The following is a 72,089-nucleotide window of genomic DNA, read 5'->3' as shown; positions in this document are numbered from 1 at the left end:
ACCAACACTAATATATATAAGGTCATACCTATTCTTCATATGAACTACCGAGGATGATGTTAACCCTTTCCTACTATGGTTGGCGCTGTCTCAAGTGACCTGTAATACAACATCGGCCCCTCAGATATTGTACGCATACCGTTATATACTAGTAGCTCGACCGAGTCCGATCTTGGGTGGCCCACGCTACAGTCAAAGCTGTAACCACGACCTCCATTCGTAAAAGGTACGCCGGTCACAAAACAACCATTGGATTCAAAGCCCATCATCATATCAAAGTAATCTCTATGACCATAGAGTCAAGCTCGTATAATAAGCCCATGAGCGTCCTACCGCACGTACTGGTGTACCATATCATACAATGCAATTATTGTTCATTTATTGTCATTATAAAATAAGTAATAATCATCTCGAATCAGTTATAAAAATTAATTGGCTCATGACATATTATTATAAAAATAACGCATGTTTAATCTACTAACATATCACACTTTAAAGTGAAACCAATTTTGTAAGTATCTACTTATCTCAAACGCTCATTCATAGGCTCAAACATCTCAACTCCTACTACTGCGAAACATACCCTAACATTAACATAATACAATGAGTTTTAACTAATGAACGTAAAAATATCCTAAATACAACCTTGACACTTTAACCTATCATTAAAACCCTAATTAACCTCAAACCCAGACTATTCTACCTTCTAACCAAGGCTCATAATGGTTTTATAACAACATGTTAATCATACCAATGTGAGAATTTATGAAAAGTGAGGGCAAGCTTCCAATTTTATAGAAAATATTCCTTTTTAAAAGAGATAAGTCATAAACATGTCATGGTATGTTTAAGACTCATTAAAAACATGACACAACACATGATCAGGACACTAACAACATGAAAAAACAAGTTTAAAGTTCAAGGTTTACCTCAATGAAGTTGAACAACACCAAGATTACCTCTTTCTGTCTCTAGGATCTCTCCCCTCTCAAGGAATGTGGTAGCTAGGATGCATGGAGGTGTAGGGAAGTCTGAAAGGCGTGGAGGTGATTTAAATAGGAGAGGTTTGAAAGAAATAAGGCTGAATGATGTGAATAGTAGGTTAAAATTGCTTTTCAAGCACGGTCGAATGTTCAGTGTACTGCTTCTGAACAAGGAAAGGGGTTCACATCAAACTTTTCAAAGATACTTCAAACATTTGGTTTACTATTTTTGAACCAAGAAAGGGGTCACATCGAACGTTTCAAAGATACTTCAAAAATTCGAGTCATAGGGGTCCACATCGAACATTCCAAAGATTTGTCAAACATTTGGCTAGGGGTTAAAATTTATTATTTTGATATTTTTATGAAAATTATTTTAGTAAATTAACAATACAAGTATATTTTTTATAAAATAGGATTTAGTTACTTATTATGTGCTATTTATTATTATTGTTATTTATTTTAATTATTTATTTTTGGGGTATTACACTACTAAAGCACTTTCTAGGAATAGAAGTTACTTGTTCAGTGAAAGGCATTTTCTTATCACAAAGAAAATACACACTTGATATACTCGCAGTTACAGGATTTCTTAGAGCCAATCCAAGAACTATTACGATGGAGCAGAACTTGGCACTCAATGAACAAGATTGAGAACTAATTACCAATCCCTCTTCATACCAACAACTAGTAAGGAAGCTGATCTTCCTGACTCTCACTAGACTTGACTTGGAATATGCAGTGCACGTACTAAGTTAGCTCATGGATAAGCCTCAAATACTTCATTTGGATGCAACACATAGAATACTACAATAGTTGAAACAGTCTTTGTGATGTGATCTTTTGTTTACCAAAATATATCAATAATAAATAACCACTCGCAATAGTATGAATCCTTATAGGATAGGGCTATATTGAGGGTGTTGAACCTCAAGGACTGCGTAGAAATTGTTATCAAGCTTTTCAAGATTAAATATAACTTAATTAAAAGATGTTTGATTTGATTTGATTTTTCTAAAAATAAACATAAAAGTAAATAGACATAAATGTAAAGAGAAGAGTGATGAGATAAAGAATAGGGGAATGATTTTACCACTCACCACATAATAATGGTCAATCATAAATTAATAAGGAAAATTCATACTATGCATGATATATGGCCCTTCTCACTTGAGTAGTCAAGAAATTACTTCTAAAGAATAAGTATAATCCATCTTCGGTTGGCACGGATCGTCCACTTAACCACTAAGATGCGGTACGACCCGTCTTTTCTAAGTATGGATTAGCTACTTCTTTAATAGGATACACACAATCAATGGAAAAGTATAACCCATCTTCGGTTGGTACGAATTGTCTACCTATATTACACTAAACTAGGGTGTAGTACAATTCGTCTTTCCTAGGCATGTCCTATCTAACCCTCTTAATCATATGTCAATTAAAACCGTTGTATAACAATCATTCATATAATCACACAAAATATGAAGGATTGAGTTCAATCAATATAAAAGACTTTCTAAGACAAGATATGAAATTCATAATGATTGAATATAAACATTAATATCAATTCTCACAGTTATACAACCATCATGCATATAGAAAATACCAAATTAAAATACAATTAAACCATTGTTACTTGGAAAGGGCTACATCAACACTCTACTAAGAATTTAGCTGCTCATCGTGGTGTTGGGATGGCCTCCTGCCATGTTCTTCTCCTCTTCAACTTGTCAGGCTTCCAAGAATAATTTTTTGTCCAAAGCTAAGCACAAGCACAAGCACAAGCACAAGCACACCTTCTCTTGAAGCTTAAGGGTCTATTTATAGGGACTAAGAGAGGCCTAGAAGCTCTTGAAATTCCATAAAAATCGTCTCTTGAGTCTTCTTGTCCGAGTAGGAGATTGAAACTTCAATCCAAATAAGACAAGGATTCCAAATTCGTCTAGAATTGTGGTCTTTTATTGCGGGGTAATTTTGGCATAGTAAACATCCAAATTAGTGAAAAGATATTTCTAACATATTTGTAGAATTTTTTATTAGCTTTCCAAGACCACCAATTTCATTGCAATCCGACATATGAACCAAAAGTTATGATCAAACATTGAGACATGTGCAAAATCCAAATTTGAATCCAATCCGATTTTGATTCTTAGTGGAGAAATTCCGATTTAATCCTTCACTTGATTTCATTAAACTTAACCACATCATATATGTCTTCTATTATGATTGGTTAAGCTTAAACATATCTTCTAGGTCTTCTCAAAGTATGCTTTAAGCCCAAAATCAATGAAATTAATTGCATCTTTATTTGAAACCTGAAAACAATAAAACAACACAAAATCAAACAAATAACAATGCTTAGGAATTAACATATATAAGTTAAGGGGCTTGAATGTGAAACATTCGATGCTTATCACACCCCCAAACTTACATATTGCTAGTCCCTTAGCAATACAAAACACAAAATAAAACTGAAAAACAACAAGATAATTCCTTCTTTCGTGGGATGTACGATTGCATTTAGCGTATGCAACAAGCCTTTTAAACCCTTAGGACTCCCTAGTAGACGAGTGAAGTCTCGTGAGGGTTTGCCAGTAATGATACCCACAAACATTGTTCCTACCATGTTATTCCTAAGAATGTAGCATCATAAAAATAATGGTTCTCATTCATTGTCAAGCTTAAGAAAATAAACTCTATCTTCACAATTTCAGGGAATTAAAAATTAAGCTACTAACATGGTATTATGAGATATCATAAGATTCAATTAGTGTAAAGTGAACTTAACACATAGTCATGGGGTTTCAAAACTAATCTCAATCATGAATGGTTCAACACTCAAAATTCGCTGGACTCCTCATTAGATAAAACAACCAAGGCATATATATTTTTATTTTTATTATTATTTTTATATATATACAGGTTGTGCAATGCTTAGCTCCCTTAAGCTTTCTAATTGACCCATGTAACGAGTGTTAGGCCAATAACTCCCAAACCAAATGGTTTTAGGGCATTAGGTGTAAAACACCCTAAAGACTTACTAACTCGAGTCAAAAAGGCAACGAAGCTAAACTTAGCCATTTTATCAATCGAAGAAAACTTCCACCTTTTGACGCGAATACTCAATGCTTAATGAGGCAAGAAATCCGGTTACTCAGTAAAAAGCTCAAAGTGATCAATATTATTCTTTCTTTTCTTTTCTTTTCTTTTCTTTTCTTTTCTTTTCTTTTTTTTTTTATGCCAAGGTTATTCCTCCAATAAGTTATCCAATTAGATCCAAGATATTGATAACAGACATAACTGATTTCAAATTTCATACCCCACAGACTACGTGCTAGTGTGCTTGTGAGAATCAAATTGAAATGAGTAATATCTCATGCTGCCAGAGAAAATAACAAAACTCTAAATTCCCTAGTCAAGTGATCATGTGTTCATCATGTTAAGCTCACTAATGAAAAAAAATCAAAATTAAAGTTCAACCAAATTCTTAGAGATAACAAGCAAAATATTGGATAGTGTTTCATTTTTCCATACCCCCGAACTTGAATCACACATTGTCCTCAATGTGTGTATAGAACTGAACATAACAGTAAAAGAATAGGAATACATGAATGAGTAGATGTGGGGCACATCATACTCCAAACTTAATTGCAAAAACACATATCCTGAAAAAGAGAGTGATACTCCAACCAAATACCAGTCAAGTGCAACAATGGGGAAGATAAGCCTGGAAGGAGATCATGGACCCTGGTCTAATGGAGGACTCGAGCGCACAGGGCCTGTGCTCGAACCTATGAAGCTGACTCATTTAGTCAAAATATGTGGGCTCCGCTAAGCCAACGGAATCCACATCCTTGATGCGCTCAATGCTCTCTAACCCTTAAATTTAAATTTGAAGCACCAATCTTTTCTTCTCTTGGACCAAAGAGAATAAATTTTACCTACAGAAAGGTAATTTCGAATGTCCGCATATCGAGGTAGATTCTTCTGAGTATTCTCAAACAGTTTCTCATCCAGAAGGGAATCATGAACTGGAATAAAATGAGGAGAATGCACAATGAAGTTTTCTACCTTGATGGTCTTTTTTTGCTCTTCTAACAGCCTTAACAAACTACTCTCCTGACCTCTTGGTAAGTCATAAGTAATAAAGGCTCGAGGTTCATATGGCATCTTGAGAATAAGAGTGGATGATGAAGGAGCCTTTGTGCTCACTTCCTCGCCTTTTGCCCGATGTAGAGCTTGTGGGGCCTCAATTTACTCCTCATTCCTCTCTTCCACGTGAGTTTCGACCACTTCTCCATTCTTCATTGTGGTGATGGCTTGCTCATGATAAGAAATACTCTCATCCACCATGTAGTGCCCATCAAGATTGGCCACCAACTGTCTTTGAAGCACTTCTTCTTCTCTATTGAGGTGTTTCGTGATTTTTTTCAAAGTGAGCATCCATCCTGGCTTCTATCTCGGTGAAGAATTGAGGAGTATATTGTTCCTGTTGAGACTGTTGTTGTGGAGGCCAGTAGATGGGAGATGGCTCCTCTTCGTGAGCTTCTATCTTGGCAATGGATTCAGAGTGAGAGTTCAATGTTTGACTGAGAGGTCACTGTCTGAGTGAGTTTCTGATTAATCTCACCCATAAGTTTCAATATCTGAGTTTGAACGTCAGAATCTGATTGAGGTGATGGTGTAGCCTGAGAAGAAGGCTGCCAGTTATCCTCAAAGTCAGCACAATATGAAGATGATTGCCATTGCTGGTGGGCAGGATGGAAGTTAGATGGTGGATAGGCCGCTTGATCATCGAACTGCGAATATGCCTGATGGTACAGTTCATGAAATTGTGGAGTATAATTTTCAGGAGCTTGAGCTTGCCACGAGATATTAAATTGGTTGCTCCATCCCAGGTCATAGGAGTTAGAGTAAGGGTCATTCCTCGGTCTAGAGAACTGTGTGCTCATATGCTCATAACAATAGTTAGAAAATTGTCCTGTAGTAGGACAATCTTTAACATGGTGATAAGGACTATAGCAATATGAACATGGTCCATGAGGTGTTGGAATGCCTCCCCACATGAAGTAAATTGACAAAAAATAACAAAAAAAAAATAACAAAAAAAAAAATTAAAATAAAGAAACCAAAATTAAAAATTAAAATAAAAAATAAAATAAAAACAAAAAAGAATCAAATTAAATTTGATCATTAAAACTTAATAACATAACCGTTTGCAATCCCCGGCAACGGTGCCAAAAATTGATGTGGTCTTTTGTTTACCAAAATATATCAATAATAAATAACCACTCGTAATAGTACGAATCCTTATAGGATAGGGCTATATTGAGGATGTCGAACCTCAAGGACTGCGTAGGAATTGTTATTAAGCTTTTCAAAATTAAATATAACTTAATTAAAAGATGTTTGATTTGAATTTTCTAAAAATAAATATAAAAGTAAATAGACATAAATGTAAAGAGAAGAGTGATGAGATAAAGAATATGGGATTGATTTCATCACTCACCGCATAACAATGGTCAATCATAAATTAATAAGGAAAATTCATACTATGCATGATATAGGGCTCTTCTCACTTGAGTAGTCAAGAAATTACCTCTAAAGAATAAGTATAATCCATCTTTGGTTGGCACGGACCGTCCACCTAACCACTAAGATGCGGTACGACCCGTCTTTCCTAGGTATGGATTAGCTACGTCTTTAATAAGATACACACAATCAATGGAAAAGTATAACCCATCTTCGGTTGGTACGAACTGTCTACCTAAATTACACTAAACTAAGGTGTAGTACAATTCGTCTTTCCTAGGCATGGCCTATCTAACCCTCTTGATCATATGTCAATTAAAACCGTTGTATAACAATCATTCAGATAATCACACAAAATATGAAGGATTAAGTTCAATCAATATAAAAGACTTTCTAAGACAAGATACGAAATTCATAATGATTGAATATAAACATTAATATCAATTCTCACAGTTATACAACCATCATACATATAGAAAATACCAAATTAAAATACAATTATACCATTGTTACTTGGAAAGGGCTACATCAACACCCTATTAGGAATTTAGCCGCTCATCGTGGTGCTGGGATGGCCTCCTGTCATGTTCTTCTCCTCTTCAACTTGTCAGGCCTCTAACAAGAATTTTTTGTCGAAAGCGAAGCACAAGCACCAGCACCAACACCAGCACACCTTCTCTTGAAGCTTAAGGGTCTATTTATAAGGACTAAGAGAGGCCTAGAAGCTCTTGTAATTCCATAAAAATCATCTCTTAAGTCTTCTTGTCCGAGTAGGAGATTGAAACTTCAATCCAAGTAAGAAAAGGATTCCAAATTCGTCTAGAATTGCGGTCTTTTATTGCAGAACAATTTTGGTATAGTAAACATTCGAATTAGGGAAAAAGCTATTTCAAACATATTTATTTTATTTTTTATTAGCTTTCCAAGGCCACCAATTTCATTGCAATCCGATATCTGAGCCAAAAGTTATGATCAAAACACTAAGACATGTGCAGAATCCAAATTTGAATCCAATCCGATTTTGATTTGATTAAACTTAACCACATCATACAGGTCTTCTATTATGATTGGTTAAGCTTAAACATATCTTCTAGGTCTTCTCAAGTGTGCTTTAAGCCCAAAATCAATGGAATTAATTGCATCTTTATTTAAAACCTGAAAACAATAAAATAACACAAAATCAAACAAATAACAATGCTAAGGAATTAACATATATAAGTTAAGGGGTTTGAATTTGCAACATTCGACGCTTATCACTTTGGAATAGGCATTCTTGTATAAACCACTAGTAGTGGTCAACTACATCCAGTTTGTGATGTTGATAGGGTATGTTACAAAGATACTCTATAATCTGCCACTGGTTATTGTATCTTGCTTGAGAATTGCCTGTTTTGTGGCGGACCAAGAAGAAAACAATCGTTTTGTGTTCCTTAGCTGAAGTAGAATATAAAACCATGACATCCACTTGTTGCAAAATTAACTAGCCGAAGCACCTATTATAATACCCATGCATACCACATTCACAGCCAATAAAGCTATATTCTGACAACAAGGCAACCATCCACATAGCTTCAATGTAGCACCCCGATCCTATATTGGGAGTATAAGGAGTAGCCTACATAGAGTGGGTGATTTATAAAAATGGTCATGAGTGATAATTCCTACATTGCCTAATTACTATGTGAATTTGGGCTTCATAATAGATTCAGAGAAAGCTCCAAATTAACTAGTCTTTTGGGGTGATAGCGCAAATGAACTAACTATTATAAGGGGACCTATCCTTTTCTAAGCCACTTGGCATATGCCCAGCCCTAATCCGAAAACGACAACAACAATTCCTGTTGCTTTGTTTTTTGAGGCATTCCGATTAAGGATGCCTACATGAAGGTTGTAGCTACTTTTTGAATGGCTTTCCTTCGCAACAAGAATGGTGCGGCAGTCAAAAAGTTCTTTAGGCTTGCACTTTTTCTTGGGTTCTTACGAATGGTATCAAAGCACCTAATAACGCCAGGACATGTGGTACTGGAGCACCGCATGGCGTGGCCCTAACGAGGACGTCAGAAGTTCAAGGGATGAGTTTGTAACACTTTGGTCCCACATTCGGAAGATGAGGAGTAGCCCACATAGAGTGAGTGATTTATAAAGATGGTCATTAGTGCTAAGTCCAACATTTCCTAGTTATTAGATGAAACTGGGCTTTATAATAGATTTTAGGAAAGCTCCAAACTAACTAGTCTTTTGGGGTGATTGCACAGATGTAGCTAGTGCTTTTCTCTAGATCGTTACATTCAAACTTTGTTTTTCATGAGCGAACGAAGCATATATAGATCAACTACTACCTTGTTCGAGAAAAATTCCAAAATGGTTTGATTCATACCTACCATGTATCAACAAGTTAGCGACCGACATATTTATTCACCAAGGCACTCGGGTCAGGACAATACCATCTCCTTCGCAAGTTGGATGTCATCAATATCCACTCTAACTTGAGGGGAAGTGTTAAGAAAAATGAAACCATCACGGGATAATTTCCATTCGCCAAAAGGAAAGAAGATTGCCACTAAAATGAAAGATTTCGGATACACATCAAGCATGATATGCAAGCACCCCCATCAGTGGTGGTGGTTCAGTGGTCTCAAGGAAATTCCTAAGAGCATTCACAGTAGCTTCCCTTTGATTTTCCTTAAATTTAGGGAACAAAACTACTTTTTGTTTCTCTATTCAAATACACTTCACAATAACTTCCTTTATCTTTTCCCTATATCAATTAAATATTCTTTCTTTACAAATATAAGTTTCTACCTACTCTCACATTTTTCACAAAATTTCAACACAATCTCCAATAAAAGGCAAAGAGATGAGAGATGAGAGAGGAAAGAGAAATGTTTTGTATCAAAATAATGGATAAGAAAGCTCTTTTAGTTTCCTACATATTGGGTAGAATTGTAGCATTCACAATGCTTACAGAGCTGATAGGGTATTTGCTGTAGGTGGTTTTTTATGATTTTTTTGACATTTTTCCTATATGTATATATAGGAAAGTAGTTGAGAATATTCTAAGTAGTTGGACACACACTAGGGTTCGAATCCTGCAATAAGAATTCCCACACAAGCCTAATTAGTGTTAGCCGCTTTGGGTCACACTGATATCCTAGTAGGACTGGATCAGACTATGACTCAACCAAACTTAAGAAAGTGCCTACAGTTTCCCAATGTCTATACCCCCTCCTACTCTTTTGCTTAGAATATATATATATATATATATATATATATATATATATATATATATATATATATATATATATATATATAATAGTTATCATATATATATATAAAAGCTGAGTTTTGCCTATGAGAGAGCCTAAACTATGGACACGTGGCATGAACCGGTCATTATAAAAACTGAATCGGTCCTTTAATTAACCCATTAACTGGTGAGATTCAGCAAATGATTTTCTTCATTTGAAATGTTGACAGTAATGCCTCTCTTATTGCAGATGCTAATTCTTTTAGTGCCTTGCCACATTCCACGTTCGTTTTCAAACCGTTTCTTTTCATCCGTTTTGATTTCTTCATTTTTTTCCAAACGTTTTCATTATTATTTTTTAAACGTTAGTTTTCGTGCGTTTTGATTTCTTCGTGTTACTGGATTTAAAACCAGACATCCTCTAAAATTCTCTTCACTCTGTTTCTTACGTTTTCTCTTTACTTTCCCCAGAAAATTAAATTGAAACTCTCTTATCTCTATTCAATCTTCTACAACGTCTCCCACCCTCTGAGTAAGTTTTCTTTTATACATTTCTTTTTTGATAAGTAAGATTTCTTTTATATTTATTTGTGGGTTTTATGTCGAGAAAATGTAAAGAAAACATTGCAAAGCCTTTCAAATCCAAAAACTGAAATTAAGAAACTCCATGTATCTATTTTTTAGCAACCAAGGAAAAGAATAAACTTTACACAATGAAGTATTTTCATCTAATCTTTCTAAAACCCATATACCTGTGATGGGTTTCGGTGATACCCGTCAAATTGAGATAGTGGCTGAATGCGTGAGCGAGGGTCAATTAAGTCTTCCTCCAAGGTCATCTTTGATATCTCAGAACCCAGCTGCTTCTCTAACAACTCCGCCATGTCCTCGATCCCCGCCGTCCTCATGTTGCAAGCGCTCTATCAAACAAACCCGGGCGTCGTTTTGTTCTTTGAAATCAAATATAGGCGTTTTGAAGCTAGATATGGCTTTTTTTGCTTCTTTTTATTTGTTTTTCTTTTTATTTGCTTTGGCGACAGAGGCATTTCACCTCAATCCATCAACGCCTCTCCCAGGTCTCGAGATGCTTCATTAAAATTTACTCAATTTTTTTCCGTCAAATTTTTTTCCATTTTGTCCTTCTCCCCACTTCAAAGTTCAATCCATCCTCTCCTTAATGGCATCACGAGAATGCTAGAAAGGGTCAAAATTATATTTTAACTTTTGCCCTTCTCCCCACCTCAAGTTCTCAATCCATCATCTTCTTTTCCTATCACATCATTGACTTCTCAGGAGTTTTCCCATTTTACCCTTCTCTCCACCTCAATCCTTCTTCAAAATATCTAATCTACTCATAACTTGGAGTAAGCTTAGTTATTTCAGGCTTATCTCACAAATTCATAATAATTTTGACCCTAACGTATTTTCTTTTCTTTTTTTTTTTTTTTAAAAAAAAAAAATCTGCCTTTCGATAACTCTCAGTGGGTGACAATGGGTTATATGTTTTCTCTTGCATATATAATCTTAAATTTTAATTATAACATATAATATTTTAATTTTTTTAAATTGACCATAAATTGTTTCTGTTTTTAAATTATTTTGTACCATTATTTTTTTTTTCCTTTTTTCTTTTGTGGTGGTTAAATTTGTCATTCATTCGGTCTAAGTTTTCTACTTAAACAAAAACTTTGTTACTTTTTTTTATTATTATTATTATTATTATCTCTGTATGCTATACATTTTTATAATTAGAATCCAATTATTCTTTTTGTTATTTTTTTTTTCTTTATACTTTCCGTTTTCAACAATGTATAGCTATAGGAATAAATTTTCAAAAAAAAAAAAAAAATTCTTTGTATTTTTTCAAACATTCAAAATTATTTGCATTTTATTTGTTTTGAAATATAATAAGTATCACACTAAGAGATTGCTACTAATTTGTATTAATACTTTAATATTTATATTAAACCATGTGTTTTACTCCAATTTTGGCCCTTTTTTTAAAGTGTTTTCATGCTTTTTGAAAGTAAAACAAGGCAAGAATCCATTTGATTGTTGTGCATAAAATGAATATAAATACATTCGAAACACCAAAATGATATTAAGCATTGAACATGATGTGAGGATTTATTTGATTGCGTTAAATGTTTACTAAAATATTTTATTTTATTTTGTCTTCATAAAAAATATTTTGTTTAGTTTGTTCTGTATTTGAGGTTAATTAGGTATTCCGCTCATGTTTTACTTATTCCAATTAATACATTATTTTTTCTTTTCTTTTCTTTTCTTTTTTTACACTTTTTTTTTTTTTTTTTTTTTTTTTTGTTTATCACTTCTAGACTAGCTATGGCCTTGATATTTGTTCTTTAGGTTGTTGCATTATTATTTTTTTTTTTTTTAAAAAAAAAAAAAATCTCAACCAGCTAGCTTCTCTCTTTTTATTTTGGATTGCATGCATCTAAGAATTGAGTTTGGTTAATAAGTAAAATTTGTCTGAATTGTAATTGATTTTTTATTGAAATTTTAGATTAATTGTGTATTTGATTTTGTACAATATGTCGTTGACCAACAAATAAAAAAAATAAACTTTAGGTATAATCTAATATTTCTTTTCAATCCAATGCAATATTTTGAATGTATAATCCAATATTTCTTTTTAATCCAATACAATATATTGATTCTCTCCTTATAGATAGCATGTGATTTTATTATTTACTAAATACCATTTCAGAAATATTTTAATTTATAAATTGAATTGTTATATAATTATACTTTTTAGTTGAAATATGAGGTCAAATGATACTATTTACAAAATTTATTCTTAAAAGCATATCATTCATTCAACTTTATTGTCTGCTAATTAAAACAAAACTAAATAATTATATGTTTTCTCTTGCATAGATAATCTTAAATTTTAATTATAACATACAATATCTCAATCTTTTTTAACTGATCATAAACTATTTTTGTTTTTAAATTATTTTGTACCATTAATTATTTTTTTTTCTTTTTTCTTTTGTGGAGGTTAAATTTGAGATTCATTTAGTTTGGGTTTTCTATTTAAACAAAGACTTTGTTGCTTTTTGTATCTTTGTGTGCTATACATTTTTATAGTTATAATCCAGTTATTCTTTATGCTTCTTCTTCTTCTTCTTTTTTTTTTTTTTTTTTTTTTTTTTTTTTTTTTTTTTTTTTTTTTTTTTTTTAATACTTTCCGTTTTCAACCATGTATAGTTTTGAGAATAAATTTTCGTAAAAAAGAAAAAAAAAAAAAAAAAAAAAAAAAAGGTTTATTTTCTTTTTATTTTTTTCAAACTTTCAGTATATTTGCATTTTATTTGTATTGAAATATAATAGGTATCACACTAAGAGATTCTTACTAATTTTATATTAATACTTTAATATTTATTAATATTAAACCATGTGTTTACTCCAATTTTAGCCATTTCTTAAAGCGTTTTTATGCATTTTGAAAGTAAAACAAAACAAAAATTTATTTGATTGTTATGCATAAAAGGAATATAAATACATTCGATACACCAGAGAGATATTGAGCATTGAACATGATGTGAGGATTTATTTGATTGCGTTAAATGTTTATTGAAATATTTTGTTTCATTTTGTATTCATAAAAGATATTTTGTTTAGTTTGTTCTGTATTTTTTTTTAAAATGTTCAGAATTATATGGGTTTTATTTGTATTTAAATATAGTAGTTATCAGACTAACAATATCATAGAATTTTTTTTTAATGCTTTGATGATTAGATTAAACCATGTTTTCTTGCTATTTTTTTCTATTATAATTATACTTTTTAGTTGAAATATGAGGTCAAATTATATGTTCTGTCTTATACAGAAGTGTACTATTTTCGCAATGGATTTTCTCGCTACATAAATATTTTAATTTATGAGCTCAAATGATACTGTTTATAAATTTATTGTTAAAAATATATCAATCTTTTAACTTTTTTGTCTGCTAAAACAAAACTAAAAAATTAGATATTGTGTCATGCTACATTTAAATATAAAGTAAAATTTTAATAGAAATTGGAATTCATACAACTATCTAATCTTTTTTAGGTCATGAAAAAGAATTTTGAACAAGATTATGTAATTGTTCTTAATAATAGTACTTTAATGTGATTAAACTTGATAATGCTTGAGAGGCGGGGTTAAACATGATAATGTTATGTTTTCAACCCTAATTACCTATGTTAGGATGTCTTCTTAATCTGGCTATTATTCTCAAAACTTAATACTTAAAATTAAATTATTAAATTTATTCATTCTTATCCTCTTAAACTTTTAAGATATGTTGTGATATAAGTTTTGAAATTAAATTATAATGAAGAATTCCGCACATAGCGCGGGTTATGAGCTAATATATATAACAGCGGGACCCGTTCTCCATTCTGTGTATATATGGTATGTGCTGCAAACTTCTAAAGCATGCAATCATTCGATGAATTTTTCTCTTTTTTTGTTTTTTCTTTTCCCTTTGGAAGCTTCTCTGTATCTGATTTTTGAGGCCCAAACTAGACACTACATCAAACAGGTAAAGCAACTTAATTATCTATCTATCTTACTCTTGCTTTGGACGGATCTTTAACCCTTCTGTCATTTCTATCAGATCTTATAGCAACTTGTTGCTCTTGCTTCGGACGGATCTTTAACCCTTCTGTCATTTCTTTCAGATCTTATAGCAACTTGTTGCTCATTGATAGTCATTACAAATTTATTTTGCATAAAAGACAAAATTTCATATCATGATGTCTTGTGATAAAGAATTTGGTACTGCCGACGGCTGGTATCAAAAAGGAGTGGACTCTCAGGTTCAGAGACGTCTTTTGTTCTACTTCTTTTCCTGACAAATCATTACTAGCTTTTCAGCATTTTTAGTAGATGCTCTAAATTTTTTTTATTATTTTTTTAAAACACCCTCAATAGCCTTACTATTTTAACTATTTATTTTTACTATTATGCTTAAATATTTTTTTAGAAAATTTCTTTACTCTTTTTCTAATAACATTTATCTTTTTGAATGTTTGTCTTTTATGAACAGTCATATTTTAAAAAAATTTATATTTTACTAACGGTCACATTTTTTAATATTTGTCTTTTCCTAACGGTCATATATTAAAAATTTGTTTCTTTTTTTTCCTAGCGGTCATATTTTTCAAAAAAGGTCATATGCATCCGGGTAGAGAATTATCCAAGCAGAGAAATGAAATAGAACACTTGTTTTTTGGGTGTGAAAAAGAAATAAAAAGAGATTTATATTTTCTAACAAATTAAATGTATAAACATACTATACAAGAAATTCAGATTATTTTTTTTTTTTTTCAAAACTTGTATACCACGTTATTGTTAAAACAAGACATTGGTATGAGAGAATAGAATGGTGTATAGTTAAGTTTGAAATGTATATGGAACTAGGTACATGACTTAAAACTTAGGTATACATATGATAGAGGAGGTTTAGACATGTTACAGGGAATGTATGTGTTTCACCCTCTGAATCGCTTGCTTAACCTTGGTCGATGGTTCATCATACAAAATGGCAGGGTTATCGAAGTCAGACGCTAAGCTCCGTTCCCCAAGAAACGCACGGAATGAATCTGCCACCGAGTATGAAAGAGACTCAAGGTTGTAACCTCCTTCCAAGAAAAACACACAGCGACCTCCACACACATCTTTGGCAAGTTGTTTAATATTGGACGCAAGCATGTAGTATGTTCCTGTTGTGAACTGCAGGCTGGCCAGTGGATCCAATACATGGCCATCATACCTAACAAATTCAGTTGCAACATATATATAAGTGGATCAATGACTAGAAGACATTAATTCCCCCCATCACCCTCCCTCTTCTCTCTAACAAGGTTCTGGGCGGCTCCGCCCATTGGAACCTTTTCGGATTTTCCATGTGTGTCTACATACAAACAAGCTTATTTATATTCTATGAAATGAAAAATGAAATAATTAAGATGTTCATACAGTTACAAAATGCCTACTGACTTGACTTATACAACTCTTCACCAAAGACAGTTACAAATAAATTGCATTGCGAAGTTGATCAAGTCTTTGAGCATACAATGTTTTTCATGGGAAGCATGCATTACCTTTTTAGAAATGGAATACTCACCCAGCAGAGACAAGAATTATATCCGGCTTAAACCTCTGAACACACGGTGCAATCACTTCATCAAACACAGTTGTCATGGCAATATCACCTGAGCCTCCTGGTAGAGGCAGATTAAGTGTTGTTCCTTCACCATCTCCATGACCTACCTCATCAAATTTACCAGTGCCAGGATAGCTTCCATCCTGTATCAAACAAGACTAAACTGAATAACTGAAAACAGGACATCTACTGCACATCCTTATTGCCATCTGGATTCTATAATATAACTACATAATACAATACAATAAAGTCAGGTTGACTTCAACACCATCTTGCCTCCACTACATAAAAATATTTAGAAGACAAACTATTTTGATAAAAGCCAGCATGTTCCATTTCACTATAGCTCAAAACAGAAATTAAAAATCCTGAATTTTACATTCTCATACATACATACAGCTACACAACGATACATATTAATCCAGATTCTTATACATACACAGATACATACGTGCAACTATGTGTGTGTTTGCACATATAAAGAGGTCTTTACCCAGGTTCTACTTAATTGGGGTCTTGGGAGAGGTTGCTTGGATTCAATCCTATCCTTCAGCATTTTTTTCGCATAAAGTAGCCACTGTCATGACTCAAACTCATGTATTTGCACTTGATGGCTCGAGATTTTACCATTGCACCAAAGTACTGGACAATGGCTCCTTATACACATGTATGTATGTGCATATATGTATGTGGATGTGTGTGTGTGTGTGTGCCCACTTTCAGTCATATCTAAGAGTCTTTAGACACTTCAACATATGAAAATTTATAATTAATGAGACAAATTGATGCAGAGAAGGTGTAGAAAAAACTAAAGTTTTTAAAAGAAAAAATAAACAATCTTGAATCCATTGATTTATGCAGAAATACTGGAAACAAAAACCCTTCTTTAAACCTGTTGATTCACTCAGAATACCAGGAATAAAGGCATCAACAATTAGTTTATTTAAAAGAATACTCAAAAAGATGGAAGAAGAAGAGAAATCTCTTTCTAAAAGTTTTATTCTTCAAAACACAATGATAAAACAAAGTTACAATGTGCCATAAAGTATGGTACAAGTCCTAATCCTAAGATTACTAGGAAATCCCCAATCCTAATCCCAAGATTAGTAGGAAATCTGAATAGAATTAAATAAGGACTCCTAATCCTTAATGGGCAAGAATTCCTAATTATTCAAATAAAAACTCATAATCCTAAATAAATAAGAATTACTAAAACTAAAAACTTTTAATCCTCTAATTTATTTCAATTACTTTTGATCGTGGGAAGACATGCAATCCTCTACGATATGATTGGCATCACAGATCAAGACATTGAAAAATGAAGCAGGATAAGAAGTTTGTCCATAAATTGGACGGCAAAACATATTTTACTGGTCTGGACCAAATTATTTCTTACTTGGTGAGTTGAAAGGAAAAATATATCCGGATCATTGTAAAAGGCGTCATTTGTTCCATTCCCATGGTGAACATCAAAATCAATGATAAACACACGCTTTAGCCCATGTACGCGTTGTGCATAACGAGCTGCAATGGCCACATTTCCAAAAACACAAAACCCCATAGGCCCCTTTGGAATGGCATGATGTCCTGGAGGTCTAATCAAAGCAAAGCCCATAGGTGGATTCAGGCGGTTCTCTGATGCTGCAACCTGAAATATGATACAAAAAATTTTGGAAGATAGCTACAGCAAACAAGAACTACACTATCTTACAGTCTAGAAGAACTTAAAGCTAGAAGCTACTTTCAGAGTCGATAAAACTTCGGTGCAAATATGAACATTTGGCGGCCTCAACATTCAGAAACCAACCAGCCCTCCCCCACACCTCCAATTGCATTCAAGAAAAAAAGGGAATGAAATTGTTTCTGAACTTCGCGTAAAATATAATGTATAAGAATTATAATCAAGAGACTGACGTGCCAGGTCGAGACATCACCACTGAATCAACTAAGGAAATTCCTGCTCCAGCTGCAACTAGTGACTCATGAAATGTCTGCATCAATAACTCCTTGATAAGAAAGAGTTGAATGGAAACATGCTACTAGCAAATTGAAGCATCAAGATCCAACTCAAACATACACTACATAGTCAGAGATAAAAATCACTTGAAATCATTGATATCACAAATTTCAAATTCATTGAAAGGATTAAAAGGAGAACCTAGTCTAATTTTTACATTCAAACCAGTGGAAATCCTGTCTTTACCTATCAGGTATTCAGCCAATACATTCATGGCTCAAGAAGTTGTAGAAATGTTCTCACTTAGAATGTAGGTATCTACAAAATGTTTTGTGGGTCATATATGAACCACATCATCACAAATACACCAGGGTTTAACAATCTTCCTCGATAAACAATGCGCCTTTCTTTTTATTATTCGAGTAGTTATCCATGGGAGTATACTACACTTTAAGCATGATCATTTACAAAATAAAAAATAAAAATAAAAAACAAAAACAAAATATTCTCAAGCCCTCCAAAAATTAATAAATAAACATATTCCAAAGCCCACAACTTCAATAGAAATATCTCTCTTCGTCTCTCTCCCCCTCTCTCTGCACCATATCAAGAGAGCATAAGTTGGAATCCAGTTGAAAAAAAAAAAAAACGATTAGGATAGAATGCCCATCAAACTGATTTAAAGAGACTACGTTTGGGTGTATATTTTTTTGCATTGTATTGTATTCTTTTTAACTTTTTTCAAAATTACAAATACCGGGGAAAAAAAAAAGAGTAGAGAATTACGTTTGAATGGTTTAAAGAATAAAATCAAAATTGGAAAATGATGTTTGGGTGATAGTTGTTTTTGAAAAAAATAGAGAAGCATGTATGTAGATACCACCATATGAAATTCTCCCGAAATCTTGAGCCTCGTGTGTGGAAAGTTGAATTCTCACTATGGGAGGTCACCTGACTCTTTATCTCCTTTTTGTGAGTTTTTGAGGTCAGACTCGTTTCCAACATCTTGAGTTCAGACATCCAACTAAGTAGCTCCAATACAAAAGCAATTGGGCTCAAGGGAGATTAAAGAATAGTAAAATGAAGCACTAGAATTCATCAAAGGTAAAAGCAGCATTCCTTTTTTTCTTTTCTTTTCTTTTCTTTTTTTTTTTTCAGAATTGCTCTAAACGAACTGTCGTTTAGTGAAGGTTTCCTGTCGTCTACTAAACGATATGTCGTTCAGTCTCTCCTCTACCGCTGACACCTAGGGCTGCCGGAAAACTTCACTGCCGCATCGACACCACGATTTCGCCAAAAAATGCCTCAGATATTACCACCGAGTCTTCTCACCCGCGTACAATCGCCCATCATCCACCCAAATGGATCGGGAACGATGATAGTCAATCCTTAGTCTCACCGGTAACCGAAATGGCCGGAACAGGGCACTACTGCCACAGATCAATGCAGAAAGCCGTTTGGAACAGACCCACGTGAAACAAGACTTCAGATCTGAAGGGTTTCGACCATGGGTCTCGATGGTAGCGACTGGACACCAAGACACCGAGAAAATTTTGCAGTCGATAATTCATAAAAAACAAAAAAGGAGGAACAGTTTGCTCTGATACCAAGTAGAAAAAGAAAGACCGAAAGGAGAGGAGAAGAGAAATTTTCTTATTCAATTATAATTCCATCATACAGTTACATAGGTTTAAATAGAAGAGTCCTACAGACCATTATGGAAAGAAATAATGAAATATTACAATCAAAACAAATTAGAATAAAAGTAGGAATAATTCAAGGAAGATCAAATCATAGCATATCGGTAGTTTCCATCTTCAACACAATAATCCCATCCCCAGAATCATAAGATAGCTTCAGGTCAATTGTAATTAAAAGTTACCAAAATTCTTAACCATATCCATTTGCTCATGTAACTATCAATTACTGAAATTGTAGCATCTATTAGTACAGGTCCAGTAAAATATCTAGAAGATGGGGGACTTACTGTATCTAGAACAGCATGTCTGTAAATATCCACAAGCTCAAGAAAGAAAAAAGGAACACATAAAGTAATTTTACTCACAGTGGCAGTAGCATATGTTGGTCCAGAACCATCAATGAATAAGATGCCCTGTTGTGCAGCCTGATCCATAGCCTATAAACATAAACGAAGAAAAGAACTTATTAGAGGTTTAGAAAAGGAATTTTCTGATTGGTACCTGGTAAGAACAAGTACATAAGTATAAAATATTTACGAAGATATGGGTGAAGCAATGGAGCACCGGCTTTGAGAAAGTTCAAAATATGAAACCTAGAAAATTCACACATAGAAAGAGAACCAACAACTGACTGACTGACTGACTTTAAGGATACTCATAAACATATCCATCTAAATATTATAATATCTTGAAGTTATAAATCCTACATACAGCACATCCTTTACTCTCAATGAATTGATGTCAAAAACTTGCCATTGATAAGTAATCCATATCGTATTCCGGAGGACTACATGTCTTTCTGTGATCAAAAGAAATTGAAATAAATTAGGTGATTAAAAGTGTATTTTTAGTAATCCTTATTCATTAAGGATTAGGAGTCTTTATTTGAATGGTTTGAAATTCTTATCCATTAAGGATTATGAGTCTTTATTTGTAATATTTAGGAATCCTTGTCTATACAGGATTATGAGTTCTTATTTAATTCTATTAGCATTTTCTACCAATTTAGGATAAAGATTTGGGATTTTCTAGGTGTTTTTCGTTTACTTGTTTCTTCCAATCTAGGCTTATATGATATATATGCTCCAGCTTGAGGGGGAGTGTTAGAAGAGTTATTAGGGTTTGTGAGTCATTAGGGTTTGTGGGTATTTTTGGTCATTACTATATTTCTCTACACCTATATAATAAGATGTGTGAGGTAGGCTACGTAACAACAACAAGAGAATAACATACCTCCACCTTTTGTCTCAACCGTTCATGCCAACTACAACACCTAGTAATCTTACAACTAGGACTTGTACCTTACTTAAAGGCATATTGTTGCTTTGTTTTGTTATTGTGTTTTGAAGAATAAAATTTCTAAAGAGAGGTTTCTCTTGTTCTTCCAGCTTTTTGGTGTTCTTTTAATCAACCAGTTGTTGATGCCTTTAACTCCTTGTATTATGAGTGAATCAACAGGTTTAAAGAAGGGTTTTATTTCCAGTATTTGTGCACAAATCAATAGATTGAAGATTATTGATCTCTTTTTTTTTTTTTTTGATAGGTAAGAGATCAATTTTATAAAAAAAGCGTAAGGCGCCTCTTAGTACACTGGAAGTATACAAGAAAAACAACTATCTAGAAATAGAAAAGCGAGTAAGAAAGTCAAAAAAAGAAATATACAAATGATGGACATAAGCCGAAATCCAACAATACAAAGAGTGATAGAGCAATGGAAGGATTTCTTCCAAAGATCTTTCCAAGTCTTCAAAACTCCTATTGTTTCTTTCCCATCATAAGCACCAAAAGATACAAATGGGCACCATTTTCCAAACAGCAGCATTCCTTGATCTACCAGATGACCACCAACATGCAAGCAAGTCAATAACCTGTCTAGGCATAACCCAAGACATCCCGAAATGGCTGAAGAGAGAAATCCACAGAACAGAAGCCACGTCACAGTGGAGAAGAAAATGATCCACAATTCCTCAGCCTTCTAACACATGCAGCATCGGTTGATCACGATAACATGTCGTTTCCTAAGGTTGTCCTAGGTGAGTATCTTACCGAGCACCGCAGTCCACACAAAGAAAGCAGCCCTAGGAGGAGCTTGAGTACGCCAAACACTTTTCCAGGGAAAGCGACTGCTACCAACGCTAGTTAAGGAGTAAAACGACTTGACTTTGAAAACTCCTTTTTTGGAGGGGACCCACCACAAACTGTCTTCATTGTCTCGGTTCACTTTGACTGAGTGAAGTAATTGGAAGAAAGAAGCAAAGACATCCACCTCCCAATCATGAGCCTCCCTAATGAAGCTCACATTCCACTAGAATGAGTCACCCAACAGCTCCAGATTATCCGCAACAATGGCATCCTTAAGACGAGCAATGCCAAATAAAGCTGGAAAGGCTACTTTGAGGGTTGTGTCTCCACACCACAAATCATGTCAAAAACTGATCTTGGAATGATTCATCTTTTCTTTTACAAATTTTAATTTTTTTCTACACATTCCCTACATCAGTTCGTATCAAAACTAGCTACATTCTTGTAGCATGTCGCCAAGAAGATGTGCTGTGGAAGAAGATGAGAGCAGCATCGCAAGGATGCAACAACGGATTGATGCTTTGACTCAACAAATGGCTGTCATAGTCACAACCTTACAACAACACAACCAACCCCAAGTTCACACTTTGTGGAGGAGGGGGAAATTTCAGATGATGAGGAAGACAATGGTGCCAGAAATTGATTCAAGACAATGGGAATTTGGATTAAAGGTTGATATTCCGGAATTTCAGGATAACCTGGAACCTGAAGAATTTTTAATATTGGATTAATGCTGTTGAGGAAGTCTTGAATTTCAAAGAGGTGCCTGACAATAAGAGGGTTCCGTTAGTCGCAACTAGATTCTGGGGTAGGGCCACTGCTTGGTGGCAACATTCGAAGATGACGCATGTAAGGTAAGTTAAAAAGAAGATAGAATCATGGGAGAAATTAAACAAGTATATGCAAGCTGCCTTTTTGACACAATTACACAAGGTTGCTTTATTAGAATTTACAGAATTTGCACCAAGGATCATGGTCTGTAGATGAGTACAACACTGAATTTTATAAATTGGCAGCCCGCAATAATCTAGCCGAAACCAAAGATCCGTTGGTGTCACGGTATATTGGAGGTATGCCACCGCAATTTCAGGATATTCTTAATTTGTTTGATCCTTATACTGTGTCTGGACTTACCAACAAGCTCTTCAGTTGGAAAAACAAAGGAGTCGGAAGTATGGTCGGGGTATTTGGGAATAATACTAATAGCCATTGAGGGAGTAATACAGCACCTTCAAATTGGATTGCTAACCCGCAGCTAACGGGGAAACAACCTGCGGATGGACCACCTACACAGGCAGTAGCTTCTACGGGAGACCCACAATGTTTTAAATATGGTGAAACAGGTCATCGGATGTCGTATTTTAGAAAGGGACATAGGCTTGGGAAAAATTTGTCTGTAAAGAATGAGGATGTCAGTGAAGAACCGTATGTTGATCTTGAACAAGAGGCAGCATATGATATTACAAATTTTAAAATTGCAATTTTTAATCGCACGTTTTGAAATCGCAAACTCAAACGGACCTTAAATATCATCCACATACTACCAAGTTAATAAATATAGATCATGCTAAAAGTTAACTGCAATTTAAAGGACAAAAAATGTATCAGTGAAAAACTTAAAAGAACTTTCACAAATTCCAAACGCATAAGAATAAAAATACCTGTGCAAAACTTAAAAGAACTTTCACAAATTCCAAATGCATAAGAACAAGAATACCTATGATACAACATTCTCATGGAATAAATATGGATACAAGTAAAAAGAACATTAGAAGCTACACAGATAAAAACAACAAAGAACAAATGGCACAAGCAACATGCTTTCTTTCCTTCCACTCAAATAAAATTCAGTCACTTTGTTGACACTTATTTTAATCTGCTACAAGGAGCAGAAGAAGGAGAACTAAATAGTTAATTTTGAGGCTACCTTCTCAAGGCCTGATACGTAGGCTCTAGCATGAACACTTGCAATGTCATCCACGGAAGCAGGCTTCAAATTTTGAAGTTCAATGATCTCTGAGCCACGAAACTGAGTTATACAAGAAAGTACGTTTTAGCAAAGAGGAACAAAGAAATTATCTTATCAAGAAGATCTATTTGAGGGCAATTGAATTGGGAAAGCATGAAAAGACTTTGGCAATAAATATGAGAGGAAAGAAAAACAAAATAATAAATAAATAAAAACAAAGGTTCTTATGAGAAACAAATAATAGTTTGATGGTAAGTGGCAGTTGAAATGGTGAAAAGGGGAGTTAAAAAGTACAGCCAAAAAGACATGATAGAGGGACTCAATGCACACAATACTTTATTGGAGACAGTTCAGTTCTTTCCACATCAGTACCTGTATGCTTTTAAGAAGCCCCACCACAATCCTTGTAACTCATTATTTAATACTCTAGAAGGGCGAAAATCTTATTTTACAAATATTGCTTAAACAGAAGTACAAAATTTAAAAAAATAAAAATAAAAAAAGAATATATATATATATATATATAATAAGAATGGATACTTTGTTCAATTAGAAAAATTTATCCCTTTCTCCATATTTAACCTCAGTCAAGGACAGGCAAGTGAGTCTTTCAATATTTACCCTTGTAGAGTTATAAAGAGATTAAAAAAAAAAAGACGGACAGACCACATAGACAAACTACAACCAAAAAGAAGACAACGACCCTTTGAAGTTACCGATACTCCAAATCAAGTTGAAGCATAGACGTTGCACTCCAATTGCACTCCTCATACCTCGCTTTTAGAGTTGGTCGTGTCATCATCAACTCCGGAAGTAAAGGAAATTGGGGTGGTAGGGATTCCCTCCCCCCTTGGGTGGTTGCATCACTCCAACTGTTGGAAAGAGTGATGATTCCAATGTGAATGGTTTGTCCCAATCTCATAAGTGGTCAAAAGGTTTTGGTCCGTCTGGAGAGGTGGTTATGTGGGAGCAGGGAGACGACGTATGGGATGGAGAGGATGGCGACTCCCTTTACCCTTTGGGTGTTTTACCTCCCGATTTGACCTTGGATTGAGAGTTGAATAGTGATGAGGATATGGATCCGTCATTGGCGTTTTTGGAAGCCATTGAAGAGGACTTCCATCGGAGAGTTAAGGCAGCACACCCAAAGACCAAAGGTATGAGGAAAGTTTTGAATCTAGTAAGCTCCATCAACTACGGTGATTCTAGCGCGTCCTCCCGACTTAGGAAAGGCAACGCGCACATGGTGTAGGGTTGGGGCCTCCTGGAGGTTTTAGGTTTGAGGATTTGTGGGGTTTTTTGGGTTGTTGGGTTTTCTTTCTTGTTGTAGGCTGCTTTGGTTGTTCTTGTGTATACTTCTTGTGTACTTAGAGGCGCTTTACGCTTTTTTAATAAAACCTTTATTACTTATAAAAATAAAAATAAAACTTACTAAAATAAGCTAATAGTTCTCTTGATATAAAGGACTGATAGCTAATCTGTTGATTTCACAGAAAGCATACAAGTTCATCCACTCTTCATGTTCTTGACAAATTAGCAATTCACTTTGCATGAACTAATTTTTTTTTTTTTTTATAAGTAATTTCAAATTCAATAAAAAGCGCAGAGGGGCGCAACCCTAATACACGGGAAGTATACAAGAGAGCCCCTAAACGGGAGGAACAGCTAATAAATTTAGAAAGTCTACAAAAGTAGAAACACCTAGGTGGCAAAGACGGGACGCTATCCAAAGATATAGCGTGTTAAGTACACACTTTCTTAACACTACCATTACAGTCTCGACATCTTCAAAAAGCCTCGCATTCCGCTCCCGCCAAATGCTCCACAAAACACAATGAGGAACTAACCGCCAAACTTTTTTAGCTAGGCCATGTCCAAAAAACGCACCCCATGTAGTCAACAAATCCAACACCGTTTGTGGCATGACGCACTCAACTCCAAATAAAGAAAACATAAAACTCCAAAGCTCACAGGAGGCGTCGCAATGAAGTAACAGATGATCAATAGACTCCCCCTTCTTTTTACACATACAACACCACTCAATAACCACAATATTCCTCTTTCGCAGATTGTCATGGGTCAATATTTTTCCTAAAGCTGCCGACCATACAAAGAACGCCACCCTTGTCGGAGCCTTTGCACATCATATATTCTTCCACGGGAATGATGGGCCTTCTTTCCTACTAAGCACTTCATAATATGACCTTACTTCAAAAAAAACCCCTTGTAGAAAGGTTCCAAACTAACTTGTCACCCTCTCCTTGTCGAATCGAAGTGGAGTACAACCGCTCGAAGAAAGAAAGCACCATCTCCATCTCCCAGTCCTGGAATTGCCGCGTAAAGAGAACATTCCAATGAATATTTCCATTCTGAACAGCCAAATTATCCACCACCATTGTAGCTTTGTTCCTCACCATACTATACAGAACTGGATAACAATGCTTCAAAGATCTCTCCCCATACCACCAATCATGCCAGAAACTGATATGTGACCCATCCCCTACCACAAACCGAACATAATTGCAAAACTTCTCCCATCCTTTCCTGATATATTTCCAAACCCCCACTCCATAGGAACCCGACACCTCAATAGAACACCACCCCCCCTTTAGGCTCCCAAATTTGGCGTCAATCACCAAACGCCATAAAGCCTCTCTCTCCCTACCATATCTCCACAACCATTTACCCAGAAGAGCTTGATTAAACTGGGTGAGGTTGTGAACTCCTAACCCACCTGAATGCAACGGAGTACAAATCCTGTTCCATTTTACTAAATGAAATTTGGCCTCATCCCCTATACCACCCCGTAGGAAATCCCTCTAGATTTTTTCAAGACGATTAGCCACCCTCAAAGGAATAGGGAACAACGACAAGAGATACGTGGGGAGATCGGACAGCGTGCTCTTAATAAGAGTCAACCGCCCGCCCTTTGACAAATACATACGCTTCCATCCAGCCAGCTTCCTTTCCATTTTCTCAACCACCCCTTTCCAAGTAGAAACGGACTTGTAAGAGGCACCCAAAGGCATACCCAAGTATGTCATAGGCAAAGAACCAACCCGACAACCCAAAAGCTGAGCCAACCCTTCAACATCCTCCACCTCACCAATAGGAACAATTTCTGATTTTCCTAGATTGATCCTTAATCCCGATGCTGCCTCAAAGCAAAGAAAGATGCACCTCAGATGTCGAATTTGTTCTTCTTGTGCCCCACAAAAGATCAATGTATCATCAGCAAACAATAAATGATTCACTACTATTGCCTCTGACTCTCTATGTCCCACTGCAAAACCTGTCATCGAACCCTGCTCCAACGCAGCAACCAGCATCCGGCTCAAAGCCTCCATAACCACCACAAATAATAAAGGTGACAGAGGATCACCTTGTCGCAACCTTGTCAAGATTGATTTGTGATCGTAGCGTCAGAGTTCCAATGTTTATTGCGGAATCCTCACTATTAGGTTTTTAGATATTGGCCCTATTCGGTGATCAAAACTTGGATTTTAAAACTTTTCAACACATAAGTGTTTTGGTGGAGAATGTTAGTCTTTTTAGTTGAAATTGTAAAACCATCACTTGGACAGTCACCTAGATGTCCTGACATGAATCGTGGATGAAGACTTCAAAGAAACAACCCAAGAGCATCGTCACTTGGTCCATAATGATGCTCTGAGTTGTCACTGAAGTTTGCGATTAAACTTTAGTGACCATGCTGACGCATTTCGAACCGTCCTAACACCGCAAGAAAGTCTGTAGTAAAAATGCTTCCTTTTTACATATTGCATGAAGCTTTTCTCCCATCCAAAAAGGCCTTGGCCAAATGGTCCAAAGGTGAGACCACTGCATGTAATTGGAACAACAAAGGTCTCAATGGCATCTTTATGGCTGTCTCCCCCAAAGAATTCCGACACATCTCTAATTGTAAGATTGCGAAGGAAGCATGGGATATCCTTGCAGATACCCATGAAGGTACTAAGGGGGTTAAGACTTCCAAACTTTATATGTTAACATCTAGGTTTGAGAAGATTAAAATTAAAGAAGATAAAACATTTTATGAGTTTTACGCTCAACTAAACGATATTATCAACCCCAATTTTAGTCTCGGTGAGAAGATTGTCAGAAAAATCTTGATGTCTCTACTAGAGAGGTTTAGACCCAAAGTCACCGCGATAAGGGAAAGCAAGGATGTGGATGCAATGAAAGTTGAAGATCTTGTTGGTTCTTTTCAAACCTATGAGCTATCCTTGACTCGGTCAAAAAAGAAGAATTTGGCCTTGAGGTCCTCTCATAAAGAAAAAGTTGTTGTAAAGTTATATGATGAGGAGTCAGATTCTTAGGTTTCTATCATGGTGGCACGAAAATTTCACAAATTCCTCAGATTTAAAAAAGGGGGTAGCAAGACCCCTTTTGTGGATCTTTTAAAGGGTGATTCCCAAGGAGCCACTCAAAGAAAAAAAAAAGTAAGGCCCAAGAAAGACAAGAACACTCAGATATTCAATGCTTTGAATGCTCGGGCTATGGGCGTAATCAGACAAAGTGTGCCAACTTGAAGTACTCAAAAGGTCAAGCCATGAATGCCTCCTTGAGTAATGAGTCTATAGCCTCCAAGAAGAAGAATGTAAGTTACATGGCTTTTACCGCCTTACGTGGTTGTTGAGGCGTGTGTGAGGAATCACAAGACGACTATAATGAAGGTCTCAATCTCCAAAGTGCCTATGATCAACTTTTTGTTTATAAGTAATTGTTTGCACTTAAAGGGGGTCAAACCATAGACGTGATGCTTCATGAGGCATCATAGTCAAGTAGCTTACCATTCAAGCCAACCTATTGTGGTTACTTATGATCAACTTTTTAAGGAGTATATTAAACAGAAATAAATTGAACAAAAGACTCCTTAGAAAATTGAATGAGGCAAAGGTTGAGAAGGAATCCTTGTGTGGTTAATTGCTTGATATTAATGTTGTTATGGATTCCTTTAAAAATGAGAACTCCTTGCTTGTTGGTAGAGTAGAGGACCTCGAAGATGAACTTGTTGCTTCCAAATACGATATGCCTAGTTCTTCTAGTGCTAAACTTGACCATATTTTGAGTTCTTTAAAACCCTATGGTGACAAGTGTGGACTTGGTTTTGACCAAAACGCTTCCATTCCAAAAACCACACCTATCAACAAGGGAAAAATAAACTTTGTTCCCTCCACTTGTGTTGATGATATTGCTCCTAGAGTAGTTGATATGAGGAAGGGAGTTTTTGTGGGCAAGATGTCTAAGGTTGAGGGTATGAACCCTCCCAAGAGACAACCTTCTTTAAGAGTTGTCCCTACTTGCCACCTTTGTGGCAAAGTGAGTCACATTCAACCCCATTGCTGGTTGCTTATGTCTAGAGTACCTAAGAAAGAGACCACCCCACCTAGGACTGATATGGAGAAACTTATCTCCATGATGAGAAATGTAGCCCTTAAGTTGGACAAATTGAAGGTAAGACTGTTCTTAGGAGAAGTAGGAATAGGTCCAAGAAAGTTGAGGTCACTCACCCTTTGAGGGGGAGTGATGAGAGACCTACCTAGGGTAGGTAGTTGGTAGCATGCCTAGGATTGGGGTTCATGCATTTTTCATGCATCCTAACACATACATTTTTCTTTTATGTTGCATGCATTTCTATTTTATTTTTTTCTTTTTTGTCTTGTTTGTTTGTACTTTTTTAGTTTTGCATTGCATGGTTTTGTTTCTTCTATTTTGCATTGCATTCTGTTTTTTTAAAGAAAAAAAAAAGAGAGATAAGACGTCGTTTCTTATGCACTTGTACAGTATCTCAATTTCCACATGTCATTCATTGATCTTGTCATGGTGGGTACTCACTTGTACAGTATCTCAATTTCCATATGTCATTCATTGATCTTGTCATGGTGGGTACTGTTAAAGGCTTTTTGTAATCCCAGGAGTCAAACCAGTTAAACAAAAGAATAGTGAAGAAAAATTCAGGGATGAAACTCAAATATAACTAGGAAATGATCAAAGTCCTCACAGATTAAGAATCTCAACAATGAAGATCGATAATTTTGTATATTGCATTTAATACCTTTGGAGTCAGCTCCATCTTTTCAAGAGCATTAACAATTGCAGGAACTCTAAAATTAGATTCTGGATGTGACTCCTGTTAGCAGTGACAAATCCAAAGTACAATTAGAGGTATATACACAGCTTCAAACACATAAGTAGCACCATCACTGAGAGAATAATCGGGAATAGCCTCAGTTGCTTAAGAAAAATATATATAAAATTAAAAATCAAATCTGGAACTTCTGATTCTAGTTAGTAATTGAAGTGATTGAGCTTGAGAGCCAAATGAATCAAAAGATTTCTTTCCTCCTCTGTTCTTTGTTTTTTTATTTTTTGTAAGTCCTCTGTTCTTTGTATGTTCAAAAAAAAAAAAACTATAAAAAAAAAAAAAAAAAAAAAAAAAAAAAAAAAAAATTAAAAAAAAAAAAAAAAAAGAACTGGAATTTACCACTAATTGAAGAGGCTGAGCGTGAAAGCCAAATGAATCAGATGTGTGTTTCCTCAACAAGGAGTGGAAACTCCATAATCTACAGAGAGTAACTGATTCTACTAAATATAGTCCTAATTCAGGTTCTGTTCCAGACTTAAATTGATAACTCAAACAATTAACTTGACCAGGTTGGAGCAAAAAATCTCAACGACTTAATCGTTTGTAGTCACTCACTGGAGGTAGAGCCCTAAGTATAGTGTTCCAACACTCAAGATCTAGCAGGCAAAGGTGTATGTGAAACAATGCTTAGACGAAGGTCCTCTTTCTTGGCCATTGGATCAGCACAGGTGTGATGAATTAAGAGAATCAGATCTGTAGTGGACCGCAAAAGGCATACGGAAATAATGGAACAATCTAAATTCACAAATTGATTTTTTTTTTTTTTTTTTTATATAAGTAATGCATATTTATTCAAAGTGCAAAGAGGCACAACCCTAGTGCACAGGAATTATACAAGAGAACCCTTAAATCATAGAAAAAGAAAAACATAATTCAAAAAACTCAGAAAAATTAGTTACAGGCAAACTATTCCATCACCCATGCCTCTCCATATATACAAGGATTTTAGCATCATCTTCTTCATGTCTAGCAATCCATTCTCACGATCTTCAAATCGCTTTGTGTCTGCTCTCTCCAAAGACACCACATTAAACACAAAGGAGCCAGCCTTCATATGTTCAAACCATTACGGTTCCCCAATTGTCCCCTCCAATTTCCCATTATGTTCAAAGCCTCCATGTGTTGCATAACTCGAGCAACACCAAACAATTGAAAAAGCGCACTCCACAACTCTGTTGCAACCTCACAATGAATGAGCAAATGATCTATAAACTCCCCACACTTCTTACACGTACAACACTATTCCACCCCAATAACATTTTACTTTCATAAATTATCCAAAATTAAAATTTCCCTAAAGCCACCATCACACAAAGTACGCCACTGTCAAGGGCGCCTTAACTTTCCAAATACCTTTCCAATAAAAAGTGGATTTACATGATTAGATAATACCTGATGGTAAGACTTCACTTCAAATAATTTCCATTTCGATGGAATCCAACAAATTATATCTTCGCCTCCATGCCTTACTCTTTGAGAATACAACACCTCAAAGAACCCAAAGACCACTTCCACCTCCCAATCATGCACAGGTCTAGTAAATATAATATTCCAATGAATGTTCCGATTCTGGAGCTGCATATTATCCGCCACCCATGCATCCTTACCACAAGCAATAGTGAACAATTCGAGAAATGAGACCTTCAAAGGTTGCTCCCCATACCAAACATCATGCCAAAACAACACTTTAGAACCATCTCCTACTTCATATGTCACATGATTAGCAAAACCGTCCCTCCCTCCTTATACATTTCTACTCTCCCACACAATAGGGCCCCCCAACCTCCTTAGAACACCAACCTCCCCTCATACTTTCATATTTAATGTCCACCACATTTCTGCACAAAACCTCCCTCTCCATAGCAAACCTCCACAACCACTTACCCAAAAGGGCTCGATTAAACTTAATCATATTTTTCACCCCTAAACCCCCTGAAATTATCGAAGTACATATTCAACCACTTCACCAGATGAAACTTAAACTCATCACCAATACCTCCCCAAAGAAAGTCCCTCTGTAGTTTTTTCAATCAATTAGCCACTCCTACCATGGAAAAGGGACAAATAATATGTTGGTAAATTAGAGAGTACTTTTTATCAAGGTTAACCTACCTCCCTTTTGATAAATAAAACCTCTTCCAACCCGCTAACCTATGCTCCATCTTCTCAATAATGCCACTCCAAATGGTGGAATCCTTATAGTGAGCAAAAAACAAATAACAAAATGTGATACTACCTTCTCCTCATGATTTCTCGATCCCACCGAAAACCCAGATAGAAGCCCTTTATCCACCATAGCGAACATCATCATGCTTAATGCCTCCATAATAATCATCAACAATAGTGGAGACAATGGATTCCCCTGTCTTTTTTAATCCACACGAACTACTAAAAAAACCCAAAGGCGAACCATTAATGAGAATGGAAAACCGAACCATAGATATGCAGTGATCTATCCAACCTCGCCATCTCTCCCCAAAGCCGCATCTCTTTAGCAAATATAACATAAAACCCCCAATTGACGTGGTCATAGGCCTTCTCCAAATTCAAAAATTGATTTATATTAGATATTTGATGACAACGGACTGAAAGACAATTCAAATCCCAGACAAATTCCACAAGGGGACCTTCCAAAGGTAGTATTTGCAAGAGGAAGAGAGAGGAGAACTTGTCTCATTTAAAACATTTTACCTTAGAAGCTAAAATAGTTTTTTAAGGGAGTTAGTTGTAGAATGAGGTGCTTCCCATAAATTTTTGTGACATCATTGCAAATTCAAACTAACCATAGGTTATCTTTATTAGTTGTTGAAATAATATGTGACAACCTAATCCAGTAAATTATGACAATTCAAAAGAGATTCACCCCTATTTTCTCTTACATTTGCCTATTCCAATCATAACTAACAATTTCGAACAAAATATGACAACATATTGAGAAGATCTTTTCCTTATATGATGTTAATGTTGAAAATATGCCACTAAATTGATTCTGATAGGATTTTTTATTTCCATATATATACCATTTCTTTTATAAGTAATAAAAATATATTAAAAAAGCGTAAGGCGCCCCTAAATACGGGGATAGTTTACACAGGAACAACCAAACCAGCCCCCCCCCCCCCCCCCCCCCCCAAAAAAAAAAAAAAACCGTTAGACCCTAAAACCCAAGACCCACATGAGGCACTCAACACTACATCATGTAAGCCTTGCCTTTTCAACGCCGAGATGGTGCACTTGCAACACCGTAGTTAATAGAGCTTTTCAAATTCAATAGCTCCCTTCCCTATTTATTGTATTTTGTTCCTATTTATAAACGCACATAATTGTATCAATAAAATCATAAAGAAATAATAAGATTGAATTTACTCTCCAACTTGGTATCAGAGTGTTTAGTTTATTACCTTTTTTTTTCTTTTTCTTTTTTGCATCTTCCACTGGTCTGCCTTTGTTTCCATAGCAGACCCATGTCAAACTCTTCAAGAATTTTGAAGTTTTCATTCATGTGGGTTTGTGCCGGTAGCACATTTGGGCAACCAACGTCTCCGTGTAGTTGGACGATAGATGATCGTATGAGAGTGAGAGGGGTTGACAAAGAGATCTGAGTTGTTTTCTGGAGAAATCGATGTGTTCTGATGAGACCACTTAGTTTTCCGGTAGCGCACTGCACTAGTGAGCAGAGGAGATTCTTGGATGAGAGCTGAGATTTGGGTTGTTGTTTGTTGAATCAAGTGATAAAAATAGAGAGCCCCTTTTATCCGGACCAACTGTAAGACACTTTTTACAGCCTCCAATAAAACTTTAACACATCAGCGAAACACACCAGATAGAATAGGGATGAAAGCAGCCAATCCATCATCAAATTGGGGCACTTTTGTCTTTTCCCGTTATGGTCTAGCCAGATCTGAACACCATCGACGGCTGCCAGCTCCACCCTGACCACTCTGGCTGAGTTCAGCCTCCACCACGGCTGGCTCTGGTTACAAGTCTAGTTTCTCTTGACCCCCAGTTTTTCTTCTTTTCCTTGACACCCAACCCACAACTGGTTATAGGTCCGGTTTCTTTGTCTCTCTCTCTCTTTGAACTTGCAGACCATGAACCCCATCTTAGGTGAAGCATCAAACTCACCCAAATCAGCCACCCTACAATCGACCATGAACCCCATCTCAACAACAATCAACAACCCAAGGAAAACCCCATCAACAAAACACTAAATCAAAATTCCCAAATTGGAACAATCAAAGGGGAAATCCTTACCTTGCTAGAGTTTTATACCTCCACTTTCAATCTCACTCACGGCCAACATCACTCTCTCCTCCGTCGTACAGTGGCCAAAATTGCCGCGGGATGGCGCATCAACCATCACAGACCTGAGCTCGCTCGCTCTCTCGATTCTCATCTACTTGAAACTAGGCAAATTTCAGTGGTGACCTTCGGCGTATTCCGACGATGGCTCCATGGATTCCGGCGACAACGTTCAGCTGGAGAGGTGGGGCGGTTTACAAGCCGAGATCTCTCTCTCTCTCTCTCTCATCTACCTGAAACTGGGCGAATTCCAGCGGTGGCCTTCTGCGTATCTGACGGTGGCTCCATGGATTCCGACAGCAGCTTTGGCTAGAGTGGTGGGGTTGTTTACAGGTTGGTTCACTAGGGTTAGAAGGAAATGAGGAGAGTAATGATCTGATGTTTTAGTCTCTAGTGTATTTGGTGTTTTCTAAGTGATGTGTCAAATGCTTATTGAAGGCTGTAAAAGTAGTGTTTTACAGTAAATTCGTATTGAAGGTTTTCTCTAAAGATAAGCTTTTTTGGTTGTGCAAATGTTTCTAGATTTTTTTTTTTTAGCAAAAATGAAGCGTTTTGTTGCGGCTGTCTAATCCGAGGCAACTACATGCGACGGTTCTAATCGGGGAGGAAAACAACAAGCCGCTTAGGGTTGAATGGAAAACAACCGATCATATAGCATTATCCAGAAAAACAAGTTGTATAGCAATAGGTGTAACGACAAGTCATCTAGCATTCAGCAAAACGACAAGTTGTTTATCAACGGCTTTGGTAGAAGCATAAATAAATAATAAAAAAATAAAAAAAGATGCTTGTTTTATGTTTGAATAGATGCGTGAATTCTATTTTGGATTTACTACTCTTTAATCTTTCTTGACCCTGAGTATTCTATATTGAAGTATTTGGTTGGATGTCTAAACTCAAGATGCCATAAATAAGTTACCTGAACACTTACAAAATGGAGATGGCGAGTTGGGTGACCTCTCATAGTGAAAATCCAATTGTAACGACCAACCCTAACGACACAATATTGTCCACTTTTCGCTCCCCCAAACAAGACTTCTCAGGAGGGCACCCATCCCAGTACTACTCTCGCATAAGCACACTTAATTGCAAAGTTCCGATAGGTTCATGACAATCACGGCTTTAAAACGCGTTGTATCAAGAAGAGTGCAAATATACATATAAGCACATCATCATTCCTATACCCAGGCGATGTGGGACGTCACAATCACCTTCTTGGGACTCAGCGTCCCCGTGGGCAACCCTCATGGGATCACCCTATTCTTGGCGTCCCAGTGAGTGCTTGCTAGTGACCTTTATGGGCTTGTGCATACTCCCCCATCTCAGGCTAGACAATGGCTCTGATACCATTTGCAAAGACCCACCCCCATCAACACAATATTGTCCGCTTTTAACTCCCTCGAACCATACTTCCCATGAAGTTAACCATCCTGCTACTACTATCACAAAATCACACTAAACTGCGGAGTTTTGATAGATTCAAGGCCATCACGACTTTAAAACACATTGTGTCAAGAATAGTGCGAATATACATATAAGGTCATCGTCATTCCCATACCCAGGCGATGTGGGACGTCACACCAACTCTCCATACACAAGACTCAAGATATCGAGAGACTTGTTAGAGACTTTGAGGTCGTCCTACAAGAGGTTGAGGGGGGTCTTTCAAGAAGTGGAACACGGCCTCATGCTAATCATACTTCTATGGAAAAGAAGATTTTTTCCACACCAGATTCTAGTTATACTTCTGCCTATACCAGTATTTTTAGCAAGGAAGAGGTTAGACACACTTCGATACAAACATTAGCTCTTGCATCCTCCTTCACCCATATGGGTAAATTCACCACAGCTTTGAATGCATCTGCTACTCTATCTAATGATTCTTGGATCATTACCGGTATGTCTTCCTTATTTTCTTCTTATAATCTTTGTTCCGATAGGGAAAAGGTTAAAATAGCCGATGTTCTCGATCGTCAACGTCTAGTAGAGGCTCCACTTCTATCACACCTTCCATGTCATTGTCTTCTGTTCTTCATATATCATATTTTGTAGCCAATTTATTGTCCATTGCTCGTATTACTCGTGAGTTAAATTGTAGTCATCTTCTATTCTGATTATTGTTTTTTCTAGGACCTAGCCACAGGGAGAATAATCAGCAACTGTAGCTTGAGAGATGGTTTGTACTATCTAAACTCTCAGCCCACGACACAAGGTCGACTCACACAAGCTTATCACATCATTCAGTCAAATGACTCTGCAGCAAGAACTTGGCTTTGGCATCAGCAGTTAAGGAACCCTTCTTTTATGTTATTGCAACAGATGTTTCCTTTCTTAGTTTCGCATAATCTTGTTTCTAAGTTTCAGTGTGAAACTCGTGAACCTGCTAAACATCATCGGGTGTCATTTTCTCCTGGTATAACTAAAAGTGATGCGCCTTTTGTTCTTGTTCATACTGATGTTTGAGGTCCTCCACAGATAGTTTCTTTATTTGGTCATTGGTGGTTTGTATCTTTCATTGATGATTATTCTCGAACCACCTGGGTCTATTTGTTAAAAGATAAAAGTGATGTGTCCTCTGTTTTTCAGATATTTCACCGCATGATTCAAACCCAATTTACTACCTCTATCAACATTGTTCATTCTGATAATGGGGGTGAGTATCTATCTAGCAGTCCCGGTACCTTTTTGTGAACATTGTATTATCCATCGAATCACTTGTGCTGATACTCCCCAACATAATGGAGTTGCTGAGCAGAAAAATCAACATATTCTTGAGGTAACTCGGTCCTTAATGATTGATATGCATGTCCCTAAATCTTATAGGAAATGCTCTACTTTCCAAATTTTTATCCCTAAAAAGTGGTTCCCAAATGATGTGTCATCATCCCATGAGATGATAACACATTTTTCAAAATGATAAATCACATGAGATTGTGACACATCATTTAGGAACCAAATTTTAGGAAAAAAATTTGGGATGTGTAGCACTTCTCAAATCTTATTGAGGTAATGTCTTCCTCACTAGACATATCTCATCAATAGGACGCCCTCACATGCCTTAGATTCAAAACACCTCTTGAGCTGTTGTCCCCACCTTTATCAATTTTCAAAGGTGTTTGGTTGTGTCTGTTTTTCTCACACATTCATGATCCAACTCGAGGCAAATTAGATCCTCGTGCTCTCAAATGTATCTTTGTGCGTTATTCCCCCACTTATAAGGGGTACAACAATTATCATCCTCCTTCGCAAAAGCGTTTTGTCTCGATGGATTTTACATTTTTTAAGTTGCAACCATATTTTTCATCCACCTACACTTCGCTTCGAGGGGAGAGTCCGAGTGAAGAGAAGTTATTTATGAGTAGTCCTTTACCTATCCCCGCTACTGTGTCAGAGCATGACAAACACCAACCACTTGCTGATGAGTCTACTACTAACGAGTCATATGAACCCTTGCCAATGGAGGAGCTAAGAGTTTACTCCAGATGCCATAAAAGAGTTTACTCTGGAGATTCCCAATGCTACTTATCAGACAACTGACCCTAACTCAGGTAATAGTACTTCTACCCTTGATTTAAATTTTTCAATGCCTGTTTTTGATGATATAAATCTGCCAATTGCTCAATGTAAAGGGGTTAGACCTTGTACTCAAAACCCTATATCTAACTTTGTATCCTATCAACATCTTTCATCCTCATATTGTTCCTTTGTATCCAAATTGTCTTTTGTGCCTATTCCTCAAAATTTACAAAAAGCAATTAGTGATCCAAAGTGCAGGGAAGAAATGCAGGATGAGATGAGAGCTCTACACAAAAATAACACATGGGGAGCTAGTCGAGTTGCCTACTGGAAAAAAGGCGGTTGGATGCAAATGGGTCTTTATAGTGAAGCATAAGGTTGATGGGTCAATGGAAAGATATAAGGCATGATTGGTGGCAAAAAGCTTTACTCAAACTTACGAGATAGACTATGAGGAGACTCTTGCGCTGATAGCAAAGATGAAATCTATTTGAGTCCTACTTTCTTTCGCAGCAAGCTTAGTCTGGCCACTTCAACAACTTGATGTGAAGAATACATTCCTTCATGGAGATCTAGAGGAAGATACTACATGGAACTTCCTCCTGGTCCTTAATTCTCCTCAGCTAAGAGTAAAGTGTGTAAATTGAAGAAAGCCCTATATGGACTGAAACAATCTCCGAGGATGTGGTTTGAGAGATTCTTCCAAGCTATGCAGAGATTTGGCTATAAATAGAGCCAGGCAGATCATGCATTGTTGATCAAACATTCGTCACAGGGAAAGGTAACTACTTTAATTGTTTATGTAAATTATAGTGTTGACTCGAAATGATAATGAGAAAATACAAAGCTTAAAGAAATATCTGGCCAGTGAATTTGAGATTATAGACTTAAGCCATTTAAAATTTTTTCTGGGTATTGAAGTACCAGGATTGAGAAGCAACTTGAGAATATTTTGACAAAGAGAGTGTCCAGTAATGTTCTTCAATCAGCTTTGTGCAAGTTGGGCACGCAAGACATCTTCGCTTCAACTTGAGGGGGAGTATTGAAGATATGCGGTTGATCTCATTCTGATATGATATGATTTCCATATATTTCCCATTTATTGTATTTTCCATCTTAGATTGTATTGCTCCTCTTCATAAATGCATGTAATTGTATCAGAAAAATCATCATAAATAATAAGATCGAATTTACTCTTCAACTATTATTCAGCATATAAAGGTGTGATACAAAATTGAATTCGTTTTACATTATCAAAAATGATTGTGCTAAAAAGTTGGAAACTAGGATTTCATATATGCTATTTATTGAACCCATACAATCAGTAATCCCCGTGTTTGGAAATTAAGACAAGGACAATCAGGCCCAGAAATCCATATCTTAAAGGATGTCTTAACAGCTTACACAGCTAGTGATATTAAGAGAGCATGAAAGTGAAGTACTCAGCTAAATATACCTGGTTATGACCCATGGCAGGAGCTACAGCATAAATCAGCTTTGCATTAGTGACCTTTTCATTTGAAGGAATATAAGGATCCTTTCCTATACCATTTGAGCAAGAAATGGAAGTGCCAATACTTCTTGAGAAATATCTCCTTCCTCTTGTCAAATTCTTCAGGAAAAATTGATCCCCACAAAATTTTCCATACATGTCAATTCTATCATGAGTCTTCCACTTGTGTAGATGATGCCACATCAAAAACATGTTCCCTAACACAAGCACATTTCTGTGATCTCGAATACAACAAAGGCTAGACCATATTTCTCGGATATTAGAACATTACAATATATTTATCAAGACAGTAACCATAAAGTAATATCTAGCAAAAAAAAAACATGAGGATAAGCCATATCCACATTAAAGTATAGAGTAATGAGTTCTGAAATCTGAAATCTGAATATTTGTAAATCTCTTCCCTAGTGCAGGTACTCAACAAGCAAGCATTAACAGCTCAAATGAGTGCCATTGCTTGGTAGCTGGAGCAGAACAGAAGGGAAAAGTAGTAGAGTAACACAGGACTAGTAACTCTAGGTTTAATGTGGTGCATTTGGAATGAGTAAAATAGCGAAGTGCTTGTGTTAAGCTCCAATTGCATACAGTCAGGGTGGTATTCTTGAGATCATAAAGTTCTAGGTCAGTGGTTCCGTGAGCCTTGACTCTTCCTTTTGTTCTCTAGAACTCACAGACACATTATACGTAGGCGTTGAATAGTTTTTGATGTGTAGGAGATCCTCATATGCCTCCTTTTTGATTGGCGATGTTTCCAATTACAATACAAACATCATAAAAAAAAAAAAAAAAAAAAAAAAAAAAAAAAAAAAAACAAGAAGACAGCTCAATCTTGGCTTGTCATTGAGCTCATTCACCTGGTAACTAAGATAGGCCAAAGGTTAAGTTTCATGCCAATTGCTTTGCAAGCCAACCTTGAGCATTGGCTTGATTGGACTAGTTGCAAGGAAGGTAATGTTAAATTACCACTTATCCCAAAAGTTTAAACTAGTAGGAAGAAATAAATTTAATCATTTAATCAATACTTTAATACTCCCTCTTACGTGCGAGTTCAAACTCCCTTTTTAATAGGCGAGAGATCACCGGCGTGTTCTAAAGAATATCTAAACAAATAGGTGCGGACTTCTCCATCATCCCAAAGCTAACTGAGAATTGAAGTGCAAACATTGGCAATGTGCTCATCGGCGCACTCTGAAGAGTTCAATAGTATCGACGCAAGGTACACCAACAACCCATTGTTCGCCAGAGAAATCACAACAGAGTAAGTCAGTGCATGCTGAAACGCTTTCAGTCTCAACAACACATGCTGAAATGCTTCCAAGCTCGTAGGTGCAAGCTTCTCCACCAAACAATAGCTCACCGGAGACAACGCCAAAAGGATTACTGTATACAAAGACATATTAGTCGACTTCATCCTCGACCCAAAGCTTACCATTCAGGAGAAAGAATCCGAAACCAGGTGAGGCTGGGAGTCGTATGCTTGAGGGCTAGCGTCACTAGAAGTGGGAAGAGCCTGTTCCAAGAAGGATAGCTCTAATGTGGGTCAGAAACAGAAACTGAGCCCAATGCATCAGGCTCCACGCTAGTGGCATAAGAGACAGAAGGTTGGCCCAAGGAAGAACCTTGTCTTAGTACTGTGGGAGCCTAAAAGGTCTGACTGGCCCAAAGAGAGGCCTAGGCTTGTTCCAAAAGAAACCACCGAATCCAACTTATCAAGCCCCTACGCCTTTTTTCTCCAAATTTGGGTTACACACGGTGTCTTCCAGCTCATGTGTCTCACCCCCTACCCATCCACAATGATTCGTAATTTGCAACCCAGGAAAGGGCGACAGTTGTCCTTAAGGTACTTGAGGATCTTCCAAGAGGGGAAAAGGATTGCCCCAGCCTTTATGCTACCTTCCCCTTTGTCTCCCTCTTTTGTCTCTATGCCAACACTGGTTCAAGAAATTCTGTGACGTTGGCGAGAATGAAATTTGGAATGGAAAGCCACGTCCTTCTTGAGCATAACAGAATGTGTACATTGTTTTGTCCTCACGTCTGGTTCTGGTTTTGTCCCGATGTTCTGACCATCTACCATTAACACTGCATTCGAGCTCAACATCACACCAGAACCAATAGCTCCACCAAGAGTTGCAGGAATGAATGGAGTTTTAGCACACCAAACAGACTGAGTGAAGGGCATGCCAACGCAAGGATCATCATGAGAAGCCGGAGGGAACTGTGTTCCCGGTGCTATGAGTTTGCATGGCCGCTTCTGGTTTTGTCCTGAAGTACTTGCCATCCATCATTGATGCTGTATCCGAGCTCAACGTAGCACCAAGGGCAGGAGCTCCAACAAGAATTGAAGGAGCGCATGGGGTTTTAACAGCCAGAGCTGTCTACGTGAATGCTTGCTAACGCAAGGATCTCCATGAAATGCCAGAGGAAGCTGTTTCACGGTGAAGTATGGTTCCAACTGGAAACGCAGCACCTTCCCAAAGCCACACCAACCCCACTTCTCTCTGCCTTCTGGGAGCAGAATAATCCCCCACCTCCCTCCTCCACTGAACTCTTCAATGGCCAAATAAGCCATGTGAACATTGTAGCATCTTCGACAAAGGATGACGTTGTATGCGGTTCTGATTTTCGGAAAGAACCCCTTACTGTTTGCTGAACTTGCCACCTCCCCTATCGTCGACAAAAGCCAGAAAATGCCTTCATGACCCAAACAAACAGAACAGACAGAACCTAAACCTTGCTCGATAATCTTGAGACATAAAGATTTCCCCCCGAATCTAAAAAAAAAAATTCAAATGACTTCGATTCAACACAAAAGATATGTGGACAATCACTGGACAGTAGTGTTGAAAAGACAGAAAAAGTAAGAAGAATACATAGAGAGGACCAATGAACAAGCTAACCGGAAAACTAGCCGGAGAATAGGTCCAAAGAAGATGATGTTAGTGACGACTTAATGGTGTGAGGTCTTAAAGGTTCCTGCAGCTGCATGGCGATATTCTATAGCTTTCTTTCTCTTCTTTTACTTGCTCTCAAGGATGTAGTAGTAGAGTAAGGAATAGCAAAGGGGAAGATGGTATGAGAAGAGAAGAGAGAGGAAGATTCTAGATACAAAGTTAATGTTTGAGAGTAGTATCCTATGATCATTAAAAAAGAAAAAAGAAAAAAGCCTCGAGCATATGTGGAAGTGTGGCTTTCATAGTCCCATAACATGCCCCCACTTTACCCAGTTTTGGTGCCTTTCTTTTCTCTTTTGGATAATTTCTTACTTAGGTTTTACAAGGACCTAGTTTACCAAGGCATCTTGACGTGTAACATACCTTAGGCCTCAACCTCACAAGTTTATCGACAATTTACAAGATGAAACATGACTTTCTTACAAATTATTTAGTTTTCAAAATGAGAAAGATATCACTGAAAATTTTAGTATAGAAATACTAATGGACAATTCTGTTTTATATAATGTTCTAGCATTATTTCTAGTAATATTATTCCATCAGTCCAGCCCCCAACATAAAAATCCTGGTTCCACTCCTATTGCACAGGCTTTATGCTTTCTTTTCTACTTCCATTCAGAGTTTCAACACCAAACACTCAACTAAGTCCTTCAAGGTTCAATCTGTTTATAACTAAGCCATCCATAAACTACTGAAATATCAAACCCGCCCCTAATGCAATGCTCAATTTCTAAAGGTCCTGCATCAGATTTGCTATCAGAAACCACTACTCCTTCTAACCCTTAACTCCTCCTAGCACATTATATGACCAAAATGAACTGGAACTACATTTCCGTCAAAGTTGAAGATAAACCGAAACTACCCAATCAAGAACGACGCAAGTAACACTAACCTTTAAAATGAAAACAAACCTGAACGCCAAAATATTGACACCCCAATCAAAAATTATTATCAATCTAACACCCATATAAAATATTACTTCAACCCAGATAAATAAATAAATAACCCATAAATTGAAGGAAACAGGGTTCACTGGTTTGTAAGAGTGCGAGTGTGTGTGTGTGTGTGTGAGAGAGAGAGAGAGAGAGAGTACCTTCAGAAGACGGAGAACGAGGGAATGTTTGGAGGAGCATAGTGACGACTGGGTGAGAGAACGCTGTCCTTTTCTTTTTTTAAATGATCAGAATCTTTTTCCCCGATATATTATCAGCAGATATAATATAATTATTATGTTTAGCACATGTTATTTTACGTTTCTTAAGAGACGAATATTATTCTTTCTTTTTTTATATATATCATTAAACACTAGATTTTTTTTTTTTTTTTTTTTAAAGTAACACTGGATTTATTAACTATAGGATGTTCAGCAGCAAGCTTGATCTTCAAAGAGATTAAAAGTTAATCCTTTGGTTTTAAGCTTCAAAAATAAATTCAGCATTTTGTAAGGAAAAACAGTCGAACGCACCTCAAATGGGCTCGAGGGCACTACCAAGGGTTGGAGCGCACACTAGAAAAGCTCGAGCGCAAATCCATGGGAGCGAGCACAAGAATCCACCAGCATGATGCGCTCGAAAGCACCAAAAAATTGATCGAGCACATTCATGGCGACGAAACAGACAACAAGGCAGAAACCAGATAAGGAAAGAGTTTTACGACTTCTACATAAATTAGATGTTCTGAAAGGCATATATCCATGTAGGATTTCATTTATACTTTATTAATACACTACATACTCATCCAATTGAAGAAGTTGACACTAGTGAAAAACTAAGACTCCTATATGCGTATGTGTATAAACAACCAATATACTAAAATATTAAAAGCGGAATATAATTCATTTCCTCCCGGTATTGTATCTCTATTCACACATTCCACACATTAAGAACAATATGTAATTCAACTTTGACGGTATGAAAAGATACAAATGTCCTTTTTTTTTTTTTTTTTCAATGCTTTATTTATTGTCTTATATAAAAAAAATAAAAAGTATTATTAGCTATTATAAGCTTGTTACTAAGTAACTGGGCATCTTGTCTCATTAAGGGGTGAGTGTTCACGTCAAAAGGTAAGAAGTTTGGAATGGTTAATGTAGTATTAGGGACTAGTTTAACTTCGTAGCCTTTTTTACTCGAGCTAGTAAGCCTTTAAAGGTGTTTCTACACCTAATGCCCTAAAGCCATTTGGTTTGGAAGTCATTGGCAGAGTCCACACGTAATACATAAATAACAAAATAACTCTTTAGAGTGTAGTTGTCTATTGCCTTGGTTGTTTCATCCAATAGGGATTTTAATGAAAGTTGGGCATTGAATCATTGTATATAAGAATTACATTGAAGCCTCATGATTATGTGTTAGTTCAATTTACGCCAAGTGAATGTGTGGTGTCTCAACTGGTCATCTATAAGTGATTTGATTTTGGATTTCTTAAGAATTTTGAAGATTGAGTTTGTCATTTTAAGCTAACTAATAAATAAGAATCATGATTTCTGTGACATTTCATTCTTAGTAATAAAATGTGGCAAAAAATGTTTGTGGGTGTCATTTCTGTTAAACCTTTACGAGACTTCACTCGTCCACTAGAAATGCATAGGGCTTTAAAAGACTTGTTACATATGTTAAATGCAATCATGTTTCCCATGAAAGAGGAAATAATATAGTTGTTGCACTTTGTTTAATTTTATTTTTTCAGTTTTGTATTGCTAAGAGACTAGCAATATGTAAGTTTAGGGGTGTGATAAGCGCTGAATATTGCACATTCAAACCCCTTAACTCGCATATGTTAACTCTTTAGCTTCTTTGCAATATAATGTTTTGCGTTGTTTATGCATTTTAAGCATTTTCAGGTTTATAAGGAAAATGACAAGTAAAGCCATCAGTTTTGAACTTAAAAGGGCAATTCCAGTTTTTTGCCAAGGCAATGCACTTGAGCGCAAACCAAAAGGGATCAAGCACACATGTGCTAGTGTGCACAGTCAGACGATCGAGCGTAGAAATCCAACCAACCAGCATGGTGAGCTCAAGCGCACTAAATATAGGCTTGAGCGCACATGCGCTTGAACTCAATAGAATTGGGATCGAGCGCATTTTGCAGCACCGAAATGAAGTATTTCAACAGAAATGCAAAGAAAAAGAAGAAGAAGAAAAAAAAAGTGACAGAAAGGAATCTAGGCCTCCTGTAGTGCGGAAATAAAGAAAAATATACATTTCTTCGTGAACAGGAAAGATGACTTTCCTTTCAAAAGAGGATTGATGCACATTTGGACCGAGGGGAGAGTTTTTAGAAGCGTCTTAGTTTGTTTTAGTTTTTTTTAGTTTCTCTCTCAATTGGAAGATCGTACACAGCAGCTATAAGGTGGATTTCTCCTCAACTAAAGTAATTTCCAATACCTCCATAAGTAGCTAGTCTCTTCATAGGGTATTGATGTTGCTCCTCTTCAAGTAACAATGGCTTAATTGTATTTTCTCTGTGGGATTTTTTACATATGCATGATGGTTGTATAAACTAGAGGATTGCAACTCTTGTAATTGGTTTTAATGATTATATACAATTTTGATGAAATACTTATCTTGTCTTAGAAAGCTTTTTATCTTGATTGAACTAAAATCATTATTATTTTCTGTGATTATGAGAATGATGGTTATGCAACGGTTTTCTTTGACAAGTCAAAATTAAATAGACTCCTAATTAATGTGTGTGTGTGTGTGATCAATTTGTGTAACAAAATATCTAAATATGGAATTAAAAGAAGACGGATATTTTGTTAACAAAGTGGAAACTCAATTAAGAGAAAAACCACTATGTGGCAGCCAAACCTAAGAAATCTACTATTCAGAAGACAAAGCTAGTTACAAGGCAATAATACTCACATAACTCGATGCAGTAGTCGTACCTCTAACTCTGACACGTACCTATACGTGAATGCCTCCCAACCAGGTCTCCTTCCTAAACGGATCTTCAATGGACTCCTTTACTTTAGAACTCCTCCCTAAGCTAGACTTCAAAGGGTTGATCAAATCACACAATAAACATCCTAAGAGAGCTAGCACATGTCATAATCTCTGCCTAAACACCATCTCTTAGTACAAATGAATTCAATACCGAATTCTATAAATAATACAAGCCTAAAGAAGTCTATTTATAGGCTTTAGAAGACCTATTACAATACTGATTCGGAGTTCTCTAGGCGGCGTATGGACTTAGATAGTAGGCGTCCAGACGACAAGCAGCAACATACTTCAATAAGGCGTTTCACGCATTTCTTCATTAAACTTCAGTCTTCGTGTCCGGACGGTGTTGCCCTAGCGTCCGAATAGTTGCATGCTGTCTTCATCAACTGTGTCTACTAAGCTGTTCAGAATCTTCTCGAATACTGATAGGCGTCCGGACAGTAACTAGGGAACTGACTTTTTCTGAGTTGTAAACTACGCAGAATCTTCTTGGAATCCGGAAATTTCCTTCTTGATGATTGTGACATTGATGCTTGTCATATTAAAGCATTTTCATAATTGAGAAAATATACTCTGAATATTTTGTAAGACTCTGAATCATTACGGTGTCCCTGTTTTGGTAATACATTAATATGACAATAATTTTGTCAACAGAATGTAGCCAATAAAACTAACAAACTCTCCCTTTGGCCATTCTTGGACAAAATTCACTTAACCAGTTTAAAAATACAATCTCGATCCCAAAATGAAAAATACTCACCCTTTTGTCCCAAAAGGACAAAGGGTAAACAAAGTATTAAAAACCACAATAACATAATGACTAATATCCAAAATAATCAAGGGTAATAGTAAAGTGTCTCAATAGTAGCTCAAATAAACATAGGAAGAAAGAAAATCCTCAAGGCACCAAGTCAAGTCAAGCTGGTCCTTTGCCATCAAGATACAGAGAATGTTCCGCATATTGATATGAATTTGAGCCACTTCGGCTTCTAGCTCCTGAAGCCGAGTATGCAAAGACTAAACACATTCAGCCACTTGAGTTTGTAAAGCCTGAAACTATTATCTGCAGATTGAAATCCTTTAGTCAACTGGTGTGTAAGGCGAGTGAGAAGATTCACCATTGAACCTCTAACTAGCACAGATCTGAAGAAAGATGCTACGAAAGGCTCTGCATGAGCTGGGGGAATAAGCTCATCTAAATCATGAGACCTTTGGAATTTGAGCATATGACTTCAACAATATCATTTTTTCCAAAGGATCCATCTGACAGAGATTGTGCTTGCCGTTGGATGACATATTCTTAAAAACAAAAAAAAAAAAAATGGAACAAAAATATTTCCAAAAATACCACTACAAAGAAATATTATATCCCATTAGTTCCAAAACAATTGTGGTATTATGACGACTGTCAATTGAATGCAAAAACAAATTACTAAAAGTAAACATAACAATCCAAACAACACATATATATCAATATCAACCCAACACATAAACAATATGATTTTCATGCACAATATCCTCAGAAAATATTCCAAACAATAAATATTCCATTATTAAAAAGCATAACAACTTAAAAGAACAAAGGAAAACAAAGAGAATACAATGGAATGAGAAAAGATGTGCAGAGAATGCCAAAATCTCGGGAGAAATTCGCGAGAAAACGCACACAATATGAGATGATAAATCAAGAAAAAAAATGCAGTGGTGTGCGGCTGGCCGAGAAAGTAATGGCCTTGTGTCCGGAAGTGTTACTCACTTGTCCGAACGGTACACTGCCAGATCATCGATTGACAGAGCCACGCACGTCCAGACCAAAGAATAGGTTCGTCTGGACGTTTCACACTGGAAGCTGAAATCGGAGGAAAATTTGCAGAAAATAATTTTCCCTAAAGTTAGCTTCAGAACACGCATGTATAAATAATTGATAAGACAATCAAATAGCAATTAAAAAATATGCAAAGATATAATTGAGAGTTACGTATTCAATAAGCACAAATTTCTTTGCACATAGAAATTTTAAATAGATGACTTAACTTATGCTATGCGTGTGTGTGTGTGTGTGTGTGTGTGTGTGTGTGTGTGAAAGCTTTCTCAATAAGTTATGATGTTTGCTGATATGATTTAAAACAACTAAATTTTCTAAACAAGAGAGAAATCTTCAATATTAGATCAGTTAAAAGTCAAACCTTATCTTATTAGGGCTTAGTCACCCTCATCTAATATAAGAAGCAGCACTTTTTTTCTTTTTCTTTTTTGTTTCTTTCACTTAGTCTAATAATGACCGTCTGTTTCCGCAATGAATTGGTAACTGACTGTTTCTATAAGGACAAGTTCAAGAATATATTTTTAAGCACATTCAGCAGTGGATCTTTTGAATTCAGATTTTTTGATTTTTTAATGCTTTATTTATTACTTATATATCCTATTTTTGCCTTGCATTCTGTTTGAGGAACCACCTTTTCTATCCTTAGATTTTCTTTTGGTTACTTTGAGAAATTTCTACAGGTACTTGCTAGGGATGACAGAGAAAGCATGTCACTGCTTTTTTGTCTTGGTATAGTCAAACCTCTCTCCCTGAGGTCAGGTTTGCTCTTACCTATATACTTTGTCTAGACATATGTTCTTTTCCTTTTAAGCATGTCTTTGTTGCTTTTGTCTTTTATTTTTCAACAAATAAAAAAAAAAAGAAAAAAGGGAAAATGATGCAGATTTTTATTGTTCCCTTATATAGCTTCTCAGATATCTTATGTATGTTTAACTGATGTCTCAGCTATTGATGCATTAATTATTTTTGCCTTTATATAACTAAGAGTTTATACTTGATATCTGCAAAATTTGCCTGTTGCATCCATACAAGATAGTTGCTTTTCTCATGCGATGAAAAATGTACACTATCCAAGGCTCCCCTAAGGTACTCTTTTTATCTCTGATTTTCTGGTTTTGAAAATTCTTTAAGAGAGATTTTTGTGTGCTAAGATGGTCAAATTGACCAACTCACTAGTTGAACCTAGACCCCATAAATTCTGGCTTTCTCTCTAGGTTGCAGCACTAAGTGATACAAGCAGTTATAATTCTGTGCTTATTAATATATGAATAAATTCACTGCTTTTGTGCTAACTCAGCTATTAATCTTGTCCTCCATGGTGCAAGTAAAAAGAAAAATAATGCTGCTTCTTAGGGGGAGAGTATCAGATGAGGGTGACTAGGCCATAGTAAGATAAGGTTTAACTTTTAACTGATCTAACTATGAATTTCTCTCTTATTTAGAAAATTTAGTTGTTTTAAATCATATCAGCGAAGATCATACCTTGTGAGAAAGCTATCACACACACACACACACACACACACACACACACACACACACACACACACACACACACACACACACACGCATAGCATGAGTTAAGTTTATCATTAAAAAATTTCTATTTGCAGGGAAATTTTTGTGCTTATTGACTCTTAACTCTCAATTATATCTTGGTATATTTTTGAAATGCTATTGAACTACTTTCTCAGTTATTTATACATGCATGTTCTGAAGCTAACGTTAGGAAAAATATTTTTCTGCAAATTTTCCTCTAGTTTCAGGTTTCTTGTGTGAAACGTTCGGATAGACCTTCTTCTGTGTCCGGACATGTATGGCTTTCACATCCGCACGATGTTGTGCTATGTCCGGACGCACGTATTTTTTTTCTTCCCGAATGTTGTTCTTACAGCAGGCCTTCAGACAAGTTAGTGTTTCGTCCGGACAGGATCTTTTCTGGGTAAATATTCATGTTCCTTTTACTTCTTGCCTTTAGCACAGCATTGCATTGTTTGTTTATTTTTTTCGTGTTGTATTTTTCTCGTGGTTTTATCCAGAGATTTTGGCATTCTTTGCACATCTCTTCTCATTCCCAAGTATTTTCTTTGACTTCTCTTATTCTTTTAAGCTTTGGTCCTTTTTAGAATATTGGAATAATCATTGTTTGGGATGTTGATTTGAGATATTGTGCATGATTATTCTGTCTTTGTACTTGATGGATATTGATATATCTATGTCTTTTGGATTGCTCTATTTTTTCATTCATTTATGTGTCCACTTGATAGTCGTCTTTATACCACATACTTTATGAACTAACATGATCTAATATTTTCTTGTGGATAAAGAAAAACCATAGGTATTTATGTTTAATCTTGTTAGGAATATGTCGTTCTGTGGCTTCCAGCATAGCGTCAAACAGTGGACTCTTTGGAAAACTGACTAGTGTTGAAATCTTATGTTCAAAATTCCAAAGGTCTCAGATTTCAGATAAGTTCATCCCCCTGGCTCCTACAAAGTCCTCCGTAACTTCTTCCTCTAGATCTGCACCAGCTATAGATTCAGTGGTGAATCTTTTTTATCGTTTTACAGACCACTTGTTTAGAGGATTTCATTCTGCAAATGATCGGTTTTGGGCTAGAAGACTCAAGTGACTGAAGATTTTTAGTCTATGGTTTCCCAGCTTCAGGAGCAAGAAGCCGAAGTGGCTCAAATTCAAGGGATATGGTATCTCGAGGTTTTGGTTTTCTCTTATGTTGATTTGAGTTTTTGATGAGACACTTTACTATTATTCTTGTTGTTTTGAATTTTAGTAATTGTGCTTTTTCTCTTATATTGTGTTACCCTTTGTCCTTTTGAGACAAAAAGAGGGAGTATTTTTTGTTTTTGGACTAGGAATGTATTTCCAAACTGATCAAGTGCTTTTTGTCCTAGAATGGCCAAATGAAGAGTTTGTTAGTATTTTATATTGGCAACATTCTGGTTGACAAAAACACTTTATGTAACAGTTGCTTTTTAACAGGATTATCGGTTCTATTCAAAGTCTTCATGTAATATGGACAGTGTCTCATTTCATGCCATGTGTTGGTTACAAGGTTCTAAAAGATATCCATGAAGATTCCATACAGTTTCCAAATTTGAACAGTCGGTTCTTGTGCAACCATCCGGACAGGCCTTTGAAGGCGTCCGGACGCCCCTCACTGTCTAGAAGCTTCAATGTTGCAGCTGTTCGGACGATCGAGCAACACCGCTCGGACGCTAGGTCAAGCTACTATGATTTCGACACAGAGTTGGATTTTAGTCGACACTATCTGGAAAGTTTCTGCTAGACATCTAAACGACATGACAACACGTCTGGACGCTACCCAACGTTCCAGAATATTTCACATTTTCTTTACTAACGCGGAAAGGAGTGACAGTAAAGACCGTCTGGACACTCAGCCAAGCCGTTCGAACATGTTCTTGTTTTGAGAAGAATTGCGCTATTCTGGAAAGGCGGTCGCAGAAGACCGTCTGGACTAGGGTAAGTAACCGTCTGGACGCTACTCGCCAGAGTACGATTTTGAGCAGAATTAGGTTTGTTGTAAGCCTATAAATAGATAGGTCTAGGCTTGTAATTTGTAAGAATTCAATATAGAATTTCATAGTGGTTAAAGAGAGTGTTTAGGGAGAATTGAAGATCCGCTAGCTCTCTAGCCGTTGCTAGTGTGTGCTCAACTGTTCATGTGAAGTCTATCTTAGGGGTTGGTCCTAAGGTAAATGATTCCATTGAAGACCCTTTCAAGTAGGAGACTTGGTTGGGAAGCGTTCACGATGGGTTCCGTGTCAGAGTTAAAAGTATGACTACTGCATTAGAGGTATGTGAGTACAAGTGTCTTGTAACTAGCTTTGTCTTATGAATAGTGGATATTCTAGGTTTGGCTGCCCCAGAGTGGTTTTTCTCTTCACAAAGTTTCCACTTTGTCAACAAAATAATTGTCTCTTTTAAATTCCGCAATTTAAATATTTTGTTGCACACTATCATACACTTGGTAAATTAGAAGACATATTTTATTTTCACCAGTGATGGCTCTTTAAGTCCTCAATTGATCTTCATCATCCTTGATACATCTTAGGCCTAATTTTGATTTTGTTCTTGTTTTCAATTAGAACCTAAAATGAGAGATAACACTAAAACATAATAAAATATTATATTTACAACATAAACTAAGGTTAACAAATGTGAATTAAGGAGTCTTGAATATAAATATTCAATACTTCTCAGATGTCGTAACCAAACCTCTCCCGGAGAGTAGCGTCGGCAACGATGGCGTCATAGTCCATCCTCTCTACATTCACCTCGAGCCTGGAGAACTTGAGCACAGCCTTGACACGCTTCTTCTTCTATGCGCAGGTCAACGCTTCTTCTTCTATGCGTGGGTCAAGTCAGAAAATTGCTACCCTATAAGGAAATATATAGAGATTCAATAGAGTCAGGAAGACAAGTAAAAAAAAAAACTACAAGTGTTTACAATCCTTCTTTAGCGTGCTCCACTCTCGGGGCACCCTTTAATCTTCAAGCAAAGCTTCGTGTAGAGCTGACTCCCAGGTGCTCGAGATAAAAAAGAACTTCGCGAACTAATTCTTGTTGTTGGAGTAAATTTGCTTTAGCAAGATGAACTGAAACTTGGTTCGGACGGTGAAGGCCAGGACTCCCGTCTTATTGTACACTGGTTGGTAGATAGCAAAAAACTCTAGGATAGACATCCAATGCTCGGGGTTTATCTCCAGCCACATCATATATGTGGCAATAAAGTGTCTCCACCCGTTGGGCATTATCTAGAAAGGGGCCAGCTGGAGATAGCATAGCAGATCCCAAGCGATAGGCTAACGCAGAAAGTGAAGACCAACCAAAAGCATCGCTTATGAAAGCAGATATCCCTAGAGCCGAGTTTTGGGAAGACGCCTTGGTTTGCCCCGGGAAAGTGGATACATACAGATGTGGGAATGTCAAAATTATGCTTGAGAAATGTCTCATCCAACCGTGTAGATAAAACGAAGCCCACAAGTGTCCTCCCAGTCGGGAGGAGTGTCTTCGTTGATAGAGGGTTCGTTCGTAGTGAAGGCTTTGCTGTCCGGAAGAGCCCTTGCTGGTTTATCCTCGCAGCCAAATACTAGAGGGACGGCGAGGCTGTCTTCTTCGAGTAGATCACTGCCGAAGAGAAAGGAACTGTCAGCGAAAGACATTTTTTTCCGGGAAGGAGAAGGTTGAGTTGTAGAGCAAGAAAGAAAATTGAGAAGGCGAGAAAGAAATTTTCAGAGGCAAAAACACGAATGAAGGAATGGTGAGTTGAGAAGGGAATGGGTATTTATACTAAAATTCCTCAGGACACGTGTCAATAGTACGATGGTTATTCCTAGCGGGTAATCATTAGGTACCCCTGTCCGTCACATCCGAGCTAATGCACTGTTTTGTATTCTCGGGGAGTATAATGGTCGGAATGCTGGGGGGAGTGACACGTAGGTATGGAGACAGCTCATCGTGGGGGGTCCATCAAAACATGTGGGGAATCAACCCAAAAAAGATATGTGTCCAAGCGTACTTTGAGTGTCAGGTAGCCTAGATGTCGCAGGGAGTAGGAGCACCTTGAGATCATTATATTGTCAAGATTCGGCAGAAAAATGACGTCCAAGACACCCTATATTCTCTCGTCAGCTGAAAAGCAATGGGTAAACCACCTGATCATGGACACGTGTCTCAAGTGCTCCTACAAGTATGAAGTCTTGAAAGTTTACAACCAGCGGGGCCTTGAGGATTTAACATGCAAATACAAAAATAGTACGCCATATGAAGTCCTTGCACATTATTCTAGCCCCGGGTTATGAAGGCGACAAAATTCTCATTATTCAAGCTTTCAACTTGGATAAGGGAATTTTGGGGTAGCTGTTGGGAATAATCCCACTTGGCCCAGCCTATCCCATTGGTCCATTGATGATTGCGGGCTTTAAATTCACCAGGCGGGCGCACGGGTATGGAATTTGGATATCCTAGAGCCTTGGGAAGGTACTTCCCTGGGGACCGACACAGCTAACCAAGGGCTGCAATATACGATCCCAAAAAATCCAAGATCACACCTAGTTCTTGGAAATCCGGGACCAAAATTGAATCCCAGCTTAGCTGCCTAGAATCTTGCTCTGAGATAAATAAGGAAAGAGTCCCAGTTTGGGGTGGTTGAGGATTTTGTTCCCAGGCCAAACTCAGACAACGCTCCTAGGTTAAGAGGGGAGCACAAAACCCTAATGCAGTTTGGCCTCTACCTCTCAGCCTATAAATAGGCCCTTATACCATGTATAAACCTAAGAATAAATTATCGTGCTTTAGCATTACTTTCCCTAAAAAACGTACTTAGGCATCAGAGTGAGATCCGTCGACAACCCTAGTGCGTTCTCTTGACGTTGTTGGTTTTTGCAACGAAAAGAGAATTCCAAGGACATGAAGAATATCAGGGATCGCCAGTTCACACCGTATCGAAAACCGTACCAACATAGTCTATTACTTTTGGAATAACTATTCCTCTTCGTAAGGGAATAGTTATTATAATGGAAATAACTATTCTAAGGAATAGACCCCCTACTAAAGAAAAGAATGATGAGAATAGTCATTCAATTTCATGGGTCTATTCCTCAAAGCAAAGGATGTCGTAATGACTAAACAAAACAATCCTAACTAACACTAAAAAAAAAAAAAAAAAAAAAAAGCCCTAACTAACGTGGCTCACCCGCCAAACTTATCACTTAGTCTAAACCACACGTGCACACCTGTAAGAGAGAAATGCATCAATTAAGGAGGTTGGCTCTCCTTTAAAGTAGCCGTTATCTATTTACTTGATTAAGTCTAAGTCTAACACTTTCATGAGAGATATAAAAGAGAGAAATCAAAACTTGTACTAGAAGCTTCACTGAAAAAACATTATCTTTTTTATATAACATTAATATAATTTTGATAAAAAATTTTAAAATTAATTTTTATTACTAATTTTTTTTTTTTTTTTTTTAACTTCAAATTTTCTTGAAGATTTTATTTCAAAAGAGCATATGTTGCAATTTTAGATTCTTTGTTTTTGTATATATATATATTTTTTGGTACAGGTGTATACATGCTACCTTATTGATATATTAATCTTACCATATATTAATCAAATACTTGGCCGAAAAAGTGTAAAATTAGCTCTCGACTTCGGGCGAAAAGCGCTCGTCCCTCCCAAGCTCTCTTCTGACCAGCCTTCCGGCTCAGCCACCATGTTAGGAGGGAAGTTGTGCTTTCCTCCTTCCTCTCTTCTCCCTCTTCTCTTCCCCTTAGCTTTCGCCTCTTTTGAGGCCCCTATCTTGCTAGAGTTTACTCTAAACCTAATTGCCTCCATGGAGGTATTATCTTTGTTTTCTCTACCAACACCTCAACTTACATCGGCCAACCCCTTCACCCACCGTGTCCACCACCAAGTTTGGATAGGAATTTGGGTCGAGTTTTTTGAAGCTAGATCTACGCTCCTCAATCGAATTCTGTACAACCCGGGCCTCTCTATCATGCTCCCCGCCGTCTTTTGCCTCCGTCAACACCAGTCGCACTCCATCAAGACCACCACTCTAGAGCGTTGATTGCACACGCCAGCAAGTGCATCTCACTCGCCGGCACGTGGAGGCCACGTTTCCCCCCCTTTCCTTCCACTGCCGTTGATGTTGGCGGATTGGGGTAGTCCGTGGCGTTTTCGGCAGGAGAGAGGTTGCCCCAGCTAGCACGTTGTCTGCACGCGCCGGCAACTCCCATCCAACCAGTGCAGTGTTGCGTTGTTGGTTTTACCACTTTTGTATTTATGGGCTATCTATTATATGTATCTTCTTTGTTTTCCCTAAAATGGCTATGCACCTGGTGTTTGGGTTCTTTGGGACTCAGTATACACCTTTACCCACCTTCACTGGTGGGTTGGGTTGTTGGCATCCGTGCCAAGAATTAATAGACATGCATCTTCGGAAGCATTGTCTCTGCATACTTTTATTCTTAGTGTTTATTTGGGGTTGTCCAGCCCTAATTTAATGTAATTTCTTTTCAAGTATTAATAAAAAAATAAAAAAATCTTACCATATATTTATGAAATTAATTTAATAGATATACTTCTTGTGATGTACATATCGTGTTATAAAAAAAAAAATTATTTTTATTTTGAATTGTGTTTATATATATATATATATATATATATATATATATATATATATATATATATATATATATATATATATATATATATATATACACCTTCAAATTAGAACAGTGATCGAATTCTAGGTTTTATTTTAAACGTAATTGGTTACTGCCATGAAGGAAATATGCTTGCAATAATAAATTCCACCAAATCTATGATTTTTTGGATCGAGTAGAAGCAGAAGCCTTGCTTGCTTTGTACGCTGCATAACTCAGTTGTGCACTGGGGTTGCATAAGATTATTTTTGAAGAGATGCTATGCAAATAGTGAATGGCTCAATACAGAAATCGGAATAGTTTTGGACATTTTAGATACTATTAAAGGTATTTTGAATACTTTACAAAATTGAGAAATATGCCATATAAAAAGGCAGGCCAATGATGTGACTTATAGTCTAGCCAAAGTAACGAAGGGTTAGGGATAGAGGAGACACACAACTGTATTGTTGACAAATAAAATGTATAATTAGAACAAAATGTTCTCCCTTAAATTATTAATAAAGTTTTAGATTTTTTTTTTAAGAAAAAAAAATCAAGACAGGAAGGTTCTAGAGTACTCAATTAAGTAAGTAGGCAGAGAACTATTGCCTTGGTAAGGGCGACCTTGCGAAGCGTTTCAACCTTCCGCATCCATTGCAATGCTTTTGATTCTAGGTGGCCCCAGAAAGAAAATTCAAATAAAATAAAATGAAATAAAAAAAAAAATCACTAACTATATGTGTTTGGTTTTAGTAAATTAGAAGGAAAAGAAAAGAAAATATCTTGAAATATTTACCCACCTCTAAATCCCCAAGACTCTACATGTAAAATCTATTTTTACCCATAATTGGTGGTGGTTCAATAGTGTTACGAAAATTCTCAAAGTGATTGGGCATATACTAAAACGAAAGTTCAACTCTCGAAACCAAAATTTTGAACCCTATTAGGTTTAGTTGGGTTTTACGATCTTGACTGATGCTTTGATGAGCTTGAGTCAGGCTATGACTTAGTCGCATTTGAGGGATTGCTTATAGTTCTCATTGTTTAAGCCCTTTGGGTTTGGCTCTTGACATGCATGTGCTAAGTGGTATTATGGTCACGCTCAGATAAAATAACTATAGTTGATCTCCTTGTTACCTTTTCAATTAGAAAAGAAAAAACAAATCTAAGTATGAAGTTCTAAATATATATATTTTTTTAATCCAAATTTAACTATTAGTATTAGTCATCTTGGGTCTTATTGATGTCCGGATGAGCCTGAGTCGAGTTATGACTTAGTCGTACTTGAAGGAGCGCTTACGATTCTCACTGTTTAAACCCCTCATGCGTGGCACTTGGCAAGCATGTGCTAAATGCTATTATAGTAACGCTCAGATAAAATAACTATAGTTGATCTCTCGGCTACCTTTTCAATTAGAAAAGAAATAACTAATCTAATTATGAAGTTCTAAATCAATTTCTTTTTAGAGAAGCAAGAAAGAAACATGTGAGGCAAATTGAGACAACAAGTAGAATGATTGGTGGGAGAGAAAAGTGAAGATTGGGTTCACAGGCTAACCTGTGGTAGGAAATAAGTTGTACATTGGTGGGGGCAGGTGGCAAGTGGGGTTCACAACTACAAAAAAAAAAAAAAAAAAAAAAAAAAAAGGGCATATTGAGCCCTTTTTTTTAGCCATTTTAAGGCCTAAAAACAGCTCAAAATGGTTTGAGCCTTTTGAAAACGGCTCAGAACATGGGGTATGGAAATTCGGGTTTTGAGCCGTTTTTGACTAAAACGACTCTAATTAGAGCCGTTTTGGTTAAAACGGCTTAAACCTATTGGAGTCGTTTTAGTTAAAACGGCTCAAAAAATTTTGAGTCGTTATGGTTAAAACAAAAATGTTTGAGTTGTTTTAGTTAAAACGGCTCCAATAGGTTTGAGTCGTTTTGGTTAAAGCGGCTCCAATAGGTTTGAGCCGTTTTGGTTAAAACGGCTCAAAATATTTTTAAAAAAAAAAATAGAAAAAAATAATAATTTTTTTTTGAGTCGTTTTAGGGACCCTAAAATGACTCAATCTAAATAAAAAAAAAATTAATATATATATATATATATATATATTAACACAGTAAAAAATGTTGCTTGTTTAAGCTTGGTTTATCAAATTATATAATTAACACACCAGGAATGACATATATACCAAAAATGAATTGCATATAGCCTATATAGATACAACTTACACAATGTGGGGGCTTTTCCTTATTAACAATAAAGAGATTGTCCACACAACGGTGGAGGCTTTTCCTTATTGCATATTACCACACTTTATAGTGACTAATATACATGACTATGATAGTCCACATAAGACAAACTTCTTTTCAAAGGATATAGTTTGATTACCTTAATGTTGAGATCAGTATGGCGTGAATATGAGATGTGAAGCTTGCAAAACCCTCCATCGTAGATGCAGTGTCCTTCCAAGGCTTCCTTAGCAACAACATCAATCTAAACATCTGCAACCGCCATAGGCACCAATTACACTTTCTAACTGTCATATAAAAGGCTGCAATTATTTCTGACTAGATATGGAGGAAAACCCATATAGCATTAATGCTATATTTCAATGGCATTTAGCTTCAGTAATTACATAAGTGCCCAGGCCAGCAGTAGCCTAGCACTTGGGCTAAAGTTTTTGATAAGTAATATTGTGATAAAAAAAAAAAAAATGAACAATCAGTTTTTGATAAGTAATATTGTGATAAAAAAAAAAATGGACAATCAGTTTTTGATAAGTAATATTGTGATAAAAAAAAAATGGACAATCAGTTTTTGATAAGTAATATTGGGCACGAGAACTCTTTCAAAACATCTAAAGGAATTGATATTGAATAAATAGTAATATTTGACATAGGAAGCCTCTTATGGTAAAATTAAGAATCAGTACTCTGTTCAACTCCTTTGCCCAACACTAAAAATGCCAATGGAATTGTCTGAGTGCCACCTAATAGAAGTCTATATAACAAAGGAAGTGTCAATTCCCAAAGCCTTACCTGACCACTTTCGTCAATGGCTCATGGAGCAACATGAAGGTAAGGATTAGTGTAGTCCTTGAATCAACATAAAATGTAAAATGGAAACATTGGAAAGTCATTCAGCAGAAAAACGCTTGCACAAAATAGGTAAACAAATTATAGAATCAGGAAATAACACGCCCACACCCACACACGCAACATTATCCAACATATTAACAAAGAAAAAAGCAAAAGGAAAAAGGGGAAAATAATAATGACCCACCCAGTAAAATCAGAGCCCACATTCTCATCCTCATTATACCCCTCAAAATAAACCAAAGAATGCAAAACAAAAAAGCAACAACCAGAATCTGAAATAAAAGTTAGTACCATTAAGAAATCATGAGAATCATCCAAAATCTGAAATAAGCAACAACCAGATTAAACTTTGAACTCACACAGTTTCTGCACGAGGAGTACCATCCCGATAGTAGCTTTGAGGAGAATCCCAAATATAATACAAGATATTTGAGAAAATTGTTTTGAGAAGTGAAAGGAATTCAGATCTGAGAAAAAGATTGGGGATTTAATGTGTTAGACGTCATTCTACTCGGTTTTCTCGGCAACCAAACAAACAGTTAAAAGAAAAACAACCGAGAAACATAAGAAGTAGAAAGAAAATGAAAGCAATGAGACCAAAGTAGAAGCAAAAACCGAATCCAATACCTTTAGGAGCCATTGGTGTCAAAGAATCTGAAGAAACCTCTGACCGTAGACCCTTTCAATTACTTGAAACCTTAACAAAATACCTCTCTCTCTCTCTCTTCCTTTCTCTCACTCTTTGGATCTCTCTCTATTTAGTCTCTAAATATTTCAGCCTTCCTTCCGCTTTGGCCAGCTGAAAAAATTTCAGTCTCCCGCTTTAATTTCAACCTCCCGCCGAAGATGTTTGGACAAAAAAAAAAAAAAAACAATTTGGAGTCGTTTTGATTATAAAACAACTCCAACTCGAGCCGTTTGCCCAAAACGGCTCCAATTGTTTTTTATTTTTACTCAATTTATTAATATATGTTACATATGTTACTTAATATTTATATGTGTGCATTAGTTAACATATATACTAACTAGTTAGCTCATAAACTAACATATTATCTAGTTAATTAACATATACTAATTAAATATAATTAATTATATGTTACTCAATCTATGTATAATATATATATCGTAGTTAACTATATATAGTCTATAGGACTACTACACTATGATCCTATCATGATCGATCGAACTAGTACTTAAGATCAATCGCACGTTAGATCGAACTTTCATTGTGTCAAGTTTGATTGATCGAACTCTATCACGAACGATCAGACTAATGCACTACGATTGTTTGGATGTTCGATCGATCAAAGTAATACACTTGGATCAATCAAATATTTTATCGATCCTATGATCCTATCATGATCAATCGGACTAATACTTAGGATCAATCGCCCGTTTGATCGAACCTTCATTGTGCCAAGACTAATCGATCGAACTCTATCACGATCGATCAGACAAATGCAATAGATTCGATCGGATGTTTGATCTATCGGAGTAATACACCAAGATTGATTTGATAATTCTATCAATCCTATGATCCTATCATGATCGATCAAACTAGTACTTAGGATCAAACGCCTGTTAGATCGAATTTTCATTGTGTCAAGTTTGATTAATCGAACTCTATCACGATCGATCAGACTAATGCACTAGGATTGATTGGATGTTCGATCAATCAGAGTATTACACTTGATCGATCAGATCTTCTATCAATCCTATGATCCTATCATGATCGATCGGACTATAATAACTCTAATATATCTTAATTAATGTTATTTATAGTATATAGGGTTAGAGTTATTATAAATGAAGTTGTTTTTATTTTTTAAAACGACTCCAATTGGAGCCATTTTTTTTGTTAAAATGGCTTCAATTAGAGCCATTTTAACAAAACCGCTCTAATTTGAACATATTTTGTTAAAACGACTCAAATTAGAGCCATTTTAAAAATGGCTTAAAATGGAGCCGTTTTGATCAAAACACTCTAATTGGAGCCGTTTTGATCAAAACCACTCTAACGGCTCCAACTAGAGCCGTTTTTGATAAATCGGCTCCAACTAGAGTCGTTTTTTATGAATCGGCTCAAAATGGAGCCGTTTTAAAAACAGCTCAAATTAGAGCCGTTTTTTTCAAATGGCTCAAATTGGAGTCGTTTTAGGAAAAATGTTCGAATTCGAGCCATTTTCGGTAAAACGGCTTTAATTAGAGCCGTTTTTGTTAAAACGGCTCCAATTTGAGCTGTTTAAATTTAAACGGCTCAAAATCTAGTTGCGGCCATTTTAATAAAAATGACTCTAATTAGAGCTGTTTTTGTTAAAACGACTCTAATTAAAGCTGTTTTAACAAAAATGGCTCTAATTAGAGTCGTTTGAGAAAAATGGCTCAAATTTGAATCGTTTTAATGGGAAACGGCTCCAATTAGAGCCGTTATGTTAAAACGGCTCCCATGAAAATGGCTCAAAATGCCAATTTTTTTTTTTTTTTTTTTTTTTTTTTTTTTTTTTTGTAGTGACAAACAATCCTAATTGGCCACATAGAAGAGAGGAGAAGAGAAGAGAAGAGAAGAGAGGGTTCACGGGCGCTACATATATCATATAAAAATTAACACTTTGTGACAAAATCAACAGGATAATATATATATATATGGGTAAAAAAAAAAAAAAAGCATTGAAAAATGAGAGGACAAGTCATCCTGAAAAGCCAAGTAGAGAATTGGAAGCCCACAGGATGTTCTCTCTCTTGCTCCCATCCACGAAAAAGATTGATCTACTCTTGTAAAAATTTGCCACCGCTCAAGAGGATTAACCTTTTTTGTTGTGTGGGGGCACCTGCATGCAATTTGAGGTGGTAATTTCTTTCGGTGGGGGAGTATAGGTATATGTCACATTAATGCCAAGAATAATATATATATATCATCGTTACACTCATTGACCTTAAATGTTGTGTAATGAATTGGCTTATGCTACTAACTAAATTCCATTATTAAAACTACTTATTTATCACTCGCTTTCAAAGAAATGTCAAATGATTTTGGTTTTATTTTTTATTTTTTCGTAGTCCAGAATGCATTGTTGGTAATGGTAGGTGAGGAAATAGAGTCATAAGAAACCAAAAGCTTTAAAAACTTTTTTTTTTTATTATTATTATTTTATATATATATATATATATATATATATATATATATATATATATATATATATATATATATATATATATATATATATATATATATATTTTCCAACTTTTAGACAAAAGGGTGAAATAAAAAAGGCATATAATGACTAATGTGCAACGATTTCAAAGGTTTGAATGTTTCATGGGCCCACAACATGTTTTAGTGTGATTTCAGCCACAACTTACAGAAAGAGTGGGGACCACTGCCTTGTTTTCATCCAATTCCTTAGGGTCCTACATATAATTATTTGTAATAACATGATTAACTTCTTGATTGTTTGCATCTTCCCCTTGTTGATAATGTTACAATGTATGTCTTTTTTTTTTTTTTTTGGGAGGAGGATATCGAAAATATTAAATATCTTTAAGGTACTCTTTATCTTATATATATATATATATATATATATATATAAATCGTCATTCCTTTATTAAAAGTCAATCAAAACTTCTTACTCAATAAACACAATACTTCAAATAAAATTTCGATTGTCCTCCATCCACGCTTGGTATAGAGATTGATGGAAAGCTACTTTTCCCAAACAGTGGACTGCTTCGTTTGCCTCCCTTCTGATATGCCATACATACTATGATCGAAAATTATTTAACCTACTTTGAGTATCCATGATCAATTGACGGTATCAACTCCAACAAGATTCCTCCTTTCGTAAGGCTTGCAATATTTCTAGTGCATCTCCCTCAATATTTACCCATTGGAGCTTCAAGTCTCCCTAATGCTTGTTAAAATTAAAAAAATTTAGAAACTAAATTGAAATTGCATAACATCTAAGGATTAAAGTTGACTTTCCATATATATATATATATATATATATGTGAGAGAGAGAGAGAGAGTAATGCTTGTTGCAGAGAAAGTGTGAACTTTGTATTTTTTTTATCTGAAAAAAAAATGAATGCAAAGGAGTACGTTGGGTACAAAGTGGGTACACTTAGTGTACAACAAACATTACTCTATATATATATCCATTTGTTATCCAAAAGCCACTTCCTTTAAAATAAAAAATGAAAAAATGAAAAAAAAATTAAAACTTCTTTAATCTTCAGTTAAACTTCATCATATGTTGATTATGTTCCAAGAAATTCTTTATCTTTCTGAATATTTATTAATAATATATAACCGGGGCACAACTTTCTGTATAAAATAGATTCATATTATTGTGCATGTTAGATTATTATTTTTGTCGCTAAAAGCTGGAAGGCACATACAAAGTTCACAACCAGAAACAAGTTATTGCCACGTGAACTGATACAAATTTCCCATGACAAAATACGTATACAGAAACAGCCACAAAACCTTCACGTGAACCATGCATAGAAAGTCGAGGAGCAAGTGTACATGTGTCTTTGGAGTCCACCCCTTTAAACCACCCACTCACTGTTTTCAGTTTGTTGTTGAAGCCAAAAACCAGCGATTAAATATGAATTTTTATGAACAGGAAGAAAATTAAATCACTTCTTTCTTCTTATTAGTGCGCACAAGTACTTGAGCTACTAGAGAAGATCGAAGAAAAAAACACAGAGTGCTTCTTCAATGAAGAACCAGGGGTGTGAGATTGAAGCAATCGGCATCAACTACAAGATTCATACACAAAACAGGCAGCACCCATTTCAGATCTTCAGCAAAGAGCCACGAGAGAATCATCAAGCAGACCGCCATGTCCTGAAGGGCGTCAACTGCCGAGCCAAGCCATGGGAGATTCTGGCCATTGTGGGTCCGAGCGGGGCCGGAAAGTCGTCCCTACTGGAAATCCTAGCAGGGAAACTCACACCACAGAGTGGTTCCATTTTTGTGAACCAAAAGCCTGTAGACAAAGCTCAGTTCAAGAAATCATCAGGGTATGTCACACAAAAGGATACCCTCTTCCGTTTACTTACTGTGGAAGAAACCTTAATGTTTAGCGCAAAGCTAAGGCTAAGGCTTCCGCCGACTGAGCTGACCTCCAGGGTGAAGTCCTTGATTCAGGAGCTCGGCCTGACCCGCGTAGCCGGAGCTCGAGTCGGAGACGACAGGGTTCGCGGGATATCCGGAGGAGAAAAGCGCCGGGTTTCGATCGGCGTGGACGTGATACATGATCCCAAAGTGTTGATTCTTGACGAACCGACTTCAGGGCTGGACAGCACATCAGCGCTTCAAATCATTGACATGCTTAAGACCATGGCGGAAACCCGTGGCAGAACAATAATTCTCAGCATCCATCAGCCTGGCTTCCGGATTGTAAAGCTGTTCAATACAATTTTGTTGTTGGCTAATGGCTGTGTCTTGCACCATGGCACGGTGGATCAGCTTGGCGTGAACTTAAGGCTGATGGGCCTAGAGCTTCCTCTTTATTTCAACATCGTTGAATTCGCTATTGAATCCATCGACACCATTCAACAGAACCGAAAATTTCACCAAGAAATTCTGCCGCAGTTGCCATCAACCCCGCAACAAAAGAAAGGAGATGGTCAAGGTGAGAGTAGAAATGGTAAGTTCACACTCCAACAGCTCTTTCAACAATCCAAGGTCGTGGATGAAGAAACAATCAATGTTGGGATGGATTTAAGTTTCCCTCTCAAATTTGCAAATTCTAGACTGCGAGAAACCATGATTCTAACTCATAGATTCTCCAAGAACATCTTCCGGACAAAGGAGCTCTTTGCTTGCCGGACGATCCAAATGTTGATCTCCGGGCTTGTCCTTGGGTCGATCTTTTACAATCTGAAAGATGATTTGGTTGGAGCACAGGAAAGGGTAGGTCTGTTTGCATTTATTTTGACTTTTTTGTTATCATGCACCACAGAAGCCCTGCCAATCTTTTTGCAAGAGAGGGAGATACTTATGAAGGAAACATCTTGTGGAAGCTACAGGGTGTCATCCTATGCGGTAGCCAATGGACTGGTTTACTTGCCATTTCTGCTCATTCTAGCCATTTTATTCACAGTGCCCTTGTACTGGCTCGTTGGACTCAATCACAACTTCATGGCCTTTCTCCACTTCTTGTTGTTGATCTGGTTAATTCTGTACACAGCAAATTCGGTTGTGGTGTGTTTCAGTGCTCTGGTGCCTAATTTCATCGTCGGGAATTCCGTGATTTCCGGCGTCATGGGATCCTTCTTTCTCTTCTCTGGTTACTTCATATCAAAGCAGGGGATTCCAAGTTATTGGATTTTCATGCATTACATATCGTTGTTCAAGTATCCGTTTGAAGGGTTTCTAATAAATGAGTTCTCCAACTCAGGAAAGTGCTTGGAGTACATGTTTGGGACATGTGAAGTGAGTGGAGAAGATGTGCTTAGAGAAGAAGGCTATGGGGAGGATAGTAGGTGGAAAAATGTGGTTGTTATGGTGTGCTTCATATTGGTTTACAGGTTTATTTCTTATGTTATTCTTAGATGTAGATGCTCTCAAAGAGGGCTCAGGGATGCCCTTGTCTGAAGAATATGGTGAAAATCTCTCTCTCTCTCTCTCTCTCTCTCTCTCTCTCTCCCGAGTTTGATGACGAGATGGTTCACATGTCTTGGACTTTACTTGAGACAGCATGGAAAGATGAAAAGTCTGAGAAAAAACAATAAAAAAAAAAAAAAAAAAACTAAGCTGTGTAATTTCTGCCACCAGATTGTACTAACATGATAAGTTGGTTTTCATGTGCAAGCACGCTAACACATATTCACCAGCTGGTTCTTCTTTTTCTTCTTCTCTTTATGGTTTGTGTTTTTGTTCTTGTTTGTACATGCTTGGTGGACAGTACAAAATGTGATGGTTTTGTTCTGAACATGACAAGAAACAAGTCGTAAGGTAACTCAGGGCTGGAGAGAGGTTACCACGAGCTTGTCCAGGTTAGTAGCCAGTAAATCTGTATATAAACAAGAGAAACTTTTCACAGTGAATACCTAACACACCAAACTATAAACAGCGCAAATTTAAAGTAGATTAAAACCATAATTAATTTATTAATTTAAGCAGCCCCTAGAATCATATCATTTAACTGCAACATAGTTGGGCCAATTGGTACAATTGCGCTACATGCCAACTGCAGACAGAGGAGCATATTTGCCAAAGGCTGTTAGTTCTGTTCGCCGTTCGCCAATATCATGAATTGGGCGACTGAACAAATGATATGCCTCGAAACAATTAATTACAGGATAAATTATACAGGCCTCCCTCCAGGCTCTCGGTAATTCTCCAAGCTAGAGGGGGATGTGTATGTCGCTGCCTAAACCTCCAGGGAGATGAGGGTAACTAATGCTTAATTGTAAGATTAGTTTTTGACATTTTATAAATTTGAGGAAAAGAATCAATCAGATGCTGATAAATGGGATACCAAAGCAGAGCATTTGATGTCAACCCACAATAGCATCTGCTGGCATTTCCACTTCGTCACAGGAGATAAATTCAGATTCATTCTGCTCATCAGAAGCATCATGAACACCAGCATCTGGCACATACCCTGCTCTCTTCATCTGTTCCGTGAGCATCTTCAAAAGTAAATACATCTCCTTCCTCTGAGGATGCCTTTTATCTTTCACCATGAAAACATGCAAATCACTCTGGATTTTAATCCAACAGCAACCCGGCTGCTTGATAACTCCCTGTTGTCTCATCTGCTTCCTAACTTTCATAACATCTCTCCATTTTCCAAGCTCAGCATACATGTTTGAGAGAAGTACATAAGGTCCAGAGTTCCAAGGGTCAATCTCCAAGAGCTTCTCTGCCACATACTTCCCTAATATAATGTTCTTATGGGCCTTATAAGCAGCAAGCAAAGATCCCCAGACAACAGCATCAGGCTGCATCGGCATTTTGTCTTTCAAACGCTTTGCTTCATCGAGGCATCCAGCTCGACCAAGTATATCAACCATACATGTATAATGGTCCTCCAGTGGTATTTAAAATTGCCACTAATCAAATGCCGGGAACATGTTTCCTGGCATTTATTCATACATTCCTGGCACTTAAAAAATGCCAGCAATGCACATTTTTTTTTGTAGTGATAGTCGATCTCTCCGCTACCTTTTCAATTAGAAAAGAAATAACTAATCTAATTATGAAGTTCTAAATCAATTTCTTTTTAGGGAAGCAAGATAGAAACAAGTGTGGCACATTGAGACAACAAGTAGAATGATTGGTGGGAGAGAAAAGTGAAGATTGGGTTCACGGGCTAACCTGTGGTAGGAAATGAGTTGTACATTGGTGGGGGCAGGTGGCAAGTGGGGTTCACAAACAGTCCTGATTGACCACAGAGAAGAGATGAGAAGAGATGAGAAGAGAAGAGAGGGTTCACGGGTGCAAAATCAATAGGATAATAATATATATATATATATATATATATATATATATATATATATATTGGGTAAAACAACAACAACAAAAAAAAAAAAGAAAGAAAGAGAAAAGCATTGAAAAATGAGAGGACAAGTCATCCTGAAAAGCCAAGCAGAGAATTGGAAGCCCACAGGATGTTCTCTCTCTTGCTCTCATCCACGAAAAAGATTGATTTACTCTTGTAACAATTTGCCACCACTCAAGAGGATTAACCTTTTTGGTTGTGTGGGGGCACCTGGATGCAATTTGAGGTGGTAATTTCTTTGGGTGGGGGAGTATTGGTATATGTCACATTAATGCCAAGAATAATAATGCATATATCATCATTACACTCCTTGACCTTAAATGTTGTGTAGTGAATTGGCTTATGCTACTAACTAAATTCCATTATTAAAACTACTTATTTATCACTAGCTTTCAAAGAAATGTCAAATGATTTTGGTTTTATTTTTTATTTTTTTGTGGTCCAGAATGCATTGCTGGTAATGGTAGGTGAGGAAATAGAGTCTTTAAAAACTTTTTTTTTTTTTTATATATATATTTTCCAAAGTTTTAGACAAAAGGGTTAAATAAAAAAGGCATATAATGACTAATGTGCAAAGATTTCAAAGGTTTGAATGTTTCTTGGGCCCACAACATGTTTTAGTGTGATTTCAGCCACAACTTACAGAAAGAGTGGGACCACTGCCTTGTTTTCATCCAATTCCTTAGGGTCCTACATATAATTATTTGTAATAACATGATTAACTTCTTGATTGTTTGCATCTTCCCCTTGTTGATAATGCTACAATGTATATCTTTTTTTTCTTTTTTCTTTTTTTTTTGGGAGGGGGGATATCGCAAATATTAAACATTAAATATCTTTAAGGTACCCTAAACACTATATATATATAGAGAGAAAGAGATAAATCATCATTCCATTATTAAAAGTCAATCAAAACTTCTTACTCAGCAAATACAATACTTCAAATAAAATTTGGATTGTCCTCCATCCACGCTTGGTCTAGAGATTGATGGAAAACTACTTTTGCCAAACGGTGGACTGCTTTGTTTGCCTCCATTCTGATATGCCATACATACCATGATCGAAAATTATTTAACCTACTTTAAGTATCCATGATCAATTGACGATATTGGCTCCAACAAGATTCCTCCTTTCATAAGGCTTGCAATATTTCTAGTGCATCTCCCTCAATATTTACCCATTGGAGCCTCAAGTCCCCCACAAAAAATTACTGCCTTCCAAACCGCCCCTGCCTCAACTATGGGGTCTATAATAAAAGACAATGTAGCGCACATAGATGCCAGATCAAACCCCTTAGCATCTCTAGCAGTTACTCCCACACCCATCTTCTTATTTGTAATATCAAGAGCTGCGTTCCAATTTATTTTGACCACCCCCTGGGGAGGTTTCTTCCATCTCTGCCTCTCTTATCGAGTGATATCCATCGTACTAGGGGTGAAAATAACCACCCGCAATAACCGCCCGCTAACCGCTAACCGTCCATAACCGTTAACCGGATAACCGGATAACCGTTAAAACCGCCTAAAAACCGATAACCGCCTTAAAAAGGCGGTTAGCAGTTTTAGGAAAGTCGGTTACCAGTTATAACCGGTAACCGGCTTTTCTATTATATATATATTTTTTTAAAAAAAAATTATATATAAAACGACGTTGTTTTGGTGTTTAACACCAAAACGGCGCTGTTTCATTCAGTCTAAGTCCACGCATTAAGCAAAGCAAACCCTACTGCTGGACCTCTCATTCTCCTTTATCCCAACTCTCACTGCGCCACTTCACTCCTCAGCCCTCAATCTCTCCGAATCTCCCTTCTCGCAACACCCCGCCACTTGCCGGCCTCTCTCTCTCTCTCTCTCCGCCCAGAAGCTCCAACGCCACCATCGGCCTCTATCCGCCACTCTCCGTCCTCTCTATCTCTCTCTTTACGACTTTGCTAATTGCTAGTAAGTTTTCTTTCTTCTTCTATCATTAGACTTAATAGGCTGTGTTTTGGGTTTCTATTATGGTTATTTGTTTGATTTATTTTAGTTTTGATTTGTTTGAGTTTTGATTTGTTTGATTTGTTTTAGTTTCTGTTTTGGTTATTTCGTCCAATTTACTGTTGTAGTGTGTTCATATTTTGATTATTTTCTGATTTTTAGTGTGGATTTCGAATTTGGTTGAAGTCTGTTATTGGGTTTTTTTTACTCTAGTGGCTCGCTTCTAGGTAGCACAGTTGTTGGACCAGCAGAGTTACAACCTTGCTATTCCAAAAACTATGATCTATTCAAAAAAAAAAAATTAGAGAAATAGAATCTTCTACAAGCCCTTTTGTGGTACTAGGCCTTGACGCCTTGTCTCAGTTTTTTAGAAATAGGTATCTCGACTATGCTTCGATATGTAAATCAAAATCAACAACCTCAAACATAATTGAGCCAAAAACTTAGAAGGATGTAAAATTCAATGTCCTAAATGTCCTACATTGCTTAAGTGAAATTTTATAAAAAGGGTAGGGGATTAGTGAGGTTAATTGTTTAAAGAAATTTGATGGTTTAGTTAACTGTGAAGAATGAATTGTAAATTGATCTTTGTTGTGTGTTATAAATCATGGACAATTGGGGATGATTGCTTAAGGTTATTCATGTTGACATGTTGGACTAAAGTATTATAGATGAGTGTTTATTTGGGTTGGCTGTTGTGTTAATGACCGAATGGCCAATATGTAATTTAGTCTTAGAAGGCCCAATATTTTGTAATTAGATCAATGAAGAGTTATATTTTTTAGCTTTTCATTTGAGATGATATTTCTTTTGTTTTGAGGTGTGATTCCTCTTCCTTTTGGTTGTTAAATAAATTTTATTGTTTATCTAATAACAGATGGCAGACACTTTGAGTGATGCAACCACCCCTATTATGGTAGATGACAATTCTGAAACACCTTCCACTACAAATATTGAAAGCCCCACACCTTCCCAACAGTCACAATGTAAAAAAAATCACCTGTGAATCAATCCATTGTGTGGAAGCACTTTAAAAAAGTGGAACCGATCGATAAGGAAAACCTTAAAGCTATGTGCAGTCATTGCAATAGGTTAATAGGGTGTCACTATAAGAGGAATGGCACTTCAGCCATTTTGCACCACCTTACCTATAATTGCCCAGACTCTCCACTTAAGAAATCAAAAGATTCAACACTACCAAAAAACCAAACAATGTTGCAAATGTCATTCAAGAAACCGGTAGAAGGTGGTAGTGGTAACCAAATTGGATTCATGGAGTATGATTCAAAAAATATAAGAAATTTGATTGTTCAGTATTTCATCAAAAGTGAGCTGCCTTTTGGGCATGTGGAGAGTGATGGGTTTAGGGATTTGATAAATGGAATTGAACCTAGGTTCAAAGTGCCATGTCGTATCACTTTACAAAAAGATTGTTTGAAATTGTATGAAGAAGAAAAGCTTAGGTTGAGGGCTTTTTTGATCGGTAAAAGGGTATGCATCACTACCGATACATGGACATCCCTGCAAAATATAAACTACATGTGTGTTACCGCTAGCTTCATAGACTCTGATTGGACGATTCATAAAAAAATTCTCAAGTTTAACCAAATTTCCAATCATAGGGGTGAAACTATTGGAAGAATGATAGAGAGTGCATTGACCCAGTGGGGGATTGATAGTGTGTTCACTATTACAGTTGATAATGCATCAGCCAATGATGTGGGGATTGTATATGAGAAAGAGGATGAAGAACAAGAGTCATACTGTTTTAGGAAGAGAATTTCTTCACATGCGTTGTGCCACTCATATTTTAAACCTTGTTGTGCATGAAGGCTTGAAAGACTTAGGTGACTGTGTTACTAATATAAGGAACGCAGTGAGATATATGAGGTCTTCACCGAAGAGGATGTCAAAGTTTAAAGATTGTATAGAGCGGGAAAAAATTAAATGTAAAAACATGGTGTGTCTAGATGTTCCAACTAGATGGAACTCTACATATTTGATGTTGACAACTACTGAGAAGTACCAAAGAGCTTTTGACCTATTGGGGGAGGATGAGCATAATCATTTTATTGTTCCTCAACCTATTGATTGGGAAAATGCTAGGGCATTTGCTACATTTTTGCAAACTTTTTATGAAGCTACATTGAAGTTCTCTGGTTCAACTCATGTCACCTCCAATTCATATTTTTTGCAACTTTGTATTATTCAAAATACCTTGAATGATGGTTGTCTCAGTGAAGATTAGGTCTTGAGTTCTATGAGTTTTAGTATGAAACAAAAATATGAAAAGTATTGGGGGACTATGGATATGATCAATTTAATGTTGTATGTTGGTTTTGTTCTTGATCCACGCAACAAGATAAAGGCATTGGTGTTTTGGTTGAGAAAATGTAATGGGCCTATGTGGGCGGATCAAATAGAGGTAAAAGTGAGAGACCTCCTGA

The 72,089-nt window shown here is 36.5% G+C and overlaps 2 protein-coding genes and 1 long non-coding RNA gene across 6 annotated transcripts; 1 reads left to right on the top strand and 2 right to left on the bottom strand.

Annotated features, from left to right (window-relative positions):
• Positions 1 to 15,149: 15,149 nt before the first annotated feature.
• On the bottom strand, positions 15,150 to 43,289 carry LOC133857318 (histone deacetylase 14, chloroplastic). Of its 3 annotated transcripts, XM_062292536.1 has the most exons (9): positions 43,194 to 43,289; positions 39,093 to 39,346; positions 29,729 to 29,803; positions 23,611 to 23,712; positions 19,967 to 20,038; positions 17,879 to 17,935; positions 17,341 to 17,592; positions 15,906 to 16,087; positions 15,150 to 15,551 (listed from the first exon to the last, which is right to left on the bottom strand). In XM_062292536.1, exons 1-9 carry the CDS (start codon positions 43,231 to 43,233, stop codon positions 15,251 to 15,253), a joined length of 1,335 nt encoding a protein of 444 aa, XP_062148520.1. In that variant the 5' UTR covers positions 43,234 to 43,289; the 3' UTR covers positions 15,150 to 15,250. The 3 variants fall into 3 exon arrangements, with proteins under 3 accessions (XP_062148520.1, XP_062148521.1, XP_062148522.1); XM_062292537.1 differs by lacking the exon at positions 17,879 to 17,935; XM_062292538.1 differs by lacking the exon at positions 29,729 to 29,803.
• Positions 43,290 to 52,171: 8,882 nt separating this feature from the next.
• Positions 52,172 to 60,027, bottom strand: LOC133856891 (uncharacterized). Of its 2 annotated transcripts, XR_009898249.1 has the most exons (4): positions 59,778 to 60,027; positions 59,510 to 59,617; positions 58,441 to 58,553; positions 52,172 to 52,289 (listed from the first exon to the last, which is right to left on the bottom strand). It is a non-coding gene; the product is annotated as an uncharacterized LOC133856891 (long non-coding RNA). The 2 variants fall into 2 exon arrangements; XR_009898248.1 differs by lacking the exon at positions 52,172 to 52,289 and having other exon boundaries at positions 58,249 to 58,553.
• A 3,553-nt stretch (positions 60,028 to 63,580) lies between these two features.
• Positions 63,581 to 65,779, top strand: LOC133857088 (ABC transporter G family member 5-like). The gene has a single exon (XM_062292204.1). The coding sequence runs from the start codon at positions 63,871 to 63,873 to the stop codon at positions 65,752 to 65,754; it is 1,884 nt and encodes a 627-aa protein (XP_062148188.1). The 5' UTR covers positions 63,581 to 63,870; the 3' UTR covers positions 65,755 to 65,779.
• Positions 65,780 to 72,089: the final 6,310 nt, after the last annotated feature.

Source organism: Alnus glutinosa, chromosome 14 (genome assembly GCF_958979055.1).
Source record: "Alnus glutinosa chromosome 14, dhAlnGlut1.1, whole genome shotgun sequence".
NCBI lineage: Eukaryota > Viridiplantae > Streptophyta > Magnoliopsida > Fagales > Betulaceae > Alnus > Alnus glutinosa.
The sequence above is the reverse complement of the archived record's forward strand: the minus strand, read 5'-3'. Positions and strand labels throughout refer to the sequence as shown.

Bases quoted from the DNA above. Each gene is read 5' to 3' on its own strand.
- LOC133857318 (XM_062292536.1), bottom strand. From the start codon at position 43,233: ATGCTCCTCCAAACATTCCCTCGTTCTCCGTCTTCTGAAG. The intron at 39,347-43,193 runs GTACTCTCTCTC...TGCTTGTGTTAG, and splicing joins TCGTTCTCCGTCTTCTGAAG to GGAACATGTTTTTGATGTGG. The intron at 20,039-23,610 runs GTAGCCTCAAAA...TTATGTTTATAG, and splicing joins ACGTATCAGGCCTTGAGAAG to GCTATGGATCAGGCTGCACA.
- LOC133857088 (XM_062292204.1), top strand. From the start codon at position 63,871: ATGAAGAACCAGGGGTGTGAGATTGAAGCAATCGGCATCAACTACAAG.